General features: G+C 52.9%; 1 protein-coding gene across 3 annotated transcripts; it reads right to left on the minus strand.

Moving 5' to 3' along the window:
• Positions 1 to 415: 415 nt before the first annotated feature.
• On the minus strand, positions 416 to 32,942 carry VIPR1 (vasoactive intestinal peptide receptor 1). Of its 3 annotated transcripts, none has more exons than XM_036867666.1 (13): positions 32,759 to 32,942; positions 21,544 to 21,652; positions 17,989 to 18,096; positions 11,866 to 11,972; positions 10,374 to 10,477; positions 9,816 to 9,948; positions 7,096 to 7,249; positions 6,501 to 6,561; positions 6,230 to 6,296; positions 5,765 to 5,856; positions 2,766 to 2,895; positions 2,493 to 2,534; positions 416 to 1,835 (listed from the first exon to the last, which is right to left on the minus strand). In XM_036867666.1, the coding sequence occupies exons 1-13, from the start codon at positions 32,834 to 32,836 to the stop codon at positions 1,644 to 1,646; spliced, it is 1,377 nt and encodes a 458-aa protein (XP_036723561.1). In that variant the 5' UTR covers positions 32,837 to 32,942; the 3' UTR covers positions 416 to 1,643. The 3 variants fall into 3 exon arrangements, with proteins under 3 accessions (XP_036723561.1, XP_036723560.1, XP_036723562.1); XM_036867665.1 differs by having other exon boundaries at positions 434 to 1,835; positions 10,374 to 10,480; positions 32,759 to 32,881; XM_036867667.1 differs by lacking the exons at positions 9,816 to 9,948; positions 10,374 to 10,477; positions 11,866 to 11,972; ... (1 more) ...; positions 21,544 to 21,652; positions 32,759 to 32,942 and having other exon boundaries at positions 434 to 1,835; positions 7,116 to 7,243.
• Between the last annotated feature and the right edge of the window lie 20,351 nt (positions 32,943 to 53,293).

The raw sequence follows: 53,293 nt of genomic DNA on the forward strand, positions 1-53,293 counted from the left end.
TGTCCTCTATCTGCCACCTCTTGGCAACATGGTCATCTCACATGTGCTCCTTGGGCGCAGGTACCCCCATGTAACCATTTTTGGAACCGAGGGCAGCTCTGTCAGCTGATTTGTATAAATCCAAGAATAGAACTATCTCTTCTTGGTTGGATTCAGGGGGTGGGAGGACACTATGAGGATGGGGTATAACTTCACCACACTCAGAGGAGAGAGGGTACCACTCAACAAGATGTGAGTTGAAAGCCCTTAGAACTGTGTGTTCCTCACATGGAAGCCAGAGGGGTGGTGGCACCTGGCTTCAGTGATGTCTTGGACCAGCCCTTCTTGGAATGGGGGTGGGGGGCGTTGCTGCAAGTTGGAAGCTGGTCTCCATTTTAGCCCACATGGGAACACCAACCACCAGGAAAACCAAGCGAATTCAACCCAGTGTTTATTGTTGCACAAGCCTGTTTGCAGTCCCAAGGGGATCTTCCAGCTGGGGCGTGGGTAGGAAGCCGTGTGGCCACAGGGGTGCAGGGCGGACACAGGACATGACAACCACCAGTTTCTTGTCCAGATGGGCTGGAGGACTCCTCAGCCACACTCCAGGGAGGGTGGGGTGGGAAAGGGGTTTGGGGGATGGTGGTAATAACAATATCAGTGGTGATACAAATAAGTAAGAGGATCCAGCTTGTTACAATATATCAAAGGCAGCAGTTAAGAGTCTGTGCTTTCCCTTTCCCGTCAGCAAGATCTGAGTTCAAATCCTGTCTGTGTGACAAGATGAGGTACCTGCTCTCTGTGAGGCTCACTGTGAAACAGGGACAGTAGTGCCCGCCTTGCTGGGTTGCTCTGAGGATTAAGGGGCCCAAGAGTGTACATCTCTGAGCCCGGTCCTAATAGTTGGCCAGCCAGGGGCAGCTCCCACAGCCCATAGGGATTGGTAGGGCTGGTGGCAAGCTCCTGAAATTGTTCCAGCCATCCCGGGATGACTCCACTTTAGCGGGGACTATGAAGATAGCTGCCCTCCCCAAACTAAAACCCCTTGTTTACAACCGCATCTGCCGGAGGCAGAAAAACTCATTCACCTTGAAGAGCTGGCAGCTATGAGGAGGCACTGAGGGAGGGGACCGCATCTTTGGAGAGATGCCTGAATGGTGATGCTTAACCCAAAGAAAACTGACAGCAATGGTGGAACTTCAGGCACTGTCGAGGTGGCGGTGGCAGGTGACCTTTCGGGGCAAGACCTTTGTCCCCTCAGATCACACTACGTTCCCACATGCATTGTCAGGGGATAGGCGGTGGCCCTCCTCGGATGGGTAGTGAGATCTACCAGGGGGTGGAATCAGGTGAGAGTATGCAGATTTCTCGCCCTTAATGGGCAGAGGGGGCCTTTGGGGGCGGAGTCTGAAGACTGAGCTCCACCCCGCATCTTCTAGGTAGGAGCTCCCAGCCCTCCCCCATCTATGCGTCCTCGTCTTCCCAGGCAGGCGCAAGGGCAGCGTTCTCCAGGGGCTTCCGGACAGTGAGCTGGGGGTGCCCGGGCAGCCTCCGAGCTCAGGGCTGGGGCTGACCTCGCCTGGCAGGCCTCTGCCCCCGGTGCCGCGCGGGGTGGGGGGCGGTGCGGATGGGAGGGGCCGCCCACCCGCCTGGGCACCTGGCGGTCAGACCAGGGAGACTTCGGCCTGGAAGCTGGAGGAGCGGCGCGCGCCGGGGCTGACGCGGGTCAGCATGGAGACCTGCGTGCTGCACGTGGCCCCGCTGCTGCCTGCTGACGGGGGCTGGTACTTGGGGTCCCAACACAAGACGCCCTGCAGATGCCAGCGCCGCCACTTCCGCCGCAGCTCTGCCTGCACCTGGGAGAAGGGAGGGTGGTCAGGCCCGCCCCTATGAAGCCTCCTGCGTTGCTGATTGGGCTGCGCTCCGTCTAGGGTGCGTGAGCCAGACAGTCATAGCATCTTGGGGAATCTACCTTGAAAGGCCAGATGCTACCTTGGGCAGTGCAGAGATGGGACCTTCTAGGGGCCAGGTCAAATCCAGGGATTGGAGTCGGGGGAGGTGGGAGCCAGAGAGGATCAGAGAATTCAGTCCAGGGAGGGAGAGGTATGCGGCCCAATCTCCTGATCCCTGCCCTCCAGCTCACTGGAGCTCATCCAAATAGATTTCTGTGCTTTGTAACCAGGGCTCCACAGTGACTCAGCCTTCACTTCACCCATCCCCACTCACTCTGCACACAGCCACCTAACACAGCACTTCTAAAACTCTGATGTGCACATGAATCCCCTGAGGTTTTCTTAAAAGCAGATTCAGAGTCAGCAGGCCTGGGGTGGGCCCAGAAATCAGCATTTTAAACAAGGTCCTAGGTGCCATCACTGATTTACTAGTCTGAGGACCACACTTGGAGTAGCAAGGTTTGACTCTTCTTTGCTCTGCACATATCCCGTCAGGGGTTTTGGACCTTGGGGCTACCAGAGTTCTGTTCCTTGACCCCCCAAGGTCTGAGAGGGGCTTACCTCGCCATTGAGGAAGCAGTAGAGGATGGCCACCACAAAACCCTGGGGAGGAAGGGAGGGGGAGAGGTGAGGTTGACAGACCCTGGGAGCCCCAAACCCTGCCCCACTCCTGTGTTCCCCTGGTGAAACAAAGGGCTAAACATACAGTTGGTGCTTAATAAATAGTTATTGCAATGAAAAGATTGGAATCTAGCGGCAAGAGGCCAAGGCCCCAGGTGAATTTCCTCCCTTAAAGCCCAGAGAAGAATGCAGCCTTAAGTCCACAGTTCATACCTGGAAAGACCCCACGACGAGCTCAAAGACCATTTTCACTTCAGCCTTAAAGTTGTCGGGGAAGAAGGCAAACATGATGTAGTGCACTCCAAACAGGGGAATCAGCAGAAGGGTGGACTTGGCCAGCCTCCTGGGGGCAGGGGAGGGGCAGGCAGTGGGTATGGGTGTCCACACATGTGGGCACATGGGGCACAGAAGACGGAGACAATGACCAGGATGTGTGAGGATAGACTGTTGGTTCCCATCAGTCCTATGTCCACAACTGTTTCTGTTCCCTATCTGCAGTGCCTATGACCTCATGCCCCCTGGGCCTCCTCCCTTGGACTTCCAGCTCCAGTGAAGGAGGGACAAAGGGAAGAGGTGGTTTTACCAGAACCCAAGGACAGGGCTACCTGGAAAGGGTTGGGATTCTGATGGTAGAGGCCTTAGTAAGCGCTAAAATCAACGTGGGAGGAGTCCCTTGAATGAGATGGAAACATGTTGAGAAGGGCTTCTTGAATGACCTTGAGCCACAAAGAGATATAGTCAATGCCAGAGACCATGCCAGAGTCAATGCTGGAGCCATGAGAGAAGGTCTGTAGCTTCCCTCCCCTTTGTCCTATCTAATCCCCTTCCAGAGCCTCCCACTGGTCAAATTTAACTAGAAGTCAGTGGATAAAGAATCCTAGCAAATGTAGCTTGCAAGGAGAGAGAAACTCCTCTATTTTCACTTTCTGGAGGAGAGAGTATAAAGGAGGGCCAGGGCTGAATCCCGAGGATTACGTGTAATAGTGGTATTTCAGGCTCTATGGCCGCTAATGGGGATAGTTTCTTGAGCAACAGGAGATCCTGGTTTCCCTTCCCCTGGTCTCAGTTTCTCCAATCTGTACAATGGGTCAAGTGTATGCTCAACATGGTCAAGTAATAGAAGTGCGGCCCACTGTAAACTTGGAAGCACTTTGGGTGCTATGAAATACAGTGCATTTATGAGAGACCAATACTCTACTGGAAATGAGGGCATTTGGGAAGGAAGTTTTTGTAATTGGGTTGCTGACCACAGATGCCCAAGGCCACTTGGGAGGATGACGGGTCCTCAAGTTTGTGTCTGGTCACCAAGGATGACTCAGGGTCAACTAGTAAAGCCCTGTCTTTGGCTTCTCTGCTGTATCCACTTCCCCAGGAGTTGCCACCTTTTCTGGGATTACCCCTTTCCCCTCCCCCCCGCTCCCCACACCAATACACGCACCCCCAGAATTCTCTGCAGGACCAGCTCCTCCTTCACCGGCCATGTGTGCTCAGCAGGGTCCACAGTCACTCTAAATGACCTGCCCCTTTCCCATGGAGCAGAGCTCATCCTGGTTCAGGCCTCCCAGCCACTTGACCTCATAGCTGGTCCAGGCAGTGTGAACCCACAGTTCCCTGGCTGCGAGAGGTCTGAGGAGCGAGTGTGTCTCTGCCTCTGTCTCTCCTGCCTTGGCAGTCAGTCCAGGTAGGCCTGGCCCTGGGCCTGAGGACCCACAGCAAACTGGGGACAGAGGAGCTGGCCTTGCCCCTCCCACTCCTTCCTGGACCTGGTTCCCAGCCACGCCAGTACCCCGAGCACTGCCCACCGCTCCTTGACTGCAAACCTATCCCACGCGCCTGAGGCTGACAGATGGAGGCTTTCTTTAAACTGAAGGCTTGTGGGGAGGTAGAGAGTGGGAGCTGACAGTCTCTCCGCGGGGAGCTCCATCTCCTACTCCCCCCACCCCTTCTGCCTGCCGACAGCTGTTCAGTTTCCACCTCACCCACGTGGACCTGGTGATGACCGGCTCTCTTTGCCTCAGATTCAAGCCCTTTTGAGCAGCTGTATGTTGGGGAAAACAAGGCCCCACAGGGAAAGTAGAGGAAGAGGGGGCACAGGCCTGATGTGCTACCCCCTGGCAGACTGCAGACCCCCGCAGGGCCTTCCTTTCTCAAACTGGAAGGGAAGCTCCACCTCCACACCCCGAGGGAGGAAGTGCTGTCACACCAGGAACGGGAGTCTTAGTCTCATCAGAGAGAATCACAGGATTCCAGAATAGAATCCTAAATCCAGCAGCTCGTGACATTCTAGCCAGGAATCTTAGAACCACAGCACAGATTCCCCAGAGAGAAGCCAGGCCCAGGAGAACATTCTGGATCACAGGACTGGAAGGTCCCTGTGGGACACCCCAGGTTTGTCTTGTCTGTGCAGTGCTGATAATCAATCTCCTGTTCCCATCTGTGGGCACACAGACCGACTCACACTCCCACAGCCACCCCCTTCATGTTTCTGTAGTTCTATCTTCCAGCCTTGTTGTTCTCATGAAACCCTGCCTGTTCTCCAGGCCCCCCAAGCACAGGAAGAGCCCTCACACCTTTCCAAGCAAGGATATGACCCCTGTCCCACAGACACCGTGCCCTCCCCCTGCCAAGACGATGTGCTCCCAAACCCTAGAGGAGGAGGGAGTATGTGTCAGTTTCCTCACCTGTGAAATAGGGACAATTTAGAGGAGACTGTACAGATGAAATGAGATGATGCTTGGAAACCCCGTTGCACACACCTGGCATGTAACCTGTGGATGCCGTTACTACCCTCAGGGAGGACTGAGTCCCGAATATGGCCATTTCCTTGGTAGACTGGGGGCTCCCCCGGGGCACGCATCTACTGTGCCCCTTTTCTGTGCCAGGCCCATGCCAGGGACTGGGCACACGGTGTGAACAGGACACAGGTTATCTACTGTGTTGTCGAGCTCCCTGGCTTGACAGCAGATACACAGCGGGGCCGATCACCTGCTAGGTAAGTCATGCAGGAGAAGCAGACCTGGGACTCATGGGCCTGGTGAGGGTGGGACTGGGCAGGGGACACTCGTGCACTGAGCCAGGCCGTGGGGGCAGAGGTGGGCAAGAGCAAGGTGGCTTTTTGATGCTTCTGGAGGGGGACTTCCAGGGGACGTGGGATGATTTGTGGACTGGGGCTGGGGATACCGGGAGAGCCGGGGCCCTGGGCCCATACTCACGAGTATGGGCTGCTGTCACTCTTCCCGACATCTGGGGCCCGCAGTTTGTGAACCAGGATTCTGATGATGCGAACAAAGAGGATGAAGTTCACCTGGTGGTTGGGGGCCGTGGTCGGGTGGTCAGAGAGGGGAAGCAGGGTGTCCAGCCCCCTGGGCTGATGGCCTGTCTTCTTCCCCAGGGCCCAGCTATCCATCCATCTTACCTCTCCCCTAGCTCTTCCCGCTTTGGGAAAGTCATCCAGGAACTCTCCCTCACATCCCTAAGGGCTGGGCCTCCCAATCTGCTTTCTCTACTCTAGAGGAAGAACTGGTGGGGAAAGGGATGGGGACAGTCCTGCATTAGGCATTGGGAAGCCTAGGGTTCAGTTCTGACCTAGACACGAATTTCCTGTGGGACCTTGGTCAGTTGTCTACCCACTCCGGGCCTCAGTCTCCCCATCCCTAAGTGGTGGGAGGAGGCCTTACCAAGATGGAGGCGAGGATGGGGGCCTTTATGATCCACCACAGTGAGGAGATGATGGTATCCCAGCATCTGGGCAGGGTATGGTGGGGGAGAATGAGAGAGATTGTCCTTGGCCAGAGAGAGTCAGCAGTCCTCCTGTTGTCCCCGGCTCTGCCCCCAAACCCCTTAGAGACCACTGGCCCAGAGTCTGTTCCTCCATGGTCCCCCTCATCCACCCGGGGGATCTGCCCCGAGTGACAGCAGCCAGGAGGAGGGGGCAGGGTGACAGCTCACCCGTAATCCTCAAAATGGATCCTGATGATGGTCCACACCATGGTGAATGTGCTGGGCACCCCTGTCAGGGCCAAAGGAGAGAGAAAGAGGAGAGGGTGTGGCAGGAAGAGAGGGAGATCAAGGAGGAAGAACCAGGAAGAGGCAGGGAGAGAAAAGGGTGGGTTTCCAACGTGGCCACCTATGGTGGCATATATAGGTAGTTCAGTGCGCAAAGATGCCTCACTGAGCGGGTGACGCTCTAGGTCCGAGGGACTGTGTCTGCCTAAAGGGGACTCGTTTTCTCATTTTGGCAGAGGCACTGTAGAGATCAGCAGCGGCCCTGTGTGTTTCAAGGACTGGAGGGGAAATGGAAGGCTGCTCAGAGAACCTGTCTGTCCTACAGGTCAGCTCGAGGTGCAGCTGCAGCCAGAAGGCACCTGCCCAGGGGTCAGACAGTTGGAGGACTTTTATCAACCCATGGCCAAGTGCCTTGCAGGCAGGATCTGCAGCCCAGCAAGACCTAAGGCGGCAGGCTGGGTTGGTACCCACCCCCCTAATGAGCTCCCCAGGCTTTGCCCCCTTGTTCCCAGCCTGGCAGCCCTCCCTGGTACCATACCCCAGCCGATGAATATGTACCCCCAGAAGTACTTCCTCTCGGAGAAGAAGGAGACGGCAAGCAGGGTGTGCAGGTAGAGGCCCTCCACCAGCAGCCAGAAGAAGTTGGCCATGACACAGTACTGGAATAACACCACGGCTGCCTTACAGCCCACCTGCAGGGGGAGGAGAAGAGGGGGCCTCAGTGGAGCTAGCAGGGGCCCCAGCTTGCCCACATCTCTGTCTGGGGTGACAAACAGGATTGCAGTACAGCCAACTTACTCTCTTAGTTATTTTTGTATTATTCCTTTATAAATATACTCAGTGGTTTTCCCATTATCCCTAATTTTAGATCATCTGATGCTTTGGAATAAGCTTGCAATTTTAATTATCCACCCATCAATTTATCATCTATTCATCTTCCTATCTATATATCTATCCACCCACCTACCCATCCAACCATCCACCTACCCACCTATCTATTTATCCATTTACTTACCCACCCACCCACCAGACATCCACTGCCAACTCACCCATCTATCCATCTACCATCCATGCATCCATCCATTAACTATCTATCTGCATCCATCATCTTCCATCTACCAGTCCATCCACACACTCACCTGTCTATCTCTCCATTCATCTACTATCCACATACTAGACATCCACTACCAACCCACACACCTAGACATCTATCCATCCATTCTTTTATCCACTTGTCCATCAATCTGCTCATCCGTCCACCCACCAATACACCCCCACCCATGATCTATCCAATTTTTCTTACTTTATCCATCTATCCTTCCACTTAGTCATCCACACACTATTTACTCAGTCATCCAGCTACCAACCCATCCACTTACCATCTCCGCTACTCATTTATCTTATTCTTATTATGACTGAAGGTAGCTGGAAGACGTATGAGGGAGAATTCTTGCTTGCATTAGCAAGAATCCCTTGAAAGTGTAGGGATATGGGCTGTGGACTGTGGAGTGGGGTTTAGATGGAATTGTTGGGGGAAAGATGGGGACGGAGAAGAGGGAAGAGGAGGGTGAAGTAGAAGTTAGGAAAAAGAGGAGAGTGGAGGGATGATCATTCCTCCTGGGGGCCAGAGGAGCTAGAGGAAGAAGGGGTTCCCCAGGCAGGTGAGGACAATGGAGGAGTTAGGGAGACCCCTGGGCAGGGCAATCAGGGGCTCTGGGCAGCCCAGCTCGCATGATTAGAAGGTCTTCTGGGCCATCTGTCCTCTCCCAGAAACTATCTGCCGTTTCAGATTGAGCCCAGATACCTGTAAGCCAGAGCTTAAAGCCACGCTCCTCCAGGAAGCCCCCCTGCTTTCACTCCTCCCTGTACCCAGAACACAGGTTCCCACCCTTTCCTCCTGTGCCCTCGGCTTTGAGGCACCCTCAGAGAGCAGCCTACCCTCCTCTCCCGATGGTTGGAAAGTCCTTCCTCAGGTCTTACTTCAGTCCCTCCTGTTACAGGCACTCTGTTTCCCCCACCTTCCCTCATCTGCTTTACAGCAAGAATAACCCAGCTCTTTAACAGGACAATTATCTGTGCTTCTCCTTGCCTTAGAGAAGCTTCACAGAGCCGCTAATGAATCGGGAAGCTCATTTCCACGACTGTCCTCAACAAGTGCGCTGGAGGCTGCTCCCCAGGCTCCGGGTAGGTCTGAGCCCTGCTCCCAGGCGGGATCATCTGAGGCGCTCTGGGAATGGCCAGGGTGGCTCCCCTGGGTGTTCCCTCCCCCTTGTCGAGATGTCTGAGATACCACCATCACTCTCTAGAGAAAGTCACTTCTTTTTTTTTTTTTGGCCACACCTCGCGGCTTGTGGGATCTCAGTTCCCAGGTCAGGGATCAAACCTGGGGCCTTGGCAGTGAGAGGGTGGAGTCCTAACCACTGGACGGCCAGGGAACTCCCTGGAGAGATTCACTTTCAATTTCACTCTCTGGGGAGAAGGTACTTCTGACCCCTGAAATAATGCACTGCCTCTGAGGTCACTCATGAGGCAAAAACTCACTGACCACAAGGGACGAATGGGAGCCAGGGCTGGTCTTGAGCTCCCTGTCTCAGCTCAGGGGGCACTCAGGGAGGGGGCCCTGAGCACAGAATCACCTGGAGATGGATCCCTTAGTGATGGGCGATGGATTCCTTATATGCTCTCTTAACCTCCCTTGCCTAGGAAGGTCCAGAGGACTGAGGGCAGGGGAAGAATAGAAGAAGAGGAGGGCTGTGTGGGCCTGGACTGGCTCCAGAAGGCAACGGGGGGGAGTAGGAAGGGGCGCACGGTGAGCAGAACCATGGGTATGAAGATGGCAGAGAGGAGGGATGGAAGGAAGCTTGAATGTCCTTGCACGATGGGGAAACTGAGGAAGGGATTTCCCTAAGGTCACACAGGAAGTTAGCAGCAGAGGCGGGAAGGGGGCTGTGGGCTCTGGCACAAAGTGTACCACTTTGCACCCAGGAGAGGTGTTTCTCATTGGCAGGAGTGGGTGTGTGAACTCCCAGATGGCCAAGCACCATCTCCTGCTGCTGGGAGGGAAGTGGGATCCAAGGAGCTGGCAGGCAGGGTCGGAGGGGGGCCATCTTTGGAGAGAGAGAGAGAAAGAGAGAGGGAGAGAGAGAAAGGGAGAGAGAGAGAGAAAAGGGGAGACAGGAGGGAGGCGAGGGAGAAGAGGAGATTCAGGTGAGAGATGGCAGAGGTGGGCCAGGGAGGTGGGCCTGGGCGGGTCCTCACCGAGCCCTTGGAGCAGTGATCCGACTCCCCGCCGTCGAAGAGGGCCAAGTCTTTGATGAAGACAGCGGTGGCCCTCAGGATGAACGATATGAAGAGATGCATGTGGATGTAGTTCCGTGTGCAGTGGAGCTTCCTGTGGGAGGTGGTCAGATCTGGGAGGCCGAAGGGGCCTCAGACCCCACCCCAACCAACACGTCCAGTGCTCTGAGGAAGGGTAGGGCTTGTAGCCTCTGAATGCAGACCCCACCCTGAAGGGCGGCCCTGTCCCCAGGTATCCTACCCATGTGTGCAGCCTGGCTTGCAGGTGCCTCATTCCAGGGCACAGGCCCCGCCCTCTGGTGCCCTTTCCCCAGGTACAGGGCATCCTGTGAGGGATGAGGCCGACACAGGTGAACACTTCGAGCACCCTGCTGTCTCTAGGGGAGGCTGGCCTGGCGGAGGCGCTGGGGCAGGACTGTGTGCTGCCTGGGAGCTGACAGCGGTGGGGGCAGAGCAAGCCTGGGTGAGGAGTGACCTGGCTGGTCTGCTCTGAGACCCGTTGCAGGAGCTGGTCCTCACCTGAACAGGCTCAGGATGGCAGTGGCGACCAGGAGGGTGGCGAGGGACAGGCTGTAGCCGACGGTGTAGCCGGTCTTCACAGAACTGTAGAACATTGTCTGCTGCTGCTAGAGGGAGGTGGGTGAGGATCTTGGGTGGGGGTGGGGGGACTCACCTAGGGGGTGTTGGCAGAGGCGGGGTGCCCTATGCATCCTGCCTCCCATCCCTGCCTTGGCAGATGAGGAGGCTGAGGCCCAGGGCTCCCAGGAGTAGCTGAGTGGCCCCTTCCAGTCCCCAGAGCCCCTTCCTCCCTGGTTTCCACAGACGAGACAGGACTGCTTCCCAGGGTGGGGTGGGGGTTAAATGCCCTTTCTCTGCTCCTTCACAAGGGAAATGTCAGTGGGGGAAGCAGCGAAGACCCCACACGACCCATTGGTCCATCCATTCATTCTTCAGTCACGTGTCCAACAGCCCTTCTGGGCCAGCTCTGGGCTTGGCATCCTCAAGCACAAGACTGCTTGCCCTTCAGACCCCCCCCATGAGGCCCTCTCGCCAAGTGGTGAGGGATGGACAATCGTAAAGAAGACGCTAGGGGGAGAGTAATTTCTCATTTGGGACTCTCAGAGGCTGGATTTAGCAGGAGGAGGGCAATCTGGCCTTTCTGGGGAGGAGGGACAAAGCTGGACACCAAGGGCTTCCTGCTGGCCCCTCCCCATGGACACACAGGCAGAGCCATGGTCACTGGGCAGCCCCTCCTTCCTCCCCACCTTCCACACCCTGCTGGAACAGAAGCCAGTGGTCAAGAAGGATCCTGCCCGAGGATCTGGTGGGCTTTTAAGGCCTCTGAGGAAATTGCTGCCCTCTTGGGAGGCGTGAAAGCCTTGTCTGTGAAGGGCTTTGGGGGTGGGACAGAGGTCATCACAGACAGACTACATTCACCCACCAAAGCAGAGAGGGGTTCCTAGCTCGGGACTTAAGTTATACTCCAGCCTCACCATCAGTATCCTTCCCTGGCTCCTGGCCCCACATCCTTACAGAGACCACCTATGCTTCACCTGCTCCAGGGCAGATCCCCATCCTGGGACTGAGGACAATGGTCTTGTCCCTGTCCCTGCCCCTGATTGGCTCCTGGGTATCTGAGGCTGGTTCCTTCCAGGATCCGCACCTCAGTTTCTCCTCTGCATGTGGCAGGTGGGATGGGCTCTGTCTGCCCTGCCAGGGCTGGATCAAGGGTCCCATGAGGGAGTGGGGTGGCCTGGCCTGGGGGTGCTGCTTCAGCTTTGATGCTGTGAGTCATCCTCCTGGAAGCCCCCTCCTGGACCCTGTCAGGGGAGCCAGAGGATGCGCCCCTGGGAATGTGGGCCTGGAGAGGGAGGAGGCTTGAGGAAGGCAGACCCTGGGAGTCCTGGCTCCGACATGGAAGGCAACCGTGCCCCTTGGGGGGAGAGAGTGGAAGGAGCTAGCAGGCCCGGGTACTCTAGTGTGTGTGTGTGTGGGGTGCACTGAGGCCCACCTCGTCCAAACTCGATGCGTTGTCATCCAAGCCACAGGCAACGGGGTAGGGCCCAGGCTCCAGGGGCGTCCAGCCCTCGTCAGTGCAGCTGCGGCTCACGTTGCGGCCTGGGTGGAGGGCAGGGGCAGAGAGGAGAGAGGTTGAGGCAGGGAGTGGGTAGGTCGGCGGAGTAGGCATGGGGCCTGGCTGTCTCTGTGCTCAGCCCTACTCTCACCACCCCCCACGGCATCAGGCTCCAGCTGTTCTGACCTAGACACCCAGGGCATCACGGGGCAGCCTGGGGCAGGGAGAAGCACCTCCAGGGCGGCCAGGGGACGCACCAACACAGATGACAGCCAGAGCAGACATTCCTGCCCCTTGTCGTGTCTGAACCTGACCCCAGGTGCAATTTAAACTCTGATCCTTGTCACAGGCAGCCTGGATCCTTGGTGTAGAATGATCCCCGACCCTTGTCATGAGCTGAATGCTGACCCCCGTCACAGGGCCACGGATGCTGGTGTGGCAGATGCTTCCTTTGTCTGTCCTGTAGGTATAGACAGCAGCCTTCTGGCTGGGGCAAGGGGCCCAGGCCTGCCCAGTCCTCCTGGGTCAGCCTGCCTGGGACTACGGGTCTGGGTTTCCTCCCACGCCTGGGGGCTGGGGGTTCAGATGTGCTGCTGGAGAGGGACCAAAGGTGAGGCAGGAGGTGGGTGGGCGTCGGAGGACCTCTGATAAGGGCGCAGGTGTGAAGTCCTCACACACGGAGAAGGGGCACCTGCCCAGGCAAAGGCAAGTATGAGAATAATTGAGTGGCACACCATTGCAGAATCTCGGGGCTGAACCACTAAGGCTGGGGTTCCAGGACAGCGACACTGTCTGCTGTCCCTGGAGGACCAGGGCTGCAGAAAAGGGGCAGGACCACTGAGGGGCCATGTGAGGTGAGGGGTGACCCCAAGGCTCCCCACTCTCCAGGGAGGGGAGAGGCTGAATAGAAAATGGGTGAGCCAGAGAAGAGCCCTCTGCCCCCATCCCAGGACTCATTACAGAGGCACTGAGTCCAGGACACAGCCTTCCTGCCAGGCTTGTTGTGGGAGAGGAAAGGAGAAGGAGGAAGGAGGAGGGGAAGGAGGAAGAAGGAAAGGAGAGGGAGGGAGGAGGAGGGGAGAGAGAACAGGTAGGAGGAGGAGGTAGGAGGATGAGGAAGAAGGGGGAGGGGAGAGAAGAGTAGGGAAAGAGATAAGGCGAGGCGATGAAGAAGAGCCGAGAGAGAAGGTGGGTCCTGACATCCTTGCCGTCTAGCTCCTTTCTCACCTGCACCACCACCATCAGCACCACCAGCAGCACCAGCAGCACCATCAGCATCAGCATCAGCATCAGCATCAGCATCAGCATCAGCATCAGCATCAGCATCAGCAACACCATCACCATCACCACAACGCACGCTTTGAGAACTTTTCCCAGGTACACTGCACAGAGCACTGCAGGCATATTATCTTTTTGAAGCCCCTCAACCATCCAGTGGGAAAGTAATCCCATTTCACAGTTGAGAAGTAAGGCTCCAAGAGGCTGGTCACTTGCTCAAGGCCACATACATAGGACAGGGTAGGGCAGGTGTGGTCCCATAGTCTTCCCAGGTAACCTTGGCCCTCACCTGCACTGAGGTGACTGGGGACTTGTTTCGGGTGTCCAGGTGCAGAGCTGTAGGGGGCGTCAAGCCATCCTGAGCTCAGGGAGGGTCCCTGTGCATATGTTTAAAATTTCCAAACTTTGCCGTGTGCTCAGAACATCCCAGGTGATTCCCTATTCCCTATTTCTGTAAATCCTCCTGGCCACCATTTGAAAGAGGTTCTTGTCACCCTACTTTATGGATGAGGAACTGAGGGACAACTAGGGGTAGGGGGATAACCAGAAAGGAGCAGCCCATTGGGTCTCTTTCCTCTGTGAGGTCCCAGGGGTGGCAGGAAGGACTTTGCTGAGGAAGGGACCCTAGGCTGGGCCAGTTTCTTGCCCTGGTGGCCCACTTCTGCACAGGCCTCCCAACCGCACTGCCACAGGAGGCTCCCAGGGCATGAGAAAAATCTTCACACTGCCCCTCTGCACACCGGCCCTCCTCACCCCTTCAGCTTTCTCCCGTTGCAGCAGAGGGTGGGCCGGCCTGGAGGCTTCAGGCAGCCGCTCATCAAACTGCAGGCCCTCCTCAGCCCCAGATCTCAGGAGCTCACTGGGGACCCGGAGGCCATGCCCCTTCCCAGGAGCTGATTCTTGGGGGACTGTCCCCGACAGACTGGGGCAAGTAGGAAAAAGGGGACAAGGCCAAATCAGCCAGCCTTAAAGCGGGGGCACTAAAGCTCAGGCTTTGGGTTCCCCACTGGCTGGAGGGTCCAGGGCTTGATGAGACCAGGCCCATGACATAGTGGACACCTGGGATTATCATGAATTAAGCTAGCGAGCCTGGGTGACCCATCAGTGTCTACACAGCAGCTTCACATGCTTTCTGTGGGAGCAGCGGGGAGCAAACATTTATGTGTTAAGGCTCGTGATCAGGAGTTACCAATAGTCCCATTGGAAGGGGGGATGCCAAGGGTGAGAGAGGTTGGGTGACTTGCCCATGGTCACACAGCAAAGAAGCAGCAGGCCTGGGATGCAGACCGAGGTCAGCCCGACTCCACATCTTTTTGGGCTCCCAGCAGCGGCTGAAGGGGGACCTTGTCCCTTGGAGCCCCGATTGCCCAGAGAGCAAGGGAGGGAAGGGGATAGTGGGTCATCTTCAGGGCTGGGTGGCCTCTTTGAAGAGCCTGGGTCTGAAGCCCAGGACTCCAAGGGAACTGCTCTTGAGATGATCTCAGTAGAAGCCACCATGGGACCCTGAGGATCAGCCAGCAGTCTCTTCCCCAGTCTGGGCTGGGGACCGACAGACCCTGTGTGTGTAGAGGGGGATACGGAGGGTGCGAGAAAGGGCAAGGGACCTCAACCCTGTGCTGGGAGGGCCACTCCACATTCTCCCAGTCTCCTCCCGTTTGTCATGTCTCAAAAAAGAAGTCACGGCCGCCCTGCCCCCTCTCCTCCCTCAGTTCTCCACGTGAAAAGCCCTACTCGGTGACTGGGGGTCGAACTTGGGGGTCATTTTCTCCCCACTCACCTCTCTCCTCTCCCCCATCAGTCACCAGGCCTGCCCCAGCTTCTCTTTCCTCGACACCAGCACCGACCGTCTCATCTCCCCTGGATTAGGTAGGAGCCTCCTGATGGGTCTCCCTGTTTTCCTGCCCCTCCAACCCGCTCCGCACCCTGAATCCTGGAGGGTTGTTCTAAAATCTAGACCTGATCGTGGCACTCTCTTGCTGAAATCCTGTCAATGGCGCCCCACCCCAGCCAACCGGGGCAGACGTCTCAGGTTGACAAGACCTTCTTATCTACGGCTTCACGTGATGCTGCGGGGAGGAGATGTCCCACAGACCCCATAGACACAGGTAATATAGACTGTGGTGTCTTCTTATCAAAATAGCCCTGCTACTTTTTACTCTTAAAAAAAGTCTCTTCAAATATTTAATGGCAAAAACACCGCAGGTGAAAGACACGCAGACCACAAATAAAAGGACTAGACCTCCACAGTTGGGAGACTGGGATTGACATATATACACTACTATGTATAAAATAGATAATTAATGAGAACCGACTGTATAGCACGGGGAACTCTACTCAGTGCTCTGTGGTGACCTAAATGGGAAGGAAATCCAAAAAAGAGGGGATATGTGTATATGTATAGCTGATTCACTGTGCTGTACGGCAGAAACTAACAACATTGTAAAGCAACAATACTCCAACAAAAAAAAATAAATTGAAAAAAAAAGGACTAGACCTCCACAAACATTTTGGTGCCTTGGTGAGCAATCTTTGACTGGCCACCCCTCCTTCCCAGGCTCTTTACCCAGCCTGGCCAAATGACGTCTTTTAACTCTCTTCAGCTTTCCCTGTAGAACCAGGTCCCTTCCAACCCTTCCAGGGAAGACACTCCTTCCCCAGTCCTGTTACCCAGAGGGGCAGGAGTTGGGGTTGCCATCACTCCTATCCCACACTTCCCTTACTTGCAAACTTTCCTCTTTGGAATTGAGGCTCACACCTTCTTCATCTAGTTGCCCAGGAAAACACAGCCTCTTTCCTTTACATATTCAGCCCCTAGCCCAGTCTCCTATTTCTTGCCATCATTTTCAGAGGCTAAGGCTGCCAAGTATAGCTGCACAGGTTGTTCACTGCACAAGGGCATCTGGCTGATGAACACTGGGGGCTAAAGTGTACTTCATATTCAGCTTGTCACTAGGTAGGTTCTGGTGAGATGTTGAATCCACCTGAGGAAGGGCTGCCTTTCTCTCATCTGCCGAAAGGCTTGGTGTGGGCCCCCCCTGAGGCTGGCAGCCTCGGGGTTAGCCAGATGGTGGGCTGCAGTCCAGGTTCTCAAGTGAAGGATCTGCCTTTACAATTCCAGCAGGGACAGAAGGAACAGCATCAGGAGGAATGCAATTAGCAGGCGCTTCCAGGGATCCCAGGAAAGGCTGGTTGCCAGGCTCTGCTGAAGGGAGCATTATGAGAGCTGCCAGAGGAGCTCACCTCCTATCTGCCCAGGTGCTGGGTCCCCCTGGAAGAGGGCTGGGTTAGGTGGGGGCGCTGGCTTGGAATACAGCACACCTGTGGCTGACCCTCAGGGAGGGCATCCGGATCTCTCCTTCACTGCTGAGGTCACAACACCGGGCACTGGGGAGCGAAGCTGGCCTGCTCCAAAGAGACCATTTGGTCCACGTCCCGTTCCCACTTTACAAATAGGGAAACAGGTCCAGAGGGGCAAAGGCCACCTGGAGTGAGAGACTTTCTGCTCATCCTCTGAGCCCTTATCTAGGTCCCATTCATCACCAACCCTTCCCACCCCAGCCCTGCTCCTCCCTCTGTCCTCCCCCAGCTCACCAAACCCATACCTGAGCGGGGCACACTCGAGTCCTAACCCCCCTCCACCGCACCTTCCCGCTTCCCTCCTCTGCCCTGCTCTCCACCCGAGTCCAAACCATCATCATCTCTCGTCTGCCTTGGGGTTGGGTCTTCCTCTTTGTACTCCTAGAATCCTCTCTTTTCACAGAAACCAGTTATCAGTTAAAAACCCCAACTGGACTGTTTCCGTCGCCTGCTTAACCCCTGCAGTGGCTTCTCAGTGAACGTAGGAAAAGCCCAAGTCCTGTCAGTCCTTAAGGCCTGCGTGGTCTGGCATCTGCCCGCCTATCTCTTTCCTCTCCTCCCTCCCCTGGGCTCCCTGCTCTAGCCACACTGGCCTCCACTGAGTTTCCTCAGGGCTCATTCCATGGGCTGTTGATCCTCTGAGCGATCCCCCCGCCAGGATCTCTGCGGCTCTTTCCCAGCCCAGGTCTTCAGACCGCAGCTGCAGTATCACCTCCTCGGAGAGAGGACGCCTGCCTTAGGTTGCTTCCCTCTCTTCTCTCTCCCAGCACCGCTTATCATTTATAATACATGCATTTGTTTTCTTGCTAAACGCCTCTCCAACTAGAACGTGAGCTCCCCGAGGACAGAGCATTTTATCCCTCTGCCCCCCACTGTGCTTGTCTAGCTCAGTGCCAGTCAAGATAGCAGGTGCTTAATGAACATTCATTGAATGAAAGGATGTCTTACTGTGTCATCTTTAATTACTGGTAGCAAGACAGCCCACTTCCTAAAGAGGTTCCCGCTTTTCTTTTCTGCCTTATATGTGAACATTCACTTAAGCAGAACATGACAAGGTGTGTAAGAAAGGTCAGTTTCGCAAAGTCTGAAAGGTCATTGCCTCCGAGAAGTGAAAGACTCATTCATGGCCAGTCCCAAATAATGGGAACATGGCAGCCATAACTATCAGTCAATCAGTTATCAATTGCTGAGCAAATATTTAGTGAGACCTTCCCACGTGCTTATCTTTCTGTGAAGAGCTAATCGAATCCCATGAGTCCTTCAGAGAACTAATGTCAGTGCAACCTCTTCCAGGAAGCCGCCCCTGATTGCTCCAGCCTCTTTGAGCACCTCCTTTGCCTTCTCACTTCCTTGAGAGGTGAGTCCCCACTCCAGCCAGCTCTACTCCTGCCACCAAGCTCCTGCCCTTCAACCCGGGGTTCTTACCTTGAATGGGGGAGAAGAGTTTAAAGATGAGGGGGCAGGCCAAGACGACCACCTGGCCCCGAGGGGTGGCTGGCCAGCAGGTGAGGTTGTCCCACATCTTGCTGCAGCCTGTGGGATGAAGGCAGAGGACACATGGGTCAGCGTGGCCACCAGGTGCCTCCAGCCTTGGGGCCTGAGCCCACAGGCACCCACCCTTTTCCTCCTCCTCCAGGCTCCCACCTTGAGGAACCTCCAGTCTGAGAGGGGAGGCACAGCCCTGCCCAGGCTGTACAGGGAAGGGGGAGAAGGAGGCATAAGTACAGCCCCATGGTCCTCGGTGAGAGACGGAGTGCCCCCTGTGTGTTTCAAACAGTGGTGGGGTTTTGTTTGTTGCAGAGACTAGGGGGGCCTTCCCCGGCATTCAATGGGCAGGCGACAGGGATGCCAGGCAGGTACCCTGCATGGTCCTGCACAACGATGAATTGTGTAGCGTTTGGGACTTTCAAATGAGTTGCTGGGCGTTTGCATAGATGAAAACCTTTTGTAATGACCAGAGGCTAGACTCTTACTCCATTTGACATATAAACACAAGGTACTTATTGTACAGGTTTGACAGTACGAGTTTTCCAGGAATGCAACTGCCAAGTAAAGGGAGAGAAGACTGGGCTTCGTTGTGCTCTAAGAGTTGTTGTCACTAAGAGCTGTTCAATGTTTTGGAAAATCACGTTACCTACGGCAATGCTGCCGTGAACCTGGGTCGGTGATGCAACCAGCATATATATCAATCTATATTTAAAGCTCTCACAGTCCCAGAATTTATATTTATAGGTACAACCTTTAGACTATGTCTTCTTATCTTTTGGTGTGATTGTGCTGGAATGTACACATAGTATTCCAGCACACATAGTATTTTATTATACGTGTCTTTATTTTTGTTTTACGTTATAACTAGAACATCATTAACAAAACTGTGTGTCCTAAATTTCATTTTATAGTAGTAAGGGAGGCATTAGAAAATATTTGTTGTAAAAAGGAGCTGTTGGGTATGACAGGGTGATGGGTATATTGGGATTTAGCTAGTTCTTGAGGAGTCTTCATAAAACTCACATACAACACAGATGCCTCCAACCCGGTCACGCTGTGAATTGTGACAGGGGTGGTGATTAGGGAGTGAGTTTGGAGAAAGCCCCGCATCGCAGGCTGAGCTCTCCACTGTGTACCTATCAGCCTTGAAGGCCTGGCTGGTGACGGATGCACAGACCCCCTAGGGGTCTCTAGGGGTCCACTTTAATAGGCAGATGCAAATGCCACGGTTTTGCCTGTTCAGGGTCTGGGTGCCCCTGAGGAACAAGGACTCCTCTGGATGCCGTCCCCGAACGGAGGTTTAATTGCAACCCTGCCAGTCCCATAGATTTACTCAGGAAACCCAACCCCTGAGCTAAAGTCAACTCCAGCTGGGCCAAACCCAGCCCAGCCCAGGTCCGAAGGTTCCCAAGTTCCCAAGGAGGGGGCCTGGGGAGAGGAGGTGGAGGGACATCCCCACTTGGGGAAGAGCGTCGGGCCTCTGAATGCTGAAGTGGGCTGACAGCGGGGAGGGGTGCCTTCCGGGGCTGCGGTAGCCAGGTGGCACCTGCAGCTGAAGGCTGAGAAAGCCTGGATCTCCGCGGCCTGGCCGGAGCGCACAGCCTCCCTGCCTTGGGGACCCCATCCGCTACCACTCGTCCTATCCTGAGTCTTCTGTGGCCTCACCCTGGCTCCCAGTCTCTCCTCCATTCCTGTGCCAGCATCTCTGGAGGCCATGTAGCTGCTCTTCAGGCCAGTCAAATCCTGCTAGTGATTTAAGACCCTGTTCATAATATCATCGGCAAACATTTATGTAGCCTTTATATATGGGAGACACTGTTCTACCCTCTTTACATAAATAACTTATTTAACCCCCTCCCATTTTACAGATGAACAACTGAGGCACAGAGCAATTAGGTAGCTAGCCCCCCAGGTCACGTCGCTGGCAAGGGGGACAGCCTGTTCACACGCTCCGTCTCCAGCAAACCTCTTGCGCTCTGCCTGGTCTGAAGGGCTCAGTGCCATTCCCAGGAATCTTGCTTGGCAGGACTGTGTATAGCCCTGACAATGCTGGGCACACCCTGTCTTGCAGGCCAGCTATTGTGTCTGGGTCCTTGCCAGGCTTCAGGCTCTCTGGATCTCCAGCGGCGGTCCAGAACAGGAGTGGATTCAGAGCTGGGTCTCTGGCCCTGAGTTCAGCTTCCCCAGAAGAGGCACAGAGGGGAGGGAGGCTGGGGTCTGCCCTCAGGGCGGCCACGCTTGGCCTCAAGGAATCTCAGCACCACCAGGGCTGGGCTGTGAGCTGTGCTGGGGTGCAGGCCAGCAGGCAGCGGGGGAGCCAGGGAAGAGGGGCCGGTAGGGGGCACGTGGTCAGGGAGGCGTCCTGCTGGAGACAGCAGGGTCGGGAAGCTGAGAGGGGGTGACAGGCAAGAAAATGCTGGGCGCCTGGAGGGCCCGTGGTTGTGAGCTGGGCCCGGGAGTATTCCCTGTGCGTCTGCCCCAGGGAGGCCACTCAGGTCCCACCGCACACGTCATCAGGCCCACAGAGACCCAGGGCCCAGGCTGGCTGAGCATGCCCACTGGGGGCTGCCACCTCAACAGGAAAGAAAGCCCAGCCTGGGGTGGGGGATGGCGAGGCGGCGGCGGGGCTCTGCTTGTCCTTTTATAGACGTGTGTGCACAGAGAGACACGCACACTGACAAGCATCCCAGGCACACAGACTCACAAACACACACGCAGATATACATACATGTACACTTACTTGGACATGGAAAAACCAGACACAAGCAAACACAGGCACAGAGAGACACACACAACTCACAGACACACATGTACAGACATGACTGAGCGTGCCACAGACACACAGACACACACACACACACACACACACACACACAGCACACCAGGCAGACACATCCAGGCAGGTCCAGGCTTACACACTCACTGCCTCTACAGGAGGCAGACAGCCTGGGCGGCAGGGCCCAGGAGGAGGGGCCCAGGACGGGGGGCATAACTGCCAGCCTCAGTGAGATGGGGGCACCGGGGAGCCAGGAAGAAAGGTGCTCCCCGCTCCTGAGCCAGGCTGCTATGTAACCGTGAGCTCGGCCTCGGGGGAGGTGACCTCTGGGAGGGAGGCCCAGAGCTGCTCCGGGCTCCCCACTGCTCCGGCCCTCCCCCTCCCTCACAGGGAGCCTTGACCGCCATAGCCACTCCCCACCTGCCACGGGCAGTCGGCCTCGGCGCCTCCCAACTTCCCAGCCTCTCTGCTTCTCCCAATCCTGCCCACCCTTCTGAGTCTGGCTCAGGCTGCAACTTCTGAAGGAAGCCATCTACTTCCTTCCGTTCTCACCCCAGGGCTGCTGAGCCAAACGCGGGGAGCACAGGACTGGGGGGTGAAGACCAGAGGGTGCTGCCATTTGATCTGATGGCCCTGCAGCTGGGCAGCCTCGACCTGAGGGTGGATCTGGGCTCACGGTGTGAGGGAGGGGGGCTCCTTGCCACTGGGGGCCTCACCTGTTGTTTCATTCTCCAGCTGGGCCTCCTCCAGGCACTGGTTGTGCTGTACCTCGATCATCTGCATAAAGTCACACTCCTCCTGCTGCAGCCCGACTTCCCAGCCGCCCTGGGGAACAGAGACAGGGAAGAGGAGACGTCACCCTCACCCACAGCCTACGTGTCATCCACGGACTCCAGGAGCACGGCGCCAAGCAAGGCCCAGTCTCCGGACGGATCCAAGTTCCAGACTAAACCCCAATCCCAACCCCAGGCTGAATTCGACCCTAAACTGAAGCCTGACCCTGACCTAGATCTGACCCCAAACTCTTGTCCATTGTCCCCAAAGCGGGGTCTGCCTTGAGGGCCCTGTCATGGCTTCCTGGTGGTCCTAGCAGTACCATGGCTATAACAACACTGTCTCTTTGTGGGTGGTATGGCTATGGACAGAGGTTAGAGGGCCTCTCCTTAGAGCCCAGGGCTGGCCCACTGGACTTTCCAGTTTGGGTTGGGAGCCCTCAGTCCTTGCTTCAGTCTCCATGGATGAGTGGGGCCCAGCAGGTGCCACCTCGTCATGAGTTGGACCCTGGCTTCCTGTTCTTGGAGCCAGGCCTGGGAGGAATCCAGGAGTCTGGCTGCATCTTCCAGCCTCTGTCCCCACTCTAGGAGCCTGTGCTCAGTCCCCCTGGGTCACCAGGCTGGGAAGGGAATTCTGGGCCTCCTTGGCCAGACCCCACACCCCCACCCCCCCACCCCCCGCCTCCTTAGCTTCTGAATAATTCAAGCTCTATCAGATCTAATGAGGGTGAGGGAGGTCTCAGGAAGTACAAGAGGCCCCTTTAGGATGGCTGGAGGTAGGGAAAAGGGATGGGAAAGCCCAAGCTTCTCCCCTCCCCTCCCCTGTGCCCCGGCCAGGGATTAGGGGTGAGATCTGACCTGTGTGCCAGGGAGACATTGGCATTGGGTCTGACACGTGAGTAGGGGTGATAGCTGCCCAGGAACAGCCAGAAAAAACAGGTCTCGGGAGCCACTGGGTGGGGAAGGTGGGTAAAGGCCTCCGTGAAGGAACCACTGGGCTGGTGGCAGCTTCTGCCTGTCTCTTTGGCTTTAGGGAAGTGGCTGCCACCTTACATCAGCTTCCTCATCTCTGCCCAGGGAGAAGAATGTCACAGTCCCAACAGGGCTGTGGGCAGAAGCCAGCAAGATTGCTCCAGAATCAGAGTTTATCAGCGTCTCTTCCACTTGTCCCCCCTCACCCTGGGACATGGTCTTCGACTCCCTGGACCTCAGTTTCCTGGTGGGCCAAATGGGCCTCAACCACCTCCCTTGCAGACCCAAAGGCTTCTTGCAGTAGGGCTGTGGGCAGAGCATAGGTATGATGCGGTTCCCCTTATTTCCTTCTTTTAAGGGGGTCCCCGTCTGGCATTGTTCTAAACAAGTCAATCCCATTGAAAGCATGTGACCCCAAAGAGGGACCACACTCTTAAATCTCATTATCTTTTCTTTTAAACAGTTATATGAACAAGTGTATCCTGCTCCATAATAGATCTGTGTTACTTTCCATATGCCAAGTTTTAAATGACTTTCCAGCTAGTATCTTTACCCTAATTGGCTGGTAGAGTTAATGGTCCAAGATGGAACCCACGTTCGCTGTGTGGCTTCCAGGCTCGTGGCACACAGGCGAGTGAGGTCTGGGTGCTGGGGTCACATGCTTCCCCTCCTGCCCAAAAGGGATGGAAATACTCATGGTGCTTTGTCTTAAGGGATCTGTGTCTGGCTCATCCTGCTGGGGCATGGGAAGAGGGGTGGCCAGAGGGATCCCAGAGGTGGCCTCTGGAAGAGGAACCCAGGGACTGGCCACCCCAGTTTGTGTCCCACCATTGGTCTCTCTTGCTTGCTTGGAGCACGTTTCTCCCCAAGGTAACTTCCCAGCTTGTTGTCCTCCAGCAACAGGGTTTGTTCTGCCTTCTGGTTCTTCCCTAGCCTTGCCTGCTTCTCCTGCCCATGTTCAGCTGCCATCACCCCACAACATGAAAGCAGAATGGGTAGTAGTAGACATCTGTGTTGCTGCCTTATACCATCCTTTACCTTCCTCGGACGCCATGTCCTCATCTCTACCTGGGAAACCACGTCCTTCCCCACTCTTAGTCCATGGGGTTCTGATGAACCCTCTTCCAGGGGATCAATATATGACCAGACTTACGCCAGTCAAAGTGTTCCTGGCCATAGTCCCTGGCACGTGGCCTAATTCAGGCTCCTCAGAGCCAGGAAGCTCATTCCTGGGACCTTGGATTAAGCAATTAGGCAAGTGGATTTGTTCTTTCCCACTGGACTGGAAACCTCAAAGGACGCAGGGGCTAGAACTACTGCCACCACCTTGTTGCCAAGTATAACACAATGATGAAGCCACACAGCTAAAGGAAGGATAAAGAGGTAGAGAAAAACTGGATCCTCTTGACATTGTCTGAGCCCCTGAACGCAGCCATGCCTGAAATCAGTCCTGCTTCCAGGAACATGACTCAATAACTTTCTGTATGGCTTAAGCCAGTTGAGTTTTCTGTCCTTGTAACCTAGAGTCCAGACTTGTGCTCTGAAGACAGGACAATGGACGCCCTCATTTGCTGAGCCCTCTTAAGCCTGGGCTATGGCCATGCTGTTTGCCGGGACACATTTATTTTCCAGTCACTGAGGGCATCATAGGGCTCCTGGTGGCTTCTGCCTGCTACTTTCTGAGGGTGAAGGGGTGTGGGGTCAACTTCTCTAGGCAACTCTGCTCCCCCAGCAGCAGAGCCACAGTGTCTCTCCTGAGAGGCAGTGTGTAGAGGAAGGGCAGGAGCCCTTGGGATAACCTGGGAGCCTGGGGGTATCTCTGAATAAAGTGAGGGTGGTCTAGAGCACAGGTCCCCAACCCCTGGGCCGCAGGGTTAAGAACCGGGCCACACAGCAGGAGGTGAGAGGCGGGCAAGCGAGTGAAGCTTCATCTGCCGGTCCCCGTTGCTCACATTACTGCCTAAACCATCCCCCCCATCACTCGCATTACTGCCTGAATCATCTCCCCCCCTCCACCTCACCCTGTCTGTGGAAAAATTATCTTCCACGAAACCGGTCCCTGGTGCCAAAAATGTTGGGGACCACTGGTCTAGAGGATGAGTTCTGCTTTCGCCACAATTGGGTGCTGGGCCCCATCTGGAGAAGGGTAAAGGAAATAGAGACCCAAAAGGGAGCTGGAGGTCACTCAGCAATGCACATTTCCAGAGGGACCTAAGTCTCTGGCCACTGGTCTGGACTGCATCAATCCCACTCCATGGCCTTGTCTTGGGCCATCTGGTCAACCATTGCCCTTTGGAGGACAGGGCCAGGACAGCTCTCTCTAGCCCTTATCACTGAGGAATTCAGGCAGACTATGGACTTCCTCTTCTACATACTTCCCTATTCTAAACATCCTCATTATCCCTCTGGACTCCAGACACACAAAATTAGAAAATTCCCAGCCAGATGTAGCCAAGTCTAATGGTCCCAGGGGAGGGTTCCAGGGGAGGATACAGCTGGTGTGTGGGGTTCACAGAGAATGAGCAGTAGTGGTGGGCCTTTGAGGTTGTGTAAGAGTTTGACAATTAGAGGTAGAGTAAGAACATTCCAGAAAGTAGGAGAAGTGTGTGCAGAAGCGTGGAGGCATGAAAATGCCTAATACATTCAAGGTTGCAAGAAGCCCAATGTGGCTGCAGCAAGGGGCGCTGGAGGCATCAGGAGACAAGTTGGGAGACACAGGCAGGGGCCAGGCCTCATCAGTTCTGCCTGGACTAGTGTAGTAGCTTTCAGCCCCACCACCTGCAACCTGAGGGATCTTTGTAAAATGTGTATCCCCAGCCTCGTTCTCCTGCATCAAATCTCTGATGGTCCTAGGAGTCAAAGCCCAGACATCAAGACTGGCATTCAAGACCCTTCCTAATCCCACCACTGCCTAGGTCTCCCAACTTGTCTCCTGCCATCTCATGTGGAGAGGAGGAAGCAGGCCTCAGAGTCAGTCTCACCTTGCAGTTGGTTTAAGGTGAGAGTTTCAGGCCAGACTGGACCCCCAACACCTTCTCTGTGACAGCAGTTCCTGAGCCCAAAAGAAGGGACCAGGCAAGAGTGCAGAAGTCCGTAGCATCCCTTCAATCCTGGTCCTGTGTCTCCTGCCATTTTGTTGGCTGGATGTGGGAGGTGACTGACTGGGGGTTTGTAGGAGAGTCCTGAGTATCTGGCTGGGGCCGTGGATTAGCCAAGTCTTGTTAATTCCACCTGCTCAGTAGGCCCCTTCCTCTCTATTCCCACTGTGAGGGGCTTGGGAGAGGCCCTGCTTCCTCTTCCTGACGTGGGGCTCCCTGAGATGTAGGGCAAAGGCTGAGGTTCTGGGGGAAAGGGTGAAGATGCTGAGAGTTGTAGCTGTTAGATGCTAGGGGCTCAGAGAGACAGGGTGAGGCCAGCTCAGGTGCTGTGGGCCATACCCAACCCCCTCAAGGGAAGCTTGAGACCACGGCTACCGGTCTTGAATCAGAACCTCCAGCTTCATCCCAGGGCCAGAGAACTACGGCTGGAGAAGCCACGGGAGACAGAAGCAGGGCGGTGGGTGCGCATGAGTCCCTCTGAGGAGCAGCTAGTCTGTGAGAGGGGTCTAAAATGCAGCAGGCCGGAATAGGTGAGATAAGAGAAAGAACTTCCTGCCTGCAAATTACCAAGCAGTGTGGGCCACCATAGATGATTTGTGCTTCTGAGGTTTGTCAAAGGAGGGCTCTTTTTTTTTTCTTGCTAGGGATGGTTGGAGCAAGCTGGGGAATGGGGAGTAGAGAGCGGGGGCTCGGGAGGGTCACATTTACCATTCTCCCATTACCATCTCATATCCCATGATTTATTTAAGCTCCTCCCTGCCCCCCACTGAAATAAGGGGGCAACAAAGAGTCATGAAGGGAAACTGAGGACCCAGAGAGAAAGCAGTGTGATCAAAGGCACATAGGACTGCAACCCAGCTTCGCCCGCTGCCCCCTTCATTTTGGCTTTTGTGTTTGAATTGGTAAGGAGATGGAGATCTTGTAGCCGAGGAGGAGGTGAAAGGGAGAGGAGAGAAGGAGTAAGAGGAGAAAAGAATGGGGGCAGGCATAGGAAGGTAAGGTAAATCATGGGATCCAGCAGTCACAGAAAAGAGGAGAAACATGCTCCTGGCTTTGCAGAGGGCACTAAAAGAAGTTTAAATTATCATCTTAGTGGGAAGAGACACAAGGGAGTCTGTTGGGCTGATGGAAATGTATAATAGCTTGATCTGGGTGGTGGTTACATAGGTGCACACGTGCGAGACAATTCCCTGAGCCTGCAAATTCAGATTTGTACATTTCACTAATGAAAAACTGCCTCTAAAGTCCCAGGGTGGTATGTGACATGCCATAACCACTTTGGAAGAAGTAGCTCCTCTTATAAGACGGCAGAGCCTAGTTAAGTCCACAAGTTCTGGAATCATACTGTCTGCCACTTCCGGGCTGGGCGACCTTGGGCAAGTCACCTCACCTCATCTGTAAAATGAGGACAATGGCGGCACCACCTACATCCAGGGTTGTTTTGGGTCACATGTAAGGGACACGAGGGGACTGCCAAGGGTTAGCAGTTGTTGCCAAAGCCCCAGCCCAGCCCAGCCCCTCATGCCCGGCTGCCTTGCTGTCTATGCCCGGACCCAGCCTAGCGCCAGCCTGAATGCCCTGCGGAACCCCAGGCAGTCTGAATGTCCTGCCCACTAACAAGTGGAAGCAGTGCCCTCCAGAGGAAAGGTCTCAAGCCTGGTTTTCCCCTACCCCCTACTGCCGTCTGATTTCTCTCCCCCTCCCTGTATTTTCACATCCTTTTGCCAATAGTCCAAAGCCTCCTGTCTCTGCAAGTCCTGGGGAAGGCTGAGCTCTTGGGGGGTAGGAGGGTGGAGTGAGAATGGGTATTGGTGGATGGGGGGGGGGTAAGAAAAAGAGGGAGACATAGGGCTGGGATGCAGGCTTGGGTTTGGGGCAAGAAAGAACTTTCCTCAGCTTAGGGTGGTACCAGGGCAAGGGCTCTCGTTATTAGGAGAATGCAAGCAAAGGCATTCAGCCTGGGGTTAAGCCTGGTCCCTCAAGAGGCCCTTCTTGCAAGGTTTACTGAGGGGCATGAAGCCTTACAGGCTTTCTTTGCAGTGGATCACCACGAGGATGGCCAGCAAAGCCGGGGCGGCATGGACTCAGGTTTAAATCCTCTGTCCTTTGAAAGTCATCCTGGGCACCACTGGGGAAAGAACACTCAGTTTCAAACACGGTGTCTGTGGGTGATGTTGATGTCGGGTCACCCGCAGAGAGCAGGGCACTGACACAGGGAGCCATGACTCCTCGATACGTCAGCTGGTGACCTCTTCTCCTCTGATGACCCCCTGGGCAGGAAGAACTTGTTTTTAAGATGGTGGGAGGGGCTTCCCTGGTGGCGCAGTGGTTGAGAATCTGCCTGCTAATGCAGGGGACACGGGTTCGAGCCCTGATCTGGGAGGATCCCACATGCCACGGAGCAACTAAGCCCGTGAGCCACAACTACTGAGCCTGTGCGTCTGGAGCCTGTGCTCTGCAAGAAGAGAGGCCGCGATAGTGAGAGGCCCGCGCACCGCGATGAAGAGTGGCCCCCACTTGACGCAACTAGAGAAAGCTCTCGCACAGAAACGAAGACCCAACACAGCCAAAAATAAAAATAAAAATAAATAAATAAATAAATAAAACAAAAAACTGTATGTTCCCTCTAAAAAAAAAAAAAAAAAAAAAAAGATGGTGGGAGGCACTTCCTGGGAGATATGGACCTTCACATCATGAACCACATGAGAGGAGGTGTATATAAGATTGGGTCCTGTCCAGTGAAGCCCAGCTTCCTGCCCACCCACCCTGCTCCAGGCCCCCTGCTCATCCCCTCACCCACCTGCCAGCTCGCTGTACAGTCCCATCATGGCACAGGCAGGAAAGATCCTTGTAGTAGGTACAACCCTCCCACCCTGATAATATCACCATTCATCTTGTGATGCTGGATTAAATGCTGCTGGGGGATACCTGAATATCGACTATTAAGGAATCCCTGTTCATTTTGTTAGGTGTGATAATGGTACCATAGTTACATAGGAAAATATCCTTTGATTTTAGAGATGCATCTTAAAATAATTTGTTCTATGATGTCTATAGTGTATTTTAAAATGCTTCAGCCAAAGAAAGCAAATGATGCAAATATTAATGGTTAAAGGTTAATAATTTTCAAATCTAGAAATTGGGAGTGGACAAACACTGGAAATTCCTATACTGCCATTTTGCTGACATCACTCCAAGAAATGCGTATTTCCATGTTCATTATACTATTCACTCCACTTTAAAAAAAATATGTTTGAAAATGTTCACAATAACAGTTAAAAAAAAAACCCATAATGTGATGGAAAGATTAAATTGTATTTCTTTTTCTTCTGAAATACATCTAAGGTACGTGGGAGAGTTTGCGTGTATTGTACGTTTTCCTGAGTGCAACGAGAACAGCTTTGTGTTGGGAAAGTCAGAGAGGGGAGGGCCGAGTCTGGGAGGATGAGAAGAAGCAGGGAGAAAGGGACGGGGCTCTGTCCAGTCCCCTGGTCCCATTCCTGCATCCACGGCCAGGGGTGTCACAGTGAAGGGCCCCTGCGAGTGGCAGGCTCCACCCAGGCTGGGTTGCCACGAGGCTGCCCGCGTGCAGGGAGGCCCATCATCCGTTGCCTGCCTGGGCCTGGAGCCTCACCCCCCATATTGTCTGGCCGCCCCTGAGGAAGCACTACTCCCTGTCCCCAGTACTCCCGCCTGCCCTGGAAGCCCCTGGGCAAGGGGGGCAAGAGAGGGCTGAAGAAGGGTCCCTAGGGCTCCCGAGCTGGGGATCAAGAGGAAAGAAAGACCTGTCACATAGTTCACACAGCACTTTCACCTCCTTCAAGTCTCACTGAAGTCCTGACTGGACAGCCAAGCCCATTTCCCAGTCAGTCGTGATGCTGGGGGTGGGTGGGTGGGTGGGAAGACTCTGCCCCAGCCAGGGTGGAGCTGGCCTCTCTTCCCATTTCTCCTGAATCTTGGGCCAAGGGTTCTCACCCTCCCTTTTGTGATGGGTTAACAGAGGCCCTTCCACAGAAAGGAAACATGCTCTCCGGGTCAACTGGTCATTGCCATGGAGTGAGGGGAGGACCCAGCTCAGGCTCCTTATCATGGAAGCTCTAGAAACATCAGGAAAGACGGAGACTCAGGGGAGCACGGGAGGGTGGAAACCTCCGAAGGGAGCTCGCTCTTCCAGTGCAGTCCCTGGAGAGCCCTGGGCAGGCCTAACTGACGTTGTCCCTTGACTTAAGGAGGAGACCTGACCCCTCTGTAGCAGTGTTTCCTAAAGCCCACAGGGTGGCTTGCTGGGGGCCAGGAGGGCTGGGTAGCCATGGACAGCTCCTGGAGCAGCTGGAAGCAGAGGGCTGGGGCAGCGTGCCTACGGCAAGGTGAAGCCTTCAGGAGCAGATGGCCAGCAACCCGCTTCAGAGAAGAGTCAGAGGAACCAAGCATCCCCCAAGCCCAGGGCCATCCCAGTCTCTGGGGGGAGCTGAGGGCTTCCTCCTCCTTCTGGGGTCAGGCTCATTGGTCCTGCCAACAGAGGCTGTTTTATGGTCTCAGGTGGAAGGTTGGACCATTTGGCTGAACTCTTCAGGGACTGCCCTTCCTCCTCCAGGGAGCCTTCCCTGACTGCTCCTCTCAGCGACCCTTGCCCCATTTCTGGGCAGCTGCACCCCACACCCACCTGGGCTGGTTCTCCTGGGTCACTGGCTCTGCTCTCCCCTACCAACTGGAGGATCTTCCCAGGGCAGGGCTTGGGTCTGTTCCTTCTCTATGACACCTCCCGTCCCTGCCCTGGGCTGGGCACTGGCCTGAGCAGTTCTGCTACCAGTGAGGAGCCCCTGTGCCTGCTGTCCAGGGGGTGGGGGTAGTGGAAGGCCTGGAGGGTGGTCTTGGGGCGGACTTCCTCTTCTGAGACACTAGAGGTTTTCTTTCCTTTTTTTGCTTCCCTGTTCAGAGATTTCCTCTTCACAGACTGAGGTCAGGGCTCCATAAACAGGAGTGATAAGGCCTTGAGCTTTCAAACTGAACTTTGCAGCTACGATTTTATGACTCTGGTAACGTACACCACCCCCCCCACCAGCCCCCACCAAGTCTGGCTGGAGCAGGATTGCCTGGTGTCCATTCCTTATGGGAGCAAGTGCTGGCTGGTGGGGAGGAGGGAGAAATAGAGAGGGAAATGGGGGCCCCTCATTCCAGCCTGCCCTCATCCACTCCTGGGTGAGTCCCTTCTGCCCTCATCCACTCCTGGGTGAGTCCCTTCTCCCTCTGTGGGCCCAGCCCTGCACTGGGCTGTAGGGGACATGGGAGGGTGAGAGACCTTAGCCCTTGATCCCATGGGATGGTCAAAAGAGCCCAGGCTGGGAGGTGAGTAGGGTTGAAGGGTGGGGTCAGAGGGGGAAGGGCTGAGTGGGCTGGAGCAATCAGGGAAGGCTGTCTGGAGGAGCAGCTCAAGTTGGGAACTAACCAAACAAAATGTGGAAAGACAGGGGAGGGTAGGCATGGGAAGAGCCAGGCTTTGGACTCTCTCAGGAGGTGGGGGGCAGATGTTGCACGAGAAGGGGCCCCACTGAAACCACTCTGCCCCTAGGCTGAGAAGCCTCCAGGGATGGGAGAATGGGGTGCCAGTGGCGGTCCCAAGATCCCTGGCTCATCCAGGGAGAACCTGAGTGGTTGGAGCCCAAGGGTGGGAGAGCCCGAGGGTTGCTGGTGAGGCCTGGAGGCTTTGTGACACTGAGAGGCTGTAAGTGGTGCCAGAGCTATGGCCTCAGGGCCAGAACTTGGTGGGGCTTTGAGTGCTCAGGAGGTGGGTCTCACCACAGTGGGAGGAGAGGAATTATGCCAATTGTTTTAAGGTCTGCTCCCAGGACAAGCAATGAGCACCCCATCCCAGAGTGTGCAAGACATTAGCTAGACGGAAGAGAGATTCCTGCCCTGGTGGAGGTGATGGTAAGGGAGGTAATCATGGGATAGAAGAAACTAGATGACCAATAGACTCCATCCACCCACCAGCCAACCTGGAGCTAGTGCCAGACCTGGAACCCACAGGTTTTAGGCCCTGCCCAAGCAGCAACTGCAGATTCCTCAAGTCCTGGGGTAAGGGTAGAAAGAAATCAACCTCAGTCCAGGTCCGATGGGTGGGGGACAGGTGTAGCTCTGTTATCTTTGGGCCTCACTTTGCCCATCTGTAAAATGGGCTTGGGTAGTCTTCAGGTCTTCCCTGATCTTACAGAGAGATGACCCATACATCTCCTGCCTCACCCAGAATCTGCCCTGCAGCCCAGGTGAGCCACACCCCCAGGCACACACATAGGCACACCCACACATGGGGCACGAGGGCACACATGCACCAGGGGCACACACACACCCATATGGAGATGAAGCAGAAGTGGGAGGAAGAGGGTGGCCACTGCTTGTTGGTTGTTTGCTCCCTGGTCATCTTTCCCCATGCACATGTCTGGCCCTCCCTGATAAACACCACCCCAAATCCTTACTGCCCACCACCTTCCACCTTGAGCTCCATACCTTTCAGCTCTGCTCAGTGCGAGGGCACAGAAGGGTCTGCCTGCCAGCCACCTGATCCCAAAAGCCCCTTCCCAGGTCCCGGGGTCCTCGGTGCTTGGTCTGCTGCTGAATGTCACTCCTACAAGTAGCTTAACGCCCCACAGACACCTCCGGTTGGGCACAGCACACAACGACGACCCTCACAGCCTGCTTCCAACCTCCTGTCTAGCAGACCTTCCATTTCAGTGGACCACAATCCCCGACCCTGCATCCACTGACCTCCCCGACCCTGCATCCACTGACCTCCCCAACCCACAGGTACTACACGGAAGGCAAGTTTGGAGTCTGCTCTTTCCCGCCTCCCCTCCACCGGTGTCCCAGATCCCGGCGCTGAGCGGGCTCCAAACAGCGCGGGAAGGGACTAGGCTCGACGGAGACCCCACCCAGCCCTCGGGTCTAGATCCGGTCTGAGGCGCAAGGGAGGCGAGACACGGTGCTCCGCGCCCCTTATCCCCTCCACACAGACTTGAGCACACGGCTGGGCTCCCGTCACCCTCGCTCCACCCCCAGCTGCCGGGACTCTGGGCGGCCCGGCGGACACTCACCGCTGGGCCGAGGGCGCAGGCTAGGGCGCCGACCAACACGCAGAGCCAGCGGGCGGACGGAGGGCTAGGCGGGCGCATGGTCCGCCCCGAGTCCGCGGCGGGCGGCCCGGCGCCGGTAAAGGGCGGGCGGACGGGCGGCGCACCGCGCAGCGGACGGCGGGGAGACTGACAGAGTGGCGCTGCCGCGGTGCCCCTGCGCTAAGAGGCTCCGCTCGGGGCGGGGGAGGGCCCCGGGGGCTCGTCTGACGGGCGGCGGGTGCAGCCAATGGCTCGGCAGAGGCGGGGCGGCCGCGCAGGTGTGGGGCGGGGCTGGGGGAAGCCCCGGCGAGCGGGGTGTCCCAGCGCTCCCTCCGCCAGTCCCACAAGTCAGTCCTCAGACGCGAGGTGTGGGCAGGCCTTTGTCCCTTCAGACCGCATCCCCGGGAGACCCCAACCCGTCCCATTCTTCCCTGCTTGGCTCACGACTTTTCCAAGCGCCAGGCTACGATCTCCCACTCCCACACGCCCCCTTAGCCCCACCCCAGGGCGCTCTGCGCGTCCAACTTCCAAGCCACCTCCTCTAGGAGGTCTCCCCGCCAGCCTCGCCATTTTCCACTTCTGCGCCTCAGAGGGCTGGTGCAGGCGGGCCGGATTAGGAGACAGCACAAATCACTTCTGATCCTCTAGGCTGAGGGCGCGACCTGCCTAGGGTCCTGGGCTGCAAATGCCCCAGATAGGTGAGGCTCACTGTTTGATCCATTTTCAGTCGCCCCAACTCATCCCTCGCGCCGGAGAGGCCAGGCGAGGGGAAGCTAGGGCGCGAATGAGTCCCGACTCTGGGTTCCTTGGTGCCTCTCCTGAGCCCTGGCGACCCGGCAGGGCGCGCTCGGCACCGGCTGGGCTCCCGGACCATTCACGACCAGGCGGGGGCGGGGCGTCGTGCTTCAGGAAGGCTGGCGAGTCCGCTCCCTCGCGCGTCTGGGCCGGGGCACCTCCGGAAGGAGGCAGAACCGAAGCTCCAGCGCCCCCACGCGGGGAGGGAAGGTCTGTTGCCCGCGCGCGGGCCCGGACTGCGCGCCTCCGACCTAAAACAACCAGAGCCCTCCTCCTCCAGCCTTCCCTATTTTACGTACTGGGAAACTGAGATACAGAGAAAGGCCCGGAGCCGGCCTCTGATGCCTCACTTCCAAGGTTCGGCGGGTGACATGGGGCCAGCCCTCCTCCACCGTGAGTCCTCAGAGCTCGGTTTATTCTTCCTTAGAATAAGGGGCAGGTTCACTGGCTCCGCGCCCTGGAAGGGCGCCTTCTTGTGGACCAAATGCCCGTGGCTGCCTTGCCCTCTTTCCGAGGGTTCGAGACGGTGCAGTCGAGGCTGGAGGTGGCGGTGGTGGCAGTGGGGTAGGGTGGCTGATGGGTGGCTGTGATAGGGGGATGAGGGCAGGCGATGTTCAGTGGAGAGGCGGAGAGGGCTGCGCGTCCCTGGGCGCCTGCGGAATGTGCGGCTGCTTGAAGGAAGTCTTACTCCAGGCGCTGGCTGATCAGCAAGTGCGTCAGAGTTCCCTGCGGGCCCACCCTGCTTTCCCTCCCTACAGCGCGGGGTACTCGGGCCGCTGACCTTCTAAGGGTAGGATGGAGTTATGGAGAGACAAGGGAAAGCCAGGAAGGGATGAGCGCCCAGCCCCTCCTCGATTTCAGCTTATTTGGGGTGCTAACATTTGCTTTATATTCTCCCTCCCTCCCTCCCTCCCTTCTTCCCTCCCTTACACAATCATTAAGAGTATGCTGTGTGCCAGGCTCTGCGCTTTGCACTGGGGCACAGAGATAGATAAGACAGTGGCACCTGTTGCCTGAGGAGGACTTGGGGAGCTATTGTACTCCCTCCAGATTTCTTCCTCCTTCCAGATATAATCTGTAAGCCTGGACATAAGCCCTTCCCCAGACAGGAGAACTGTGGAGATGCCCTTGCCCTGGCCATTCTGGGGTTTGAACTCACTTTCTCAGGGGAGGAAGTGTTTGAAAAATCACCAGCCATCTCCTCATCCATTCTCACTTCTGGAGGCCAGGTTAGGCTCAGGAGTCAGAGGTCCTTGCCTCCCCCTGCGACCCTGCCAGTACTCCCTCTCAGGCCTCAGTGCTCTAGCAGGGCAGTGGAATTTTGTCCTCATTCTGGAGAGTCACCTCTGCTTGGCACAGTGACCCAGGAATCCTAGATATGAATGGCAAATCCATGAGCTTTGGATCTCATAAACCTTTGCCCACTCTACACACACACACACACACACAGACACACACACACAGACACACACCCCATCTGATCAGCTGCAGAATGCTGATGAAATCCCACCATTAAAGCATGTCCTTTGGCCTGTTAAAGTTCTGCTCTCTCTGAGGACAGGTATCTTGGTTACTTGAGAGTGCATTTGAGGGAGGTGAGGATTGGGGAATAGGAGAGAGTCAAACCCCACTTTGCCAAGTGACCCTTGGCCAGGCCCAGAAGGGGGCAGATGGAGGAGGGGTGGGAATCTTAAGGCTCTCAGCTGGGGGTGGCTGCCTCTCCCCTTGTTCTGGAGGGTGTCCGCACGACGCCCCCTCCTTAGCTCGAGGACCACACGTGGGCAGGCTGGAAGCAGCGAGAGTGACTGGCAGGGCCCCTGGATGCCCTTGCAGTCCTCATGCTCCCAGGAAGGAAGCGGGTGACTGAGGAATAATAGTTTCCATGCAGATTCTTTGCAATGAAAATGACTTCTTTGTTCTTTCAGAATTGTTCTCCTGGGAGACCCACCCTTCCTTACTTATCAAAAGTCACAAAACAACTTCAGAAGTGAAAGAAGCAGGAAAAAGAAAATAACAAAAACAAACCCATACCTGAACAATTCAACCAAGAGTATGTTTGTCCTTGTTTTTTCTTTTTTTTTGACCTTGTTTTGACGAATTGTTCCTGCATGTCCAGTTCTATGTCCTGAGGCATTGTGGGGATCACCCGGGGGCCTACTCCTGGGGAGTCCTTGTGATCTGATGAGAAAACCATCCTTTCACATGTTTGATGATCTGGGAAAGCTTCTGGGGTGGGAGTGGGATATCAGAAACAGGAGGTGTGTGTGTGTGTTGGGGGGGCACAGAGACAGACTATTTGAGGGGGTGGGAAGCAGTGACTTGGATCTCCGTCTCCATCCCCCCCCACCCCCAAAGCCCGAGTCCCTCTGGAGTTGGCCTTTGCCTCATCAGTCCAGGTTTGGGGAGGGGGCCACAGCCACCTCTTTCTCTCTGCTCCCCCGTGTCCTCTTGAATGGATTCCTCCACGGGTATTCTGTTCTGAAGTCTCTCCTCCTGGATCCCTGGAACCAGTCTCCAGTCTCTGGCCCAAGCCCCACCTCCCTTCTGGATGCGGGAAACAGAGGGGTGCAGAAGGTGGGGGGAAAGAGAGAGAGGCAGAATCACTTGCCTTCCCCCGTGATGACAGGCGCAGCAGGAAAGAATCGGCAGTTACTCATTTGGAGCCTGCCTGACTTCCTGGCTGCCTGCCTCATTCTTGCTGTGGGTGCCACCTTGCCTCCCCCAGTCCTTCTCCCGCCTCTCTGAGTCGTGCACGCAGTGCTTCAAGGCTCCCAGCTCAGGAACTCAATGATGGTGAGGCCTGCAGTGGAGTGGGAAGGGCAGCTGGGGACCACGGTGTGGTCTTGGCTTCCTTGGCAGGGACCTGGCCTGGGGAGTCACTGCTCAGGATGCCCCTTCCGGAGCCATCCACATTTCTGTGTGGATGCAAGCAAGCTTTGCCCTTTCTGGGCTTCTGAGTTGAAGACACCTTAGGTCTTTATTCATTGAGTGGGGCTGGCAGCTCCCAGGATATGAGGTGCTCATCACCTCCCCAGGCCTCTCCTTCTTTGGGGCCGGTTCTTCCTGTGAGAAGATGTTTCTTAACTCCAAGCCGTGGTTTGGTGGAGGGCAGGAGAGGCCTATTGCTTAAAGAAGCGACATTCCCTTCATCCTTTCTGTGACTGCTTGCAGTGAATAGCATTCCTTCATCCCTCTGGTATCACCGCCTCCACTGACCTGGCCCCCTGATGAGCAATGGGGACGTTGCGGTGACTTAGACATTGGCTGCCCCTCTAGGACAGCCTAGCACTGCTTGAGCAGGGCACTGGAGGGACCTTCTGGTGATGCTGCAGCTGCACTAGCTAAAAAACAAAAGTTCATGGGAGTGCAGGTGATGGAGGGAGAATTGTCCTGACTTGAGAGATGGGGAAATGAAGCCCAGGGACGGGTTCGGAAATGGCCAGCATCACCCCTTGGTCCTGGAGGCTGGGGCTTAGAGCTCGAGAGGGAGGGGGCGGAGGGGAGGTGATGGCGCCAACTCTAGGTGCATCAGTTCAGGCCCCCCAGTGATCAGATGCTAAGACGGAGTTAGTATTATCGGAAGTTTATTGGATGGCAGGGAGACCCTGTGAAAGACAAAGGAGGAAAAGGCAGGACCCAGCAGGGAGAACCTCAGACTGCGACCCAGCTCTGACAGAGCCTCTGCTAGCCTGACCCTGAGCTGCAGAGCAAAGGTGACACGTGGACGCCTTAGTAACCCTACTCTGCACAGTCAATGTCTGGGGGCCATCTGGGAAGAGAAGCACCCTCACCTCAAATGCTGTGGTGAATCCTGAAAGCGCTACTCAGAGAGGCCGTCAGCTCACTGCATTCCCCACAGCTGAATGGAATGTTCTTTCTTGACGGGAGATCCAAGTGAGGCATGTCTGCGGCTACCACAGAAGGGAAACTGAGGCGTGGAAAATGAAGTCCGGGGGAGAGATCCTGCTCCAGGAGACAGAGGAAGAGGAGCCTAAGGTCCTACCCTTGGGGAATGCCTATGCTGGGCACAGACAGGGATGACTCAGGAGGGAGCTCCTTTCCTCAGAATCCCAGGGCTCATTATGATCCAGGGGGTCAGCGGTCTGTCATCATGCGGCTTGGCATCGTGGTACAGCAAGTCTGGGAGACTCCAGAGGGGAGGACCGCCCCCTCCCCCATTTACTCTCTAACAGCAGCCACAGTTTATTGGTCAAATGCCTACTGCCGTATCTGTGTGCATGTGTGTGTCCGTGTATAAGAGCACGTGAGTGTGTGTGCTGTGTATGGGTGTGAGTCAGGACAGACACATCTGCTCCCAGCCGGGTGTGAGAGCAGGGCGTGGCCAGCGTGTATTGGGAGGAGGCTGAGTTAGGGGCAAGGCTCTGCGTGATTAGTGGCAGAGAGGGAATGAGTCACAGAAAGGGTTCCCAGGACCCCAGCACCAGGCTGTGTCTCAGAGCTCATTCCTGAGGCAATGAACTCTGTGGGCATTATGGCACCCCGACCCCAGAGGGAGCTCAGCCTAAGTCCACAGAAGATCTCAGTTCCCACGCTCACCTCTCCACTCCCAGCCCCGGGTTCCTGTGAATTGTTGTGTAGCTGGCCTTGGACAGAGATTCTGGAAAAGGACGATAACATCAACGGGACAAAACAGACCTGGGGATTAAGTAACATAATTGATGCCATCAGAGACTAGTGTGTGTGTTAAAAATTTAAGGCTATCGACTGAAAAAGATGGAAGTCTCTATGGAACTCCCAAACAACTAGAAGAAGGTAAGATAACACAAAGAAAACTCCATCAATCCCATAAATTATTGTATGTGTGTGGGGGGGGATTAGAAACAAGAATACATGATACATGGAAGCATAAAATCAGATATCAGGAGTAATGACAGACATTAATCATCACAGTAAATGTGAAAGGAGGAGAATTTAAGATGGGAAATTTAAGAGGAATAGTTCGTATTATTAGAACATTCAGTCTATCAAAAAGATGAAATAATCATGAACATCTAAGCATCTAATGATATAGCCTCAAGATACATGAAAAAATGATGAATTGTCAAATCTACAGTCAGAGTGGAAGACCTGAACACCCTTCCCTCAGGAATTCCATTCAGCTGTCAAAAAAAAAAAAAAAAAAAATCAACTAGAGCCTCATTTCCCAGCAGGGATAGATATCTCAAAATATGGTATTGAGCAAGCAAAGCAGGTTGCAGAATGAGGTGTACAATACAGTGTTCCTTATATAGAACTTAAAATCTGCAAACAATACTATGTAACTTTTATGGATACAAAAATATATAGAAAAAGTCTAAAAAATGTCCAGGAAGGATAAACGTCTAAGTCCTGTTTTCTTTCTGTAAGGCGAGGGAGGGGAAAGGGATAAGGGAACTGTATTAGTTTTCTGTTGCTGTGTTACAAATTACCACAAACTTAGCATCTTAAAGTAACACCCATTTATTACCTCATATTTTCTGTAGGTCAGAAGTCCAGATATGGTCTACCTAGGTCCTCTGTGGAAATCAAGGTGTTGGCCCCCTACTCTCCAACCTCAGCAGGCAAGTTGAGTATTATTCTTGTTTTTTAACTTGTTAAGAAAAGCTTCAAAATATACAAAGTGGATAAAATAACATAATGAACTCCCATGTATCCCCCATCACTTTGTTTTCTTTGTGTCCCCACCCCAGCCATGATCATTTTAAATCAAATCACCGATCTATCATTTTATCTGTAAATATAACTCAGTAGGTACCTCTACAGGATAAGCACTCAAAAAACAAAAAAAAGACCCACAATATTATTATTACACAATACCATTTTTATGCTAACCACACCTCCCTACCTGCCAAAATTCCTTAACAGCATTAAATAGTGTCATTATTTAATTTTCTTTCTTTGTCTTATAAATGCTTTTATTTTCTACCAGTTGTTTGTTTAAATAAGGGTCACATATTATAATTCAATATAGAGGCTCCCTCATCTCTCTGCCTCTCCTTTCCTCACAAGTTCTCCTTGGAAGAAATTGGACTGGTCCTGTTCACTGGCTTCCCACAGTCGCAGTTTTGGTGACTGCGTTCTGTGGTGTTATTCAACTATTTCTCTAAGACTGATTATTTTAAAACACATCTTAAAACATAAATGAGGTGATTTGCTCCTTAGTTCAAAGTGCTTACAAATCCTGAGTGAGACCCCCGTCACCTCCCCTTTACCTCTCCTCTGCTTCTCCCACTCTTGTCTCCAGCCACCCTGGCCTCCCTGCTAGTCCAATAACTCATTCCTGGCCCACTCTTTTTTAAAAATTGAAAGGTAGTTGATTTACAATGTTGTGTTAGTTTCTGGTGTACAGCAAAGCGATTCAGTTATATGTATATGTATATTCTTTTCCATTATAGGTTACTACAAGATATTGAATGTAGTTCCCTGTATTATACAGTAGGTTCTTGTAGTTTATCTATTTTATGTATAGTAGTGTGTATATGTTAATCCCAAACTCTTAACTCATCCTCCCCCCACCTTCCCCTTTAGTAACTGTAAGTTTGTTTTCTGATTCCCAGCCCACTCTTGCTCTTGGGTCTTAGGTCCCTCTGCTTGGAATGCTTTTCTTCCAGGTATCGCCATAGCTCCTCACCTTTCTCTTTAAGGCTGACTCCTCTACTTCATACTAAACTGCTTCCTCTGCTCCGAATCCTGGGCTGGGCCCCCTCACCCTGTCTACATCTTTTCCCCATTGTGCTTGTCACCTCCTAAGGTACAATGTCCTTTAGTTATTTGTGAATATACTCTATTACACATATTGTCAGTTTCTCTCTGCTAGAATAGAAGTTCCACGAGGGCAGGGATTTCCAGGTGTTTTGTTCCCAAATGTATCTCAAGTCCCTGGCATGGTGCCTGGCACATGGCCCTCTATTAGTGTTTATTGAATGAACAAATAAGTGAATGAGTCTTCCTAAAACCCATAGCTGATGCCGCCCTCCCTCTGTCCCAGGATTCTAATGCTGCCCTCTCACAGGCTCTCAGGGAAGCTCTTCCCAGCCCCTCCTTAGTCTGGCCTTGGATACTCTTCCCCACCCCTGCCCAAGCCTTGGGCTCTGCCTTGTAGAACACCAAGCTCTTTCATGCCTCCCTGGCATTGCCTGTGCTGTTCCTTCTGTCAGGAACGCCTTCCTCCACACGTCTCTCAGGGCAGTCTTTGTCATGCTTCAGGGCTTGAGTCCGTGTCAGTCACCCCCTCTGGGAAGACTTCTGGGAAGACCTGGGATGATAGGCCCAGAGTGGTGATGATTGGACAGCAAGAGAGATGGAGCTCCTCCAGCAAGCCTATCCTGCTTAGACCTATCTTTGACTCTAGGCCAAATCTGACCCTTGATCACAGGCTGATCCCTAATGATCTAAGGCCTCCACCCAGAGTTACACATGATCTTAGACTGATCCCTGACTCTGACCTGACCCCTGACCCTTATCATGGGTCTCGATTAAAAGTAACCTTTGATCCTGATCATGGGCCTCTATCCAGAGTGACCCATGACCCCAGGATCATACCTAACTTCTCAATATGGGCATCAGCCTAGCCTGACTTCTGACCCCGATCCACCTTGCCTGTCACAGGGCGTGAGAATGTGTGGCTGGCTCCCGTCAGGCAGTGCCTGAGTGTCCAAGTCCACAGTCCCTAGAGAGGGGCCAGGGCCTCAAGGCTGGGAGTCTCCAGGACCCCTGTGGGAAGTTCTCACGTCTGCCTGTCCTCTTCCCATCCCGCCCTCTGGCTCCCAATCCGGTGGGTGCTGCCCCAGACTGAGGGGAGACACCTCCCTACCTCAGGGAGCCCCACTACGAGGAAACACAGCCCTGCTCTCCAAGAAGCACAGTCTGAGGGGGAGACACAGCCCTCGCTCAGGGAGCCCCACTCTGTGGCAGTACAGCCCTGTCCTTGAGCGTCCACAGTGAGGAAGAGATACAGCCCTTCCTCAGGGAACAGGAATTTGAGGCGAGACATGACCCTGTCCTCAAGGAGCTCCAGTCAGAGGGGAGACACAGCCCTAAATCAGGGAGCCCGACTCTGAAAAAACACAGCCCTTCCCTCGAAGATCCCCAGTCTAAGGGGGGAGACACTGCCCTGCCTCACGGAGCCCGGTATTGAGATCAGAAGCAGCCCTGCCTCAGGGAACCCCTCTGAGGGGAGACACAGCCCCGCCCTCAGGTCTCTTGACTTTGTGGCCAGGCACCAAGGGATGGGACTAACTGGCCAGAGCAGCCCACACTTCTTTTTGCTCAGATCTGGGTAAAAATAGCCTCAGCTGCACATGCCTCTCTCTTACTTCCCCTTTATCCTGGACCCTGCCTAGGCCCAAGTCACTTGTCATCTCCTCCTGCCCCTCGGCCCCTTCTTGCCTGGGATGGGACAGGGCCCAGAAAGATGGGGCCAGGGGCCCAGACAGGTTCAGCAGTTCTGCTGCCGCCCAGGTGAATCCTGACACCCGTTGCTGCTTCTGGGGAGCCACGCTGGATTGGCTGTTGGCTCTCTTGCCTCATGACATGAGATAATTTGCTCCAGATATGAGATGATTTATCCGCCCTTGAGGTGCGTAGACATCTCTGTCCTCTGCCTTGAAAGGGGTGACGAGGCAAGGAGGAAGCTCAGCCCCTGCCCTGGGAGCCCTCAGAGTGGTTGAGGAGACCAGAATCTTCTGCAGGGATGAGTTAGGGTGTGAGTGGAGGCCGCAGGCTGGGCTTAGGCTCTCTGAGTGATGCAGCCCAGAGGAGGCGCTCAGTGGGAACACTGCTCTGAAGGGGACGGAGCGTCAGGGAGGGGAGGTCTGGAACTGGTGGTGGAGGCGGGATTGCGTGTGTGTGTGTGTGTGTGTGTGTGTGTGTGTGTGTGTGTGTGTGTAACCTACAGCTGGGGAGCAAGAAGGGAGTAGTAGAGGGTAGAGGCCTTGCAGGCTAGAGTCAAGGCCACATTTGAGGACAACTGGGCACCACCAGAGGACCAGGAGAGGGGGACTTGCCCCAGGAAAGTACACAACTGTGTGCATTAAAGAAAGGTCCCATCCCTGGTCTCAGAGAAGCGTCAACTCATGGGGAAGCTTGGGCCTGAGGATCCCTTAATCTGCGGCCAGAGTAGGGTTGGGGTCGTGGCCTCCCCTTCATGTGGAGGGGCTGGATGTATTTTATCAGGGCCAGGCTGCTCTAGCCTGGCACATGCTGGCCACTCAGCTATTGGAGACTCTTCCTTAGTCCTCCTGATGTCACGGTGAAAAATATATCCATGTAGAACACGTGACCTTCTGGTAGCACCCTCTTGATTACTGGGGTGGAAACTACTGCTGCCCTAGTCTTGGCCCACATGGTTCAGTGGTTGAGTGGGGGTCAGCCTTACTCTGGCTCCAGTAGCGGGTACATGCCCTAGGCCTGACCAGTGAGAGCCTTGCTGATGGTCACATGCCTCAAGCTGAGCCAGTGAGCACCAGCCCTGGAACTTTTGCCAGAACTCTGGGACAAAAGTGTGTTTCTCTGCTAGTAAGCCAGGAAAATATAAGCCTGCTGCTGTTGTGGCCATATTGACCTGCCTGAGAGTTGAGCCAGGACACAGGAAATCAGACCCAAGAGATGATGAGAGACATATGTGCTGACATTATTTGAGTCCCTGGATCCAGATGCACCTAAGGCAGACTTTTTTTTCCTTGAAGCCTTTTTTTTTTTTTAAATTGGGGTACAGTTGTTTTACAATGTTGTATTATTTTCTACTGTACAGCGAAGTGAAGTAGAGTTCCCTGTGCTATACAGTAGGTACCTGAAGCCGATTTGCCCATGGACTTTTTAGTTTCTGAGATACAGCTCCCTTCTTTGCCTAAGCCAGTGTCTGCTGGCCTTCTGTCACATGAAACAGAAAGAGTTCTAATACTGCACCCCTTCTCCCCACCAGAGCCCAAGCTGTTCAGGGAGGCCACCCTCGGATCATGCTAAGCACCTGCATTGTGAATATACAGAAGCCCAAATCTGACCTCTTTAGGTGAGTCCTATGCTTTAAGTCCTTCTGAATGCATCTTCTCCATCAAAATGTACCTGTCCCATCCCCTTGACTTTTCTCCTGCCCAAGAGCTGGCTAATCTGATTAAACAACTAATCACACATGTAGACCTTGGCAAGCATTTGTCTCAAAGAGCCTTTTCAAGAAGGAGAGATTCTAATATCGAGAATCTTGAGCCCTCTGTGGACAAGGTTTCCAGAGAGGCTTTGGGGACCTGTCTCATTTCACTGGTCAAGCTGCCCCTTGGGAGTCCTCAGTTCTGAGGACTTACCTTCACCTCTGGTTGCCTTCAGTGGGAGTCCCAGCCACGGGCCATGTGGCAGCATCACCACCAGGTGGCAGTGGCGCCAAGTTCCTGAGGCCTCAGGACACCGCTTAGCCCAGTTTACTCGATGTAAATAGAAAGAGGAGGGTGTAAGGAATGGAGCCCTGGCTTTGGAGCCATCCAGATAAAATGGGAATTACTGCTCTGCTACTTAGCGACTCCAGGCCTTGGACAAGGGGCTAGAATTATGCCTCAGTTTCCTCCCTCAGACTCAGAACTAATTGTGTCACTGCAACAGCTTTTAAACTAAGCCCTACTCTCCCAGAATCTTAACTTCTTGAGGGCTTTTATGTTTCAGGCCTGCTCTAAGATCTTTACATATATTATCTCATTTGCTCCTCAGAAAGATTGTGAAGCACGTGCTATTATCCAGCTATTTTCCAGATGTGGAAACTGAGGCACAGAGAGGTTCAGGAGCTTGTCCAATGTCACCCAGCAGAGCTGGCATTTGAACACAGGCAGGCCAGCTTCAGAGCCTCTCTTACCTAACCATCATGCTATTCCATGTCTAACACCAATGTGTGTTACATTCTTTTTTTTTTTTTTAAACTTTGGGTTTATTTATTTATTTATTTATTTATGGCTGTGTTGGGTCTTCGTTTCTGTGCGAGGGCTTTCTCTAGTTGCAGCAAGTGGGGGCCACTCTTCATCGCGGTGCGCGGACCTCTCACTATCGCGGCCTCTCTTGTTGCAAAGCACAGGCTCCAGACGCACAGGCTCAGTAGTTGTGGCTCACGGGCCTAGTTGCTCCGCGGCATGTGGGATCTTCCCAGACCAGGGCTTGAACCCGTGTCCCCTGCATTGGCAGGCAGATTCTCAACCACTGCGCCACCAGGGAAGCCCCAATGTGTGTTACATTCTACTCCCACATTACTGTCATTGGCCACAGCCTGTGGCAGAGACTGAGTGTTGGGAAGATAGTAAAATCAGAAGAAATACAAAGGGAGTTGCTTCATGATCAGGTCACCCCAAATCCTTGCCAGTTTTCCAGAGTTCATGACCTGGGGCCCTAAGACTCTGTTGGGAGAGTCTTCTACAAGACACTGATGTCTTTTGTACCTGGAGGAAACAGCTTCCACCACCCCTGCAAATTCCTTCCACTCCAGATCAGAGGGTCTCTGTGTCCTGGCTTAGAGTATGTGGGGATTTGTGAGGGAGGCATTGCTGGTTCTCTTCTGGGGCCATTACTCCCTTTTGTGCCCGTCCTCAGTGTCTAAAGCTCATCTCTTAATCCTCCTTCCTGTGTCCTGGTGTATCCCTACATTCCCGGCAGGCCAGGGCTGACAGGAGGGATGGCTGGAGACCCCGAGCATCTTTCGGGCTGGGCTGGCCCTCTCCACAGTCCTGGGAGTGTCGTTGCCCGGGCTGCCCTAGGTCATAGACCTGCGACAGTGGCCTCCTGCTCCGGAATTCCTCAGGCCAAGCCCGTGGAGGTTGAGAGTGCGGGTTCCGGAACTAAACAGCCGGCCTCACACCTCAGTTCTGCCACCTGCCAGCAAGGTGACTCTGGGATACTCACCTAACTTCTTTGTCTATATTGCCTCATCAGGAAAATAGAGATAAAAAACACCTACCTTACGGGGTAGTTGCAAGGGTAGAGGGCCTGACAAAGGAAAGAATAATGCATTTAGAAAGTATTAAGCATAAAAGTGCACCAACTGGCACAGGGCTTGATCCGTGGGGGATTTTTGCACAGAGGCACACATACGGTGTGTGTGTGCATGTGTGTGTGTGTGTGTGTGTGTGTGTGTGAAAATCTGGTCTGAGTCCCACCATCAATCTGCTCTGGTGCTCTGAGGGAAGTGCCCCTGCAGGTGGCAGCTGTGTTCTCATCTGATTTCTGAAACCTTACCCCGGCGGCTGGCTCTGGGGCTCCCTGGGATGCAGAGCAAACATTTTGCTTCCCCAGCTGCTGGCCACGGGGTGGCGATGCACCCCAGACTGCTGTGTCCTGCGACCCTTCCTTGCCTGTGTCTCCCTCTTCAAGCTCAGAGTGAGGGGGCCTTTTAGATTCTCCCAGTAGTAGGGCTGCCAGATTTAGCACATAAAAATACAGGTCACCCAGTTAAATTTGAATTTCAGGTAAACAATGAGTGATTTTTTAGTCTGTCCCTAGTATTGTGTTTTATCTGCAACCTTAGGCGTGGACCCCATGCCTGTCTGAGGTCCCTGTCCTATCCCCCTGGTCCCTAGGTCCCTAGGAAACCCCCCCCCGCAGTTTCCACCTAGCGGGTGGTGGAGGAGCAACGCCATTTCCAGGGAAAGCCCCAGTGTCCACCTCCCTTGCTGCCCACATGACTCCCCAGAGGCTGTCCCTTCTTTGATCCTGGGACCCTCCTCTCCTCTGGGGCAGGGAAAACTGGCCCTGAGCTATCACAAGTCTTCAAAGTTTCTAGATGATCTGTAAATTTCATGCCAAGTCCTTCAGTTTCTTACAACTCAGAATGACTTTTGACGTTTAAAAGCCAAGCCAAGGTTTTGACTTTCTTGTTCTCTCATCCTGCCCCTGTGGGAGGTCTTAGCTATTGGGCTGAGAAAGAACAAGGACACACGAGGAAATGCAGCTAATATTTCCACGTGTTCCCCAGCAACACACAGAGGGTCTCAGGGAAATCTCCCCACAGTCTCAGCACTATTCCCATCCCAACCCTGTTCTTTGTTTCCACGGCCACTGGGGTGCTGGTTGTTCCAGGTGTCAGGCTATTAAAGGACAGGTGTACCTGGTCCATTCATATCCTCCTCCCTTGTCATCTGTCAGAAAATACAGCAGTCAACTCTCGGAGCTGCTTCCCAGAGGGGACTGTCATTGTGTCTGTTCTATCAGTCAAATGCATCGCATCAGAGAATCAGAATTGTAGCCCATCTCTCTGCCATGAGCTCGGGAGGGAGAGAAGACAAAGGAGCCTGCAGAGACTCCTGAAAACTGAGAAGTGCTTTATCACAGCCAAGGACACCCTCCGGTAGATGTTGCCTCAACATCCCCTTGTCATTCAAGCGTCGCTGCCGAGTGAGCTGGGAACCCGCACTGCCAGGCTCAGGAGACTGAGGGGACCTGGGCATGACGTCCCCACATGGCACAGTGAGCCTGCAAGACAAAGGGAAATGGGAATTTAATTCTGGTAAGAGTTCTTCCTCGGCCATCAGGCTAAAAATGCACTCATTTGTGTAAGACATAGGTCTCAGTCACTGAAGAAAGTGAATGTGTGATGAAGGGAAGCGTCCTACACTTGGCAGACTTGCTGAGAATTCACACTTCCTGAGTCAAAGCCACTGACATTTCAGAAGAGCCAAATTTAATCAAGGCGTTTTGAAAGATCCAAACTGAATCAGAGAGACATGAGGCCCTATTATCAGCATGAATCTCGATGACTACTTGGAACTGTGTTTGCTGGGAAGTATAGCTTTCTCTGAAAGTGATGGGAAAATCGATTTTGTAAGAGGGCCTGTTTTTTTTGGGGGGGGGGTATAATTGTTTTACAATGTTGTGTTAGTTTCTACTGTACAGCGAAGTGGAGTTTCCTGTGCTATACAGCAGGTTCTTATTAGTTATCTATTTTATACATATTAGTGTATATATGTCAATCCCAATCTTCCAATTCATCCCACCACCACCCCCGCTGCTTTCCCCCCTTGGTGTCCATACGTTTGTTCTCTACATGTGTCTCTGTTTCCGGAGGGCCTGTTTTAAGTCAGGTCATTAGCATCAAATATGGAAAGAATAGTTATGCCTGAGATGCCAAGTTTGCCCCAAGATGCAGCTTGGAGTATCTTGGGAATACCATGGGCAGAAGTTTTGCAAACTTGAGGATTGTAGCCTTGAGGATTATGGGTTCAAGGGAAACCTCATTTAAAGGCTGAAATGCAAAACCTGAAAACGAGCTGCTCTGAGAAGGCCTGGAGGCCTTCGTCTGTCCCTGTCTGATATTTGCCACGTCTGTCTGTCTGTGTAGTATTTCTCCCCCTTCTAGAATGTAAGCTCCACAAGACCAGGAGTTTTTTAAATATAATTTTTAGAATCAGAAAAAGAATGAATATATGTATATGTATAACTGAATCACTTTACTGTACACCTGAAACTAACACAACATTGTAAACCAACTATATGCCAATAAAATTTTAAAATAATAATAAAAATAAAATATAACATAATTTTTTTAAGTTTGCAGTTATTACAAAATATTGGCTGTATTCCCCGTGTTGTATAATGCATCCTTGTAGCCTATCTTACACCCAAATGTTTGTACCTCCCACTCCTTCACCCCTGTATTGCCCCTCCCCTCTTCTCTCTCTGCACTGGTAAACACTAGTTTATTCTCTATAACAGTGAGTCTGCCTCTTTTTTGTATATGCACTAGCTTGTTGTACTTTTTTTTTTTAATATTTATTTATTTGGTTGTGTTGGGTCTTAGTTGCGGCACACAGGATCTTCGTTGTGGCATGCGAACTCTTAGCTGTGGCATGTGGGATCTAGTTCTCTGACCAGGGATCGAACCCGGGTCCCCTGCATTGGGAGCACGGAGTCTTAGCCACTGGACCACCAAGGAAGTCCCATGTTGTACGTTTTAGATTTTACATATAAGTGATATCGTACAGTATTTGTCTTTCTCTGTCTGACTTATTTCACTTAGTATAATGCCCTCCAAGTCCACCCATGTTGCTGCAAATGGCAAAATTTCATTCTTTTTGTTCAGCTGAATAGTATTCCATTGTAGGATTTTTTTTCCCCTGATTTGTTCATTGCCATATCCCCAGTGCTGTGAACATTGTCAGGCACAGGGTAGCCCTTGGTATGTATTCACTCAATGAATGAATGAATGAACGAGTGAATGAATGAATGAAAAGACCTCTGAGGCCATGCACGTCACATCCTTTAATACTATTATTAATATTACTATTAGCATCCACTTATTATGTGCTCTATCCTGTGTTCTTACGGCATATTTAGCAGCTCATACACCTGATCTTATTCAGTCTCAGTCCTCACAATAAGCCTGTATAGTAGGTATTTAAGTCCCTACTTTACAGGTAAGGAAACAGAGGCTTCGAGAGATTTCCACATGGCCAGTAAGTGATGGAGCTGGTATCAGCACAGGCCTGTTTGGCTCAAAGACTGAGGTACCCCACTGCTCTCTCTCTTTCTTTCTCTCTCTTTCTCTTTTAAAGTAACAGCTTTATCGAGATATAATTCAGTAAGACTCAACAGGGCCCACATCTGGTCCACAGGACACACACACACCCCCCCTTGATTTCCCAGGCAGGAGTACTGCTCTAGACCATGTTGCTCCCCAGCTCAGAGAACCCAAAAGCCTTCTGGATATTCCCACTGAAGCCCTCTCTCTCTAGACCAAAAGCAATGGAGGTAGCATTCCATCTAAGCTCTTGAGGTCCCAGCACAGTTTTCTCCAAAGAATTCCTCCTCAAATCATACCTCTTTCCATACTTTCATCTTGTTTGACATCCTTGATCCAGCTGAGGGTTCCCACTTAACTTGGTAAGTTTGTGTATTGGAAGGCTGTGTCTCATATTGACTTGGCTATCTTGTGGTTAACATAGTGAAGCATCTTCTGAAACTGAGGCCAGAGGAGCCCCATTTTAACATCCTTGCACCAAGATCATACAACTACTCAGGGTTTCCTTTCCTTTTGTCCTCCTGCCTGGACACTGGGAGCTTCATGGTTCGTAGAGCCAAGTTCCGTTAGAGGAGAGTAGAATCAGAAGTAGCAAGATGCTGTTTTCCATGAATTTATGGAGAGATGTTACTTTCAGGTCCTGTTAACATTTATGTCTTCCCAGAAGTACCTGGAGAGGGTCCAGAGATGCTCAGATGATGATTACCTCCACCTGACTTCCTTCTTCCTCTTCTTTCAACTTATTTATCAAAAATACTTCATACATTGAAGGAAAGCCCCAGAGGACTGGAGTTGGTGGCAACATGGAGGAAGGTAGATGAGTTGGATACATCTCTGGGATCATGAATCTTGGGTGGAATTGAGGTTTTTACTCAGAGATTTTATCTGTTTATCCCCAAGAATCACTAACATCCACCAGATTTCCAGGAAGCCTGAATTTAAATTCACAATAGCAGGTCTTCTGTGTCTTTCTACCCAGGAGCTGTACGGAGGAAAAAATGAGTGGGGATTTGGAATAGATATTTCAAAGACTTGCAGTCCCTGATGAGATATATTTCCAAATAGTTCTCTAGTTCTCCAAAGCTTTTACGACTTCTTTTACACACACACACACACACACACACACACACACACACACACACACACACACACACATAAATTCAGGCATTTGATGTTTCTGAAACCCAGCCCGAGGCAGAACCTTAAACACATCTCAAGTTGTGATCACAGAAGCAACAGGCTCCCGCTGGGGTTGAGGTTCTGTAGGGCATTTCATGATAAATTTATCAAAGCTACAGGAGCCAGATCTTTATAAATAATTCTGACATCCTTCATTGCTCCTTTTTTTGCCATCAGCCCCTGGGGGGCAATTAGTTTTCATAGAAAAGAGAAGCTTCTCATTTACACCGTTGCATTCACAGCACTTCTGTTTTTATGAACACTTCATTTCCTCAGTCTCCAGATGAATTTTTGCAATATTGGAAATTTCTTATTTATGAAAACCCTGTAAAACTGTTATATTTCAGTTGAACTTAAGGTTTTTCTATCCATTTGGGGGTCATGTTCTGACAAACTGCGGCCCCTCTGTTTGCTGGGCACTAATGGAAGGGGAAGTAAAGCCCACGCAGACATGTCTCTGGAGATGAGCTGGAGAAATTCACAGAGTTGAAAACAGACAGAGTTCAGTGGGAAGAATTCTGACACAGAGGCCATGCATGGAAAGCAGATAAAGGAAAGGGCGAGGATACCAAGAAGGCTGGTTAGGTTTTGAAGGACGTATGGAAGTCAGACATGCCAAGAAAGAAGGAAGGGTTTTCCAGGCATAGGGAACAGCATGTGTGAAGGCACGGAGGTCTGAGACAAAGAAGACCTTGCCCACTTCTGGTGGATCCTGGGGAGGCAGCAAGATCTCAGAAGGAGGAAGGTTATGCAGTGTGTTTGAGCAAAATGGTCTTGATCCCTGGTGTGTTTGAGAGTAGTACTATATGACTCCTGATGAGTCAGCTATTTAGAAAATAGCTAAAGTTAAAAGCTTAAAATATATTTTTGCCAACAGTAGAATCATATTAATAAAATCAAAATTTAAAGAGAAGAAAAGGAGACTGATTTTGAGGAAAACAAAAATCAAAACTGCCAGGAGTAAAAGTAGCCAAGGGACTTCCCTGGTGGTCCAGTGGTTTGCCTTCCAATGCAGGTGGTGTGGGTTCGATCCCTGGATGGGGAACTAGGATCCCACATGCCTCACAGCCAAAAAAAAAAAGCAAACCAAAACATAAAACAGAAGCAGTATTGTAACAAATTCAATAAAGACTTGAAAACGGTCCACATCAAAAAAATCTTTAAAAAAAGGTAGCCAAAAGAATAATTTCTTTTTATTTATTTATTTATTTATTTATGGCTGTGTTGGGTCTTCGTTTCTGTGCGAGGGCTTTCTCTAGTTGGGGCAAGCGGGGGCCACTCTTCATCGCGGTGCGCGGACCTCTGACAGTCGCGGCCTCTCGTTGTGGAGCACAGGCTCCAGATGTGCATGCTCAGTAGTTGTGGCTCACAGGCCCAGTTGCTCCCTGGCATGTGGGATCTTCCCAGACCAGGGCTCGAACCCATGTCTCCTGCATTGGCAGGCAGATTCTCAACCACTGCGCCACCAGGGAAGCCCAAGAATAATTTCTTGATTAGACTTGGAAATGGTAGCATGTATGTAGTACATAATACATATATTTATAAAATAGCTACATACAGGCATATATATTATATATATAAAATACATACATATACTATATATGTGTGTATATACAATGTGCATATGGTATGTATATATATATATTAGTCTGTGTTTTAAAAAATTGAGGTATAAGTTACACACAGTGCAATTTTAAAGTCTTAAGCTTGATGAATTATTTTTTATTGACGTATGGTTGATTTACAGTGTTGTGTTAGTTTCTGGTGTACAGCAAACTGATTCAGTTATACATATACATATATATCTATAATTTTTCAGATTCTTTTCCATTATAGGTTAATGGAAGATATTGAATATAGTTCCCTGTGCTATACAGTAGGTCCTTGTTGTTTATCTATTTTATATATAGTGGTGAATACATCCATTTTTATAGATGGGGAACCGGAGACTCGGATGCAGCATGAGTTAGTAAATTGGAGGAGCCAAATTTTATCTCAGGTCTGCCTGGCTTTATTGCATGGCACAACCTTTTTCACAGGGCTGAAGAGAATTCACCTAAATCTGGGATCTGGCTGGCTGAAGCCTCTTCCCACTCTGGCTTGCTAGAAATCAACATTCTGTAATCTGAAAAAAAAATAACATGTGTATCGTTGAGGCCTAAGAATGATCTTGCTTAAGTAAAGGAGCTGTTACAGTGGGGGATTACTGGACTGAATGTCAATATTATGACATAGTATGAGTGTGTTTCGTGTTTGGTAATTGCAATCATTGTTGCTTTTGTTGTGGTCATCCATTTACAATGCTTGGTGTCAGTCTATTTATCTCTTGTAAAAATAAAATACAGTGTGTGTGTGTGTGAAAAAAAAAAAAAAAAGAATGATCTTGCTTAAAGTTGCATTTAATGACAATTATAGCATTGAACCATTTGATTTCAGAATACTTGTGTTGTTAAGTATTGAGGTCCAAAATTGGGACCTCAGGTTAGGCTGCTTTAATCAGATTTACACAATTCACCTATTGCAATATGATATCACTATTTGCAATTCTGTGGTACATGATAAACATCACTGGTACATGTAAGTGAAGGAAACTTGTATCAGAAAGGGTTTATTGGGCTTCCCTGGTGGCGCAGTGGTTGAGAGTCTGCCTGCCAATGCAGGGGACACGGGTTCGAGCCCTGGTCTGGGAAGATCCCACATGCTGCGGAGCAACTAAGCCCATGACCCACAGCTACTGAGCCTGCGCATCTGGAGCCTGTGCTTCGCAACAGGAGAGGCCGCGATAGTGAGAGGCCCGCGCACCGTGATGAGGAGTGGCCCCCGCTTGCCACAACTGGAGAAAGCCCTCGCACAGAAACGGAGACCCAACACAGCCATAAATAAATAAATAAATATATATATATTTAAAAAAAAAAAAAAAAAAAAAAGAAAGGGTTTATTTATACAGGAGTCTGGGATAAGCAGAGGAGTAACTGTAGGGATGAAGAGATTTACTGAAACTGAAAGGCCAAAACAAGTCATAAAGAACACTTGTGTAGTGACATTATTTGTTTAACTGGTAG

This window comes from Balaenoptera musculus, chromosome 11 (assembly GCF_009873245.2).
Source record: "Balaenoptera musculus isolate JJ_BM4_2016_0621 chromosome 11, mBalMus1.pri.v3, whole genome shotgun sequence".
NCBI classification, from domain to species: Eukaryota; Metazoa; Chordata; class Mammalia; order Artiodactyla; family Balaenopteridae; genus Balaenoptera; species Balaenoptera musculus.

What these genes read in the sequence shown, in the direction of transcription:
- VIPR1 (XM_036867665.1), bottom strand. Translation starts at nt 32,836, where the DNA reads ATGCGCCCGCCTAGCCCTCCGTCCGCCCGCTGGCTCTGCGTGTTGGTC. An exon ending in TCGTCGTGGGGTCTTTCCAG is followed by an intron (nt 2,535 to 2,765) that starts GTATGAACTGTG and finishes CTTCCTCCCCAG; the next exon opens with GGTTTTGTGGTGGCCATCCT. An exon ending in ACTGCTTCCTCAATGGCGAG is followed by an intron (nt 1,836 to 2,492) that starts GTAAGCCCCTCT and finishes CCCTTCTCCCAG; the next exon opens with GTGCAGGCAGAGCTGCGGCG.